This window comes from Phoenix dactylifera, chromosome 12, assembly GCF_051530095.1.
Source record: "Phoenix dactylifera cultivar Ajwa chromosome 12, Ajwa_hap1_PhDact_Kaust_v1.1, whole genome shotgun sequence".
Classification (NCBI taxonomy): Eukaryota; Viridiplantae; Streptophyta; class Magnoliopsida; order Arecales; family Arecaceae; genus Phoenix; species Phoenix dactylifera.
Window position 1 is genome coordinate 5,504,249 of NC_143201.1, and position 51,155 is coordinate 5,555,403.

The 51,155-nt window shown below is 42.4% G+C and overlaps 3 protein-coding genes across 8 annotated transcripts; 1 reads left to right on the forward strand and 2 right to left on the reverse strand.

Moving 5' to 3' along the window:
• Window positions 1–6,934: 6,934 nt before the first annotated feature.
• LOC149751516 (uncharacterized) lies at window positions 6,935–7,414 on the forward strand. Its single transcript, XM_089926600.1, has one exon. It carries the CDS (start codon window positions 6,935–6,937, stop codon window positions 7,412–7,414), a length of 480 nt encoding a protein of 159 aa, XP_089782726.1.
• Window positions 7,415–11,363: 3,949 nt separating this feature from the next.
• On the reverse strand, window positions 11,364–12,920 carry LOC103720360 (uncharacterized; the record flags this gene model as incomplete). The annotated part of the gene is made up of 2 exons (XM_088708276.2): window positions 11,364–12,484; window positions 12,565–12,920. Coding segments are annotated over 2 exons (1,011 nt in total), but the record flags the coding sequence as incomplete, so codon positions are not given.
• A 13,771-nt stretch (window positions 12,921–26,691) lies between these two features.
• On the reverse strand, window positions 26,692–49,279 carry LOC103720366 (protein HUA2-LIKE 3-like). 6 transcript variants are annotated; one of them, XM_088709148.2, is made up of 14 exons: window positions 48,808–49,216; window positions 48,271–48,347; window positions 47,940–47,982; window positions 40,594–42,702; window positions 39,047–39,258; window positions 38,793–38,914; window positions 31,441–31,549; window positions 31,232–31,344; window positions 30,921–31,108; window positions 28,287–28,767; window positions 27,725–28,196; window positions 27,436–27,618; window positions 27,205–27,251; window positions 26,692–27,125 (listed from the first exon to the last, which is right to left on the reverse strand). In XM_088709148.2, exons 2-13 carry the CDS (start codon window positions 48,284–48,286, stop codon window positions 27,226–27,228), a joined length of 4,074 nt encoding a protein of 1,357 aa, XP_088565274.1. In that variant the 5' UTR covers window positions 48,287–48,347; window positions 48,808–49,216; the 3' UTR covers window positions 26,692–27,125; window positions 27,205–27,225. The 6 variants fall into 6 exon arrangements, with proteins under 6 accessions (XP_088565274.1, XP_038971812.2, XP_088565273.1 ...); XM_039115884.3 differs by lacking the exon at window positions 47,940–47,982 and having other exon boundaries at window positions 48,808–49,241; XM_088709147.2 differs by having other exon boundaries at window positions 27,445–27,618; window positions 38,793–39,258.
• Between the last annotated feature and the right edge of the window lie 1,876 nt (window positions 49,280–51,155).

Here is a 51,155-nt window from a genome sequence, read left to right on the forward strand (position 1 = left end):
AAGTGTTGCATAAAAATTTCCGACATGATATGGCCAAGAATTTCATGATGGGGTCCCCATGCATATTATTTTGTGAAACTTTCATGTTTGGAAAGAAACATCATAAGCCAGTGGTCCCTGACTGTCAGAGCGCAATATATCTTGCCATGTAGGGGAAGAGCTTTGGGAAAGGTGTATTGGTTATTGGATCTGAGCATAGTGTTGCTCTTACAATTATGGATCGATTAATTGAGTTCATTTTGAAATTCTATCCTAAAAATCATAATTTGCAAGATAAAATTTCAAAAAAAGATTCCTTTATACACAAGAGCTGTTGAATCATTTGGAAAGGAGATAGCCATTAGATGTAGGTCATGTTAATTGTTGGCGATATGTCTTTGGATCATTTGATATAAATAGTCTATTAAGAATAATACATGTTTTAATCTTTGAATGATATATATAAGAAGGTATAACTTATTGTGTAAATAATATATGATGCTCGATTGGTGATGTTCTATAGCTTTGTTTTCTAATTGTTTTTTCATTTTTTATGAAGTTGATGTAAAGTATTAAGTTTTAGTAATGGCTAAGAAAACTGGTGATACGTTTTAATGGTTCACTTCAGATTCATAATATCTGCACGAGCACCCGTTATCATCTATTCACATTAAAACTCCTTGGTCGCTGCTTGCCCACCATCCGCTTTATAGTACATAGGCAAAAAACCATATATTTTTTTTGCACTGAAATATTTTTCGAATAAATAAAGGTTACGAAGATGAGAATAAATTTGGTTGAAAATCAAACCCCTTTGTTTTCGTAAAAATTGTTCTACTTAGAGTTAGGTTTTATGAATAGTTTTCTTTAATAAAACTTACAAATAACCAAGCCCCCAATTAAATGCGGACAATCTCATAGGACAGGTTTCTTAAAGGAATCCACAACCTAGGATTAGAGAAATGTATGTGACCCGTATTAACTTGTGCAATCTAATTTTAAAACTGATATAGTGTATGAATTGAAATGTATAATCATCTTAGCCTCTCCCATACTAAAGGAATTCTTGATCTCTAGTTGCTAAGCAGAGAGGTAGGATGAGTAGTAGGACAAGTCCCATTCACCTTAAGTCTACGGGTAGCTATTATGGAATGCATGGAGTGATATCTTCAGTGGCGAGGGGGTAACTTATGGGCTGAGAAATAAGTTAAAATGGTTATAAATTATAGAGGTGTTTGTAGATTGGCAAGCTTTTTCTAAAGTAAATATGAGGTATTAAATAGGCATCTCTTAAGTCGAAACAAGAAGCCAATTGAAGCAAAGGATCGCTGAGGAGTAGAGGCATTGTTGGGGGTTGTGGATGTAAGCATATCGCAAATGTGCCTGACTTTTAGTTAAAGCAATGAATTTTCATTAAGGATCTGTCAGTTTATGATTTAACGAGCCAAAAGACTATAAGAACAATGATCTTTTCTTCCCAATACATAGATGGAAATGGCCAAAAACAGGCACCAAGGTGCATCCAATGGCCTTTGCACATAATTTGTTGCTGAGATATGCCCAAACCTGTGTTGCACATAAGAACATAGTCTTGGATGGGCCTTGCAGAGACCAGCATATTGATGAAGCTATGAAGATACGTGAAGACACGCAGTCTTTGAAGTCAACCCAAACATTCTCTCCTTCGGTTTACCAATCAATGGATTGCTCAAAGCTTGTCAGATTGAAGCAGCCTAAAATCTCTAGTGCCATGCCTCACAAAGTTCTGAAGCCACATCTTGTTATTTATACGTGAAGGGCCTGGTGAAACAAGGATTGATTGATGAGGCCAATGATTTTCTCTTGCATACGGACAAAACTGGTTGTTGAGCAGATTCTATCATCTTCAATGCCATTGTTCATAGTTTATAGTGACAGATGAGATAAAAAAAAAAAGAGGCAATAAGTATTATAAGAATGGAGGAGAAAAGATTCAGCTTCAAGGCGACAACAGCTTGTCGCATATATTTCCTTTGTTCCCAAAGAATGGGCAGCATCAAGAATTTATCTGAAATTGCTTCCTAATTTTTCTCAGCATTGTGCAAAGTGAAAATCAGTACATCAACAGTTATATACATCGAACCGACATTTCAGTAAGTTATCTAGTTTCTGTACAAGGTCTTGTTCTGTCGCATGTAGCAACAAACTAACCTCTAAAGGAAATCAGCCTCCCAAAAATCTGACCGGGCTCTTCATGAACTAGAACAAGGGTTCTGGGAAGTGGGAAATCAGGTTTAGATTGGTGGGGATCAAAAGCCACCACAAGCTTCCACCTTTCATTTGCCTTGAAGACATCATCATGGTCACCATCAAGAACAGGAAGCCTGACCTCGAAAGGGTGTCGGCACCTGCTGTGAGGCAGCAGTGGGCTCAAAGACAATGCCACACTTTAATTTCAAGCTTAAGATGAAATGCACAAGTTATCTAGGGAAAACTAATTGGAAGGGATCATGCTGATATTGACCCATGCGGTGCAACTTATAATCGAATCCAGCGTCACCACGTAAAGTTAAATGATGATCCAAATATATTGCAGTCAAGTTAGACTGGAATGTTTGGCATACAAAGGCATCAGACATTATAGCAAGGAAAAAGACAATTCCTTGGGCTTATTTCTTGTCTACCCTTAGAAATAGATTTCACCTTGTTAGCTTGGATTTTCTTTCAGAGGGTTTGGAAGAGGATAGAAAGACCTAAGGTAACAAGGATATAAGTTTTGAGAAAGGACTGGAAAGAGCTAGTAAGGATATGAGAAATATCCCTTCAAATATGTAAGGGATGATCAAGAATTCAAAACATCTGCACAGGATAGTCAGGCTAATAATTCAGATTCAGCTGGGAAGGCTGTTCAAATTGCTATTTTTCTCTTTGTACTTGTGATACCTTGGATCTTAGTCCCTGGTAGGATACTGGGGATTGGGGAATGACATCAATATCCGATACATCTCAAACATATCCAAGGATCATGTCCCATATGTCATCAAATATATACAGGACATCCAATTTGAAAGGTCTATGCTTCCAGTGTTGCTATACTTGGAAACTTAACAATTAAATATATTTTAGCTACAACTCAACCTGCACTAAAGCCATAGACCAAGTAGTAACAGCCAATCCAACCTTCTGTAACAACCCAACCTTCATTGTACTGTGTCTTCTGTAACTATGTGGCTATCATTTACTTAAGGATATGAAGTGCTGGGTGGTGCTTACCTCCCTTTTTATCTAAAGAAAAGCACCAACCTCACCCGAAAAAGAAAAAGAAAACACATCTTCTGCTGCTCATTCGCTCCCTGCCACCCCTCAAATACCATCAGTTGAATCTCCGTGCAACCAGACAAAATAAAAGTTGCTGGAGTTGCTGCAACTTCAATTACTGAGCAATTTTGGTCCCAGCCAACCTGATGCCCTGCACTGAATGCAAAGATAGTATTTAGAATAGCTGGACTTTGCACATTATTAACATAGATTTAACAAAAAAATGAAAAAAAAACCCACAGGGTCAAACAAAATATTTAAGGCATACTTCTTATGAGTGATAAGCAAACTCTAGTATCAAACATCACAAGCAAAATCAGAAACTATTAAAGCAGGAAACAAGGCAGATTTATCAAACTAGCCACTTTCATTAACGAGGTAACGTGAAAATAAGTTGAAGGAATTTGCCTTGAAGCGAAAAAAATTAGTGTTTTTGTTTCTCAGGTAGTAAGCAACAATTTTATAAACTATATGAGAAATATTAACAAAACCACAAAACTTTCTTTGCCAATACAAGATGGTCCTTTTGTAAATTAAAAAAAAAAAGAGGATTTTTTAGTGAAGAACAATATGTAAAAATCTTTCAGGTAATGACAATGTCTAAAGCCACACGATTCAATTGCTTTCCTCATATCTGTAAAATAGGTGAGACTAACATTGAACAGCTTTAAACCTGCATCTAGCAATTATGGGCTTTACAATGTTCAAAGAATGAGAATTGCTTGCCAAGAACTGCTCAGGCAAAAAAAAAATTCTGATGAGCAAATGTTCTTGAGGCTCATGCCCAATATCATCATCAAAAGTTGGCCTTACAGCAAATTAATTTCACAAAGAATTTGATTATATGATCTACCACTTCAGAAACACTAGTCCAAAAAAGAGCTTCAGAACGATTCAGCACACATCACAGAGAACTATACAATTGATGGAAGAAGATGGCTAAATTACTCGAGTAATAAAATTTTCACCATGGAATATGTAATCAATTCAAGGAAATGTCTACATCAGGTATAAAAGTACTAATGTTAGCTTATTTCGTCGACATGAGACAGCATGTGCAATTTCATGGACGATATGACTCTAGAAATATGCCACAGAGTAACCATTCAGACAAGAAAAATGATTATATAGCTGGTAGTTTTCCCAATCTTAAGCAAGACAACATTTTCTATGAAGCAAAACTTGAAATCTAAATTCTGCATCTAGAAAGAATTTGCTTCAAAAGAAAGGCAAATGATAGGACATTCAAGCTTCTTACCAAAGAACTGGCACTCAAGCTGAGTGAAGTTATACACTCTGAATTTAGGCCTCAAATATGCAGTATGGCACATCCGCCATTCCAACAACCAGGAAAAGCAAACCCAATGCACAATGATGTTGAGGCTCATGCCTGATGCCATCGTCAATGGCCAAAATTTATAACATAAGCAGCAGCAGAACATTTATCTTCAACTGCTAAAATCAACATGAAAAAACAACTTCAAACCAAGCACAACAGTGCAGTATTTGAGTCAAAAACAAAATACAGAGTTCCACATTTCAATAAAGAATTCAATAATTGTCATTAATTACTATAAAACAGCTCAGACAGATACCTTAAATTGAGTACAATCATGAGCTGATATATATGATATATCACTCCTGAGGTAAAGATACCTGAAGAAAAAACTCAAATGTACTTTCAGTATTAAATAATGTCATTTTATATAAAAATAGTAGAGATTATGGAAAAAAAAATCAGAGACTAAAACTATATTTTTCATATACTTCCTCAATCTAAATTAAAATCTTATGACTGGCAATCCCAAAATGTTATGATCCATATCAAAATGGCGATAAAAACCTCAATTCATTCCTGGATTTGGATGCCTTATGATCACAAGATCTAGATCAAAGGATGGATTAGGATCATAGGGTCTAGATCGATAACATGGGATACACAGTCCCTTGGATCACAAGAACCATCATCGATCATGCTATATACATATTAAATCATGTAGCAATACATGTTTATAATTTACTTGACTACATCTTATAGATTAATTATCACTAAATAAGCCTCGACTGCTAAAATAAGTATGCATGTGGTTGAAGTTCATGGAATTAAAAATCTATATTTGGAGGTAAATTTTCCTATTTTTACATTCACAAGCTAAGACCACATCGTCATATTTTCTAATCACTACCTAAAAGGACAATTGAATTGATAGGTAGTATACAAAAATCTTGAATAACCAGGAAAAATATTTATTTCGTTAGAAATGCTATATAAGCTTATGATGGTATAAACAAGACTTTTTATATGTGCAGCCTTTTGTTCCCCATTCATTTACTTTATAATCATATTTCAATTTCCAAATTATTTTATATTTAAAAAAATTGAGAGAAACAGAAGAAAATCTCATTACTTGCTCCACAATTCATGATGCAATCCAATCTAACCCAGCTATGAATAACTATTCAATCCTGATCACAGCAACATTGTGACTATAATAAGGTCATTGAGATTTCAGACCAAATCCAAACAGATATATTTGAAGATGGGGTTCCAAAACAAGGAGAAAAGCCATTGAATGGGATGTACTACCTTCGAAAAAAGCTACCTACAAACCAGAAGTAATTATGTTGGAGATACATTGCATTCGCATCAACCATTGAAAATGGATAATGTTTTTATTTGTTTTATAATTTATAGGTTAGGAACATCAAAAAATAGTTGAAATTTAGTTGGCGTATATCTAAAGATGTCTTGATCAATGTCAGTAGTTCGAGTTCCTAATTTCTGTGGCCTATGATGCATTTTAGGACACTAGTTCTATTTGTATCGTTCATCTTGAGATAACTTCTTGTGTAGGTAAGGAATCTCTAAAACATATAATTTTTGATTTTGAACAGTTAAAAGCAGTACATAGTAGATTACATTCAATAGCTTGGATCTTCATGCTGGAATCTCCATCTCCTAAATTCACCTGCTCGGTTGACTTACAATGTTCTACCTCCAACAATTATGACAATACCTTCTTCTTTTCTTTTTCTTCCCCAGAGTCCTTATGGAAATGTGTATTTTAAAAATATTTTTGGAAAAACATAAGATTCCAATTTATATGCTTAATTGGTATCTCCACTCAAAAAGCCAACCACAAATTAACATTGTGGCATGTCCATCTTTGCCAATAACAGAAACAAAAATAAATCTGATTTTAGCACTGATGGACTATTTCTTATCATTAACAGTAAGCATTATCAAGAACCCAGTAATATCAACGAAGGGTCACATTTAAGCTCAACCACAGAGTCAGCAATAGAAATCACAACTTCAGACAAATTAGGAAAGGCATAATTCTATAAAAGATAACAAAAGTTTCAGAACATTTCAAAGTGACCCTTAAATTGACATTTCTAGTAAATGGTAAGCTTTTTTTACCTTTTCTATTCTTTTCTTTTTATTTTTATTTTTTTGGGCTAGGATTAGCCAATAAACATTCACTTTGATTAACAGTTTGTCGAGAGATTACATAAGTCCTCTGTAGCTAACTCTTGAAGTGTCAGGAAGATACCGAGGATCTATATAATGGATATTAAGTTGACATATATGACTGGTGAACTAACATAAGTTGACATATATTCTTGGGTGCCCCCACCCCCTGGTTTTCTCAAGATGAATTTTGATGGCAGCGTGGCGGCAGATGGGAGGTCTGGAGGGGTTGGTTTTGTGATCAGAGACCATCATGGCAGCTTGGTTGCAGCAGGGGGCCGTCATGTACCAGGTCTTACTGTAATTGGGGCAGAGCTTCGAGCTGCCTGGGAGGGGATTACCTATACGAGACGGGTGCTCGGTGCTGAGCGGGTGCACATTGAGGGAGACTCATCGACGGTGATCGAGTGGATTCGGTGTGCTGACCGGTATGGGGATGGCCACCCACTCATTTGCGATATTCGCAAGCTGGTTGCTGAGCTAGGCGAGCATCAGGCTGCACATGCTTTTCGGGAGGCGAACAGGGCTGCAGACTGGGTCGCCTCCTATGTTGCTCGACATTCCGGGGAGTTCTTGTGGACATCCATAGCAGAGCTCCCGCACCCTTTGTACTCTTTACTTTCTTTTGACTTGGCAGGATGTATTCAGGTTAGAGCTATATGAATTGCCGTTTTCACCAAAAAAAAAAAAAAAAACTAACATAAGTAGATAGTTTGGCACACATGATTCTTGAATAGAAAAGAAGATAAATTTCCCTAGGTGATATCAATGAGACAATGTGTATATCCATAACCAAAACAACTAATAAGCCTTTTTAATGAAAAGTAATGTGTAAATCCAGACATTTCCAATAGTTCTCCAAAATATCTTCAAACATTGTCTCATTAATCAGGGGTTTTAAAAAATAGACCGTAAGAAAAGGGGGAAAGATAATGTTTACTACATCAAATAAGCTATTTAACAACATGCAAATTATTCTCCCTTTTTTCTCATTTTTCTTGAGGAGTTCAGAAAACAATAATCAGTACAAAGAATTTAATCAACCTAAAGCATCTCAAATATACAGATTAAGAGGTGAACACCTGAATTAGCATTATGGCACAATCATCCCTCCCAACAACAATCTGTAAACCTAGTGCACAAAAGTTGCTGCAGCTCATGCCTACGGCTATCATCAAAGGCAAGCATCACAGCCAACAGAAGTACACCAAAGGAACTTTTCTTAAATGTCAATTTTTTGATCAAACAAAATACCACTCAAGAAGAAACAGGATCTTAGCTTCTCCACTATCTGCAGAGATACTCAAAAACAATGTAATAAATTCACTATGTTATCCTGCATCCAGGATTTTCACATTTTGTTGCCTGCACCATTTCAGACATAAACTTGAACCCGCATTATATTCTACAAGAAATTTCTTATTTATTAACAGTTTAATACTTGCACCTCCTTGAAATCAATGATATAACCTGAAGAGTAGTTTTATTACTGGTCACATGAAATGTTCCTTCCAAAAAGGTTTGCTACTTATTCCAAGCAGCTTTCTCATCCACCACACAGATTTTCTTATTCTATGTAGCTCCACCATATGTGCAAAAAGATAATTTACTTAGTGGAAACAAATGGCCTTACACTTCCAAGTTCCAATGCCTATCTAGTTGTTTGATTCAACAACTCAGCCAAGTCCTTGGGATCCATGTTTCCACAAAAAGGAGGATGGTTTTCCTTCTGTTTCTTCTTCCCTAAAACCATGAGTCAAACCTTTCTATTTCTTGCCTAGTGAGTGAAATAAAAGAAAAGTAGAACTTCAGAAATAGAATCAAACAATATGCATCCATCCATATACTCTTTCTTCTAGTAGGTCTGATTGCCAACATTTGTGGATTTGCACCTATTTTCAGAATGCCGAAATATTGATAAACTTGATCAAGGCAAAACACTAAAAATGGAAATTCAAAATTCAACTTGTTACAGAGGATTTTCAAAATACAATGGCACTTTTCCTTTTCATTTAAGGATGTAACGTTCCTAGATCAGGTCAAATAGCAGAATGGCATTGCCCTAGACTATCAAATTAAGCCAACTGTCATGGGATTTTGAAAATAGCAACTTCTTATCTTGGCCTGCAAGAATGTTATTTAGAGTCATTGTCTAATCCTTCATGGCACGTAGGTTGTTTAAATGACCCCTCCAAAGTAAACAAATACATAAAATTCATTGAATCAAATGCAAGAAAATACTAAGATTTACCCCTAGAGGAAACATCATTTTTTACAAATATATTGTAACTTTATAATCCCCATTATCATCAAGCCCACTTTTCAGAGCCCTTAATGCTTAAAGTGGAGTTTTTTAAATTCAAGAATACTCTCTGATCAAGAGTTTCAAATTTCTTCATGTCGTTGCAAAGTATCCCATGATATTAAAACATGTTATCTTGTTTGTTGTTGTTAGATGCAGGAATCTGAAAAAAAAAGCAGGAGATATAACTCATATGCCGTATTTTGCAATATGACTATAAACAGGTTTGATAAGGTTGTAGTTAAAACCTAAGATAATTTTACAATGAACAAAGTATTCTGAACAATGATTAGCCTTATAATGTCATTGCTGCCATTTTTAGGCCTAGCAATGGCTGTTTTCCTTCCCATAAGGTTTAACTCTAACTGGAACACCTTTAGAGTTGTGAACAAGACTAGTGAACTCTTTGTTGAATATATAGAATTTCAATGACAGACTATTAGATAATGTTGGAATTCCGCTTACATGAATATGAGAATATGAAGAATACAGGGCATAGGCACCCAGTTTTATGTGTGGCACTTCATCTCTAAGGAATACTTGTTGTGACCCCTCACTGAAAATCCCCCCTTCCCCAACATGCACAACTTAATGTAGCAGTGACCTAAAACATTCAGATATAAGATTAGCCACCGCTTTTTCTACTTCGTGTATTCTTTGCAATGTTCAGGTATCAACTGCGCCAATGCCAGACACCAGTCATCATCCCTTAGTAAACTCCCAACATAAGAATAACCAACAAAAACTAATTTATTCTCTTCTTCCTCTTATCACTTTCCAATTTTATCATAACTAGTTTATTTTCAGTTCGCACTGAATGATGTCTCCAACCAAGTAGCTAGGTTGTAATACATATTCTCTCACTAAGAAATATTGGATGCAGTGTTACCAATATACTTGCTATCTTATGATTAATGGAAATTCAATAACAAAATCAGCCTCTTTGTCCTCTCAAGATCCTTATTTTGACATAACTAGTTTTCAACTCAAACTGAATCAAGTTGCCGACACAAACTGCCATGTTGTAAGACACATTCTCACCCAAAGAAATATGGGAATTTGGAATTCATTTTCGCTCAATGGAGACCCAAAATGCAAGAATAGGTTCCCATTCAATTAGAAAGGAAATATAACCCTGCTTGGTTGAAGAAGTGTGCTTTTTGAAGATGGTGTAACTCAATCAAAGTAATCACATGCAATAAGAATCTACAAAAAGAAAAATGATTAGAAGAAGGGTGGTAAGGTTTGCAATTTCATATATTTCATAAGGCAGGCTGAGTTATGACTCCCTTAGATAAACAACTTTGAACAGTAAGATGCAATAAGGCAGCCTCGTGCTGTCAGGCTACAAGAAGAAAACAAAATTAGCTGAAGAGGCATGTTCTTTTTCTTGTTTATTTTATAATTCATCTTATTTTGGGAGTGGAGGGAATGCAACCAAGACCTTCCCCATGCCAAGCAATTTCCTATGCTGGACTGGGTTGTGTGAATAAGAATGCTGGACTGTGTGTAACTTTTATTGAGCTAGATGAGAAGGGATCTCAAACAAGTGCAACTTCAGAGGTAGATTTTTATCTTTTCAATATGTTAGACAAAGTAAGCATTAGGAAAACCATGACTACTAAAATTTATAAACGGGATAAGGAGGGTATGAGTGCACTCTTTGCCCACTGTTTATCATTTGATAAATGTACATACACTAACTTCTAAAATTGTTTTGAATAGAGACTGTTTCAGTTTAAGGTTAGGCATCAGGTGCTTTGACACACAGTTTTCCTTACCCGGATAAGGACAATCGACTACTAATGTTATACTTATGAGGAGGCAGACCTCAGAGAACATGGATTTGAGCTTTTTGCCAAAGAGACATCGATTGATTATTCAAATCTCTTTGAAGTTGTAATCTGAAGGGCGGCACTATAAGTTCAAAAGAGAGCTGGAATATAGACTCATCTGCAATGGAAGGTCAGCCAAAATGAAAGGGGAAGAAAACCCTCTCTCTCTCTCTCTCTCTCTCTGCGCGCGCGCGCGCACGCTTTTATACGTAGTTGGAGGGGAAAACTTGCAATGACACATTAACAAGCACATGAAATCCACTACCATAACCATGCACTTAAAATCATGGGTTAAGGTACCTAAGTATGCCGTGTTACAACCATTTTAGTAAGGTACAGGTACGTCATAAGGGTACATGCCAATCCATATTGGCCATGCTGGTCTGGCAAACACCAGCATAGATCATCAATATGGGCCGGCATGGACACATAGTGTTAACACTTGCATACCTATATGAGCCACATGGAAAAGCACTCACGAGAAAATATTCAGCTTGCAGAATAAGCAATTAAATTGCAGTAACTACAAGGCTTTTTTTCCATGTACCAATGGAAAAAATAAGGGTACCACTTGTTTCCAAACCTGGTTGAGTCTATGGCTGCTAACTTGTAAGAAATACATAGACTGCAGCTAGATGAATGATTAAAGTGAACGAAAGGTAAACCAAGACTGCAACTGCCTCATCGAGTATACATAATCTGGCATAACAGAGAAACGTTCAATCCTTTGCCTTTTTCCCCATTGGATTCTCCAAAGAATACATCCAAATGAAACATTGTTCGGGCCGCTGCATTCTGTAGCCAAAACAGACGATCCCATTAACTTTCGATCATACTTCCATAGCAAAGCTCGGATCTTGTCGATGCCAATGAAGATAATTGCCATTTTCAGCTCCTCTTGAAATTTCTCATTGAAACATCTAACAACTTCCCAAAAAACTCTAAGCTTTGGGCCTTCTGAATTCAAACCAAATCTCGTAGTGGTTAAACAGCAAGCTATCATGCGTGTGCTTCCCAACATACTCCAACCCCAACTTTGTCAGCCTTCTTGTACACTCATCGCCACCGAGCCGCGAGCAGAACTTGATGTTGTGGGACACAAAGATCCGACCTTTCTGAGGTTTTAAACTCTCCACCAGTCTCTCCAGCCCTACCCAGACGAGAGCATCGGGCATGTGCAGGAACACAGCACTGGCATAGATGAGATCATAGGAAATGCCATCGCCAAAGCGGCTGAACTCCATGTCGTCCCCCCGAAGAATGAGGGGCCGCTTGTAGAGGAGGCCCTGGGAGGGGAGCTCGTAGCGGAGAGCGGCCATGAGGGAGAGCTCGTCGCGCTCGAGGCAGTGAAAGCGAGAGGGGTCGAGGTAGCGGATGAAATGGAGACCGACGCGGAGAGTGCCGCAGCCGATCTCGAGGACGAGGTCGGAGGGCGCGAGGGCGACGGCATTGGCGAGGAACTCGAAGACGTCGCGGCCGCCGGCCCACGGCTCGCCGTAGTTGCTGTGGTGCTCCTCCACTAGGAGCTCACCGGGGCAGGGGAGGGCGGTATGGTTGCCGGCGTCGTCTCCCTCGTAGTGGGAGATGCCTTTGAATCTATAACCAAATAACGAGAAAAACATAGTTTTTTTTTGAAGGTTTTGCACCAAAGAGAGGGAGCGGAGAGACGGGATTACCGACGGAGGTCTTCGAGCTGTTCGGTGCGGGCACGAGGGTTGATTCCCTTGCGGAGGGAGTGCCAGACTTCAGGGGACAGGGGCTCTTGGATGGAGTTGAAGCCGAGCTGGGATTTGAGCCAGGCGACGTCCTCCGGGCTCGGGGAGATCTGGTCTCGGAATCTGGGGTCGGTGATGGAGGAGGTAGTACCGCAGCGGGCGGTGGTAGAGGTGGTGGGGATGGCGGGGCAAGAGGAGGAGAAGGAGGGGGAGAAGGAAGGAAGGAGGAGGAAGAGAAGGAGGACGGTGGTGCACGTGGCGAAGAGGAGGAGAACGGGGACGGGGACGACCTTGGAGGGGGAGAAGCCATGGGAAGGTTAGAGATCTGAGGGCGAGGACGGCCGAGGCGCAGGTGGTGGTCGTCGTGTGGCGCTGAGGTGTTCGAGGGCGGGCCTGAGAGAGGCGGGCCCGCTACTGGGGCGCAGCAATGAGCGCGCCTCGAGGCTGCACGAGACGGGCAACGCCTACGCCGACAAAAATGGGCTTTGATGAAGCGTACTGGTAGCGTATCCATAATCCATAATCCGAGGCAGTCTAAGCTAATTACGGGATCTAGAACGCCGAAGTTAGGTCTCAACAAAGCAAGCTCGAATCTCGTAATTAGCTCAAATAATTTTTATCTATTTTGGAGGGCAGATGATCTGAACTATTTTAGAAGGCAAATGACTATGCGAGCAGTATACATTTACTAAAATATAAGTATATATATATATATATATATATATGTATATATATGTATATATATATATGTATATATATATATGTATATATATATATATATGTATATATATATATGTGTATATATATATATATGTATATATATATATGTATATATATATATATATATATATATATATATATATATATATATATTGTGTATAAGGCAAAGGATTAGATTCCATCTTGGTAACCATCAATATTCAGGAGTTCATGAGTAGATTTTTGACTTTATTTTTAGTTTGTTTTTTTTGAATATGGAATAAGATCGCATGCTTGATAACAAACAGAAACTTCCTCTCGAACCTTTTAGTCCTTTATCGTATCATGATTATTGTTATGGGGGAATTGAGCCGCCATGCCCCACGTGATCGGCACGCGTATCCAGGAAAGCTACAGCTGCCCTATGATCCAGCACTCCGACCCCGAGTCGGACCTCCTCGGCTCCGCAGCCCGACCCCGGGTCGGCTGCCCTATGATCCAGCACTCCGACTCCGAGTCGGACCTCCTCGGCTCCGCAGCCCGACCCCGGGTCGGCTGCCCTATGATCCAGCACTCCGACTCCGAGTCGGACCTCCTCGGCTCCGCAGCCCGACCCCGGGTCGGCTGCCCTATGATCCAGCACTCCGACCCCGAGTCGGACCTCCTCGGCTCCGCAGCCCGACCCCGGGTCGGCTGCCCTATGATCCAGCACTCCGACCCCGAGTCGGACCTCCTCGGCTTCGCAGCCCGACCCCGGGTCGGCTGCCCTATGATCCAGCATTCCGACCCCGAGTCGGAGATCTTTTGATAATGACAGGCTATTCTCCAGAGGCACGCCGCGGCCTCCTGCTCCACTACTCCCTGCAACGGCTGTACCCGATGCTGCCCACGATCTCCTGTATCAACCGTACAAAGCGGAGCTCCACTACGCCCTGCCATGACCGTACCCAGCGCTGCTCCACGACGCCCCGTAACGGCCATGTCAGTGGCCATTCTATCGTGCCCCACGACGACAAACCCCCCTGAGAGACCTCCCAGCCAGGTATATATGCGGCTGGGGGGAGAAGGGGGGGGGGGTAAGCAATACCTCCCAGAGCACTCTCTCCCACTTGTGATTATCATCTCTCCTCCTCCAATCTCCTCTGACTTGACCGTCGGAGGGCCATCACCACCCTGGTGGTGGTGCAAGGCTTGTTTGCAGGTTCCTTGGCGGAAGGTGGAGCGCAACCAGCATCAACCAAGACAACTCAGGCGGAACCCCGTTCACACCGTCGTGTCAATCGTTCTCGGTTTGGACCACCAGCAACAGTTGGCGCTAGAGGAAGGGCCGAATCTCAGAACGATCGTAATGGCACGGCGAGGTGGTCGCGGAGCTTCCAATGCTTCCGGTCGCGGAGCCTCTCGCGCCTCTGGCCGGGAGGCTGCTGCGTCCCCAACACACTCTCAGCAGCATTCCACCGCTTCTCCTCCCATTCAGACGGTCGAACCTGCTCAGTTCGACCAGCTAGCCCAGCAGGTTCGCACCCTCGCGGAGGCAGTGCAGAATCTGCAGGGTGTGATCTCTCGGGTGCCGCAGCGGGCTCAGGAGCCGCTGCTCCCCGAGCACTCGCCTCTTCCTCACAATCCGCGCTCCTTCCTCTCCCATGGAGAGGAGCGCCGGCGCGGGGAGGATTCTCGAGTGCGGTCCATTCTGCCAGGACCTTCTCATCGGAGCTGCGCGGGGTACGAGAGGCGGACCCGGGCGCGTTCTCAGACACCCCAGTCCTCGAGGGGCCCGCACTCCAGTCGGTCCCCCTCGCGCCGCTCCTTGTCTCCCACCCACCGGTCGCGCTCCCTGGACCGGCGGGTGGACGATCTCCACAGACAGCTCCAGGTCCTGAAGGGCCACTCCAAAGATCCCTTCGCCGACTTGGAAATCTCCTCCCAGCCGGCGCTTGCCTCAAGGATCCTGCGAACCCTAAACCCGCCGGGGTTCAAAATGCCGGCGATCGAACCCTACGACGGGGCGGCGGACCCACGGGACCACGTGGAGAGTTTCAGGACTCTTATGCTCCTCCATGGAGCATCGGATCCTCTCCTCTGCAAGGCCTTCCCGGCGACCCTCCGCGGCCCGGCAAGGGCGTGGTTCGCCGGCCTGGAGGCTAATTCCATCCAGTCCTTCCACCAGTTCACCCGTCTCTTCATCAGCCATTTCGCCGTCAGTAGCCGGCGAAGACTGGTCTCCGACTCCCTCTTCGATGTCCGGCAGAACGAGGGAGAGAGCCTGCGGGATTATCTCACCCGCTTCAACAAGGCAACACTGGAGGTCCGGAATTTGAGCCAGGAGGTGGCTCTCTCAGCCCGACCATGCAGAGCTACGTCCGGAAGGTGCAAACACTCATTCCCGACCTCGGCAGTGTTGACATTCAGCAGGTCCCGAGGAGCGAAAATGCCAGGGCCGACAGGTTGTCCCGCCTAGTGGACGCAGACGCGCACAACTTGTCGAGGGCAATCTACCTGGAGACCCTGGATGCCCCGAGCATTGACGGGGCTGGAGCGGTGATGGCAATTGATCCGGAGCCGTCTTGGATGGACCCGCTCGTCGCCTACCTCGCCGAAGGAATCCTCCCTGAAGACGAAGATCAGGCCCGGCGGCTTGTAAAGAAGTCCGCCCACTACGTACTTTATGAAGGGAGGCTGTATCGGACCTCGTTTACCGCCCCCCTCTTAAGGTGCCTCCGCCCCGCGGAAGCGGCCTACGCCCTCGGCGAAGTCCACGAAGGCATCTGCGGATCGCACTTGGGGGCTAGGTCCTTGGCGCATAAGATCATGAGGCAAGGCTACTATTGGCCGACCTTGTTGGAGGACTCGAAGGACCACGTGCGGAAATGCGACGCCTGCCAGCGCCACGCCAACGTCCAGAGAGTCCCCTCTGTCCCCTTGGCGCCAATCACCGCGCCCTGGCCCTTCGCACAATGGGGAATGGATATCCTCGGACCATTCCCCGTCGCTTCGGCCCAGCGGAAATTTTTGATTGTCGCCATCGACTACTTCACCAAGTGGGTGGAGGCAGAGCCACTGGCCACCATCACGGAGGCACAAATCCGGAAGTTCGTGAAGAAGAACATCATTGTCCGATTTGGAGTACCTCGGGTCCTCATCTCGGATAACGGTCGACAGTTTGATAACAAGCACTTCCGGGACTTCTGCGAGGAATTCGGGATCGAGCATCGGTTCACATCCGTGTCGCATCCCCAAACCAACGGCGAGGCCGAGGTCATAAATCGGACAATCCTCCAAGGTATCAAAGCGCGGATCGGCCGGACGGGGCAAGCTTGGGTCGAGGAACTCGAGAATGTCCTTTGGGCGTATCGGACCACACAACGGACTCCTACTGGAGAGACGCCTTTCAGCCTAACCTATGGCACGGAAGCCGTTGCCCCCGTGGAGCTCGGACTCCCCTCGCCTCGGGTGGCCGCGCACCGACCCGAGGCCAATTCAGAGCAACTCCGAGGGAACTTGGATCTCTCGGAAGAGGCAAGGGAAATGGCTCAGGTACGGATGGCAATGTATCAGCAGAGGGTGGCCCGATATTACAACTCCAAAGTCCGACCGAAGCTTTTCAGAATTGGAGATCTGGTGCTGAGGCGAGCTAAGGCATCTCAACCTACGGAAGGTGGGAAGCTAGCGCCAAATTGGGAAGGCCCGTATAAAGTTCGTTGGGTAAACCGACCTGGCTCCTACCAGTTGGAAGCCCTAGATGGCCGAGAAATTCCAAGGGGCTGGAATTCCGCTAACCTGCGGATGTATTACCAGTAGAACAACAAGGCCAGAAAGACAATTTAAAAAGGTGCAATACTTTTCATTTCAATAATTTCTGGTTACAGTGGCGTGCTCGTGTGATTACAAGAAATTCCCAGAGGGGAATTAGGGAGTAAAGAAAGTAAAGAAGAGGTGGGGACCCAAACCCTCAACCCAGGGCGGCTGCAGTCCCACCAGAAGTGGGTGCTTCTAACCGGAGGCGCCATCCAGCACCTCACCAAAAAGAGGAGGAGCCGCCGCAGAAGAAGCTCCCGCTGCCCCCAGGGGAACGCCGCCTCCAAAGGATATTCCCATCTTCCCCAGTGGTAGGGAAGAGAAGGGATTCGAGGGGGAAGAGTATATGGAGGCGCGGTCCCGGATTGAGCGTCCGGCGCAGAGCTCAACCGGGAGGCTGAACTTCAAGGAGGGGAGATGTGATCCCGGATGAAACGCCTAGAGCGGAGTTCCGCCGGGGAGACCCTCCTTGTTGATCCCAGATGAAACGGCTAGTTGGCTGAAGTTGTAAGGGGAGCGCCTCCCCTTTCCTTCGACAGGAGTCTCTCAGTCATATGCCAAGGAGGAGGTCCGCGATCCATGGCAACCTGCAGCTCCGGCTTGGCAAATTCCATCGTACCTGCACCTGTATTTATAGCCAAGCTGCGGCCCCCTGGTAGTTCCGATACGGGTGGCTCCAATAAATGCAGGCGCACTGAATCCGGAGCCGTTCCGGCTCCCGAGGCGTATCTCCCCGCGATTTCCTAAGCGTCATTCTCCTTAAATCGCATTCTTTGTGCAGGACGATCCGGGTGACGTATACCCCTAGGTCCACGTGTCTCCGCTCGCGCCCAGGCCGCATCCTCCTCGAAGAACCCGCGTATCGCGGCCGCTCAACTAACACTCCTCACCAGCAGCAACTGGCGATCCGATTTCCCAGGTAACGCATTAATTAGCGTTTAATACCCTTCTCGTGTTCCCCCCAGGCAACGCTTGGAGGAGAGGAGAAACACGGTCGCGGCTGGGCACAGAGAAACCCCGATGGGCGGCGAGCGACAAGTGGCCGACCAACTAGTGGAATCTCCCGAGGCTCGGCCCTCGGATGCCTGGCTAACCCGATGATCATCCCGGGAGCAGACTAGCCGGAAGCCCCGACCGGTCGCCTCGGCTTGCGCCAGCCTAGGCCGACCAACGAGTGGAATCTCCCGAGGCTCGGCCCTCGGATGCCTGGCTAACCCGATGATCATCCCGGGAGCAGACTAGCCGGAAGCCCCGACCGGTCGCCTCGGCTTGCGCCAGCCTTGGCCGACCAACGAGCGGAATTTTCCTGAGGCTTGACAACCCTCAGATGCCTGGCTAACCCGATGATCATCCCGGGAGCAGACTAGCCGGAAGCCCCGACCGGTCGCCTCGGCTTGCGCCAGCCTTGGCCGACCAACGAGCGGGATTTCCCTGAGGCTTGACAACCCTCAGATGCCTGGCTAACCCGATGATCATCCCGGGAGCAGACTAGCAGGAAGCCCCGACCGGTCGCCTCGGCTTGCGCCAGCCTAGGCCGACCAACGAGTGGAATCTCCCGAGGCTCGGCCCTCGGATGCCTGGCTAACCCGATGATCATCCCGGGAGCAGACTAGCCGGAAGCCCCGACCGGTCGCCTCGGCTTGCGCCAGCCTTGGCCGACCAACGAGCGGAATTTCCCTGAGGCTTGACAACCCTCAGATGCCTGGCTAACCCGATGATCATCCCGGGAGCAGACTAGCCGGAAGCCCCGACCGGTCGCTTCGGCTTGCGCCAGCCTTGGCCGACCAGCGAGCGGAAGAATTTCCTGAGGCCTAACCCTCGGATGCCTGGCTTAGCGCCGGAAGAATTTCCTGAGGACTAACCCTCGGATGCCTGGCCTAGCGCCGGAAGAGTTGCCTGAGGCCTAACCCTCGGATGCCTGGCTCAGCGCCGGAAGAGTTTCCTGAGGCCTAACCCTCGGATGCCTGGCTTAGCGCCGGAAGAATTTCCTGAGGCCTAACCCTCGGATGCCTGGCCTAGCGCCGGAAGAGTTTCCTGAGGCCTAACCCTCGGATGCCTGGCCTAGCGCCGGAAGAGTTTCCTGAGGCCTAACCCTCGGATGCCTGGCTCAGCGCCGGAAGAGTTTCCTGAGGCCTAACCCTCGGATGCCTGGCTTAGCGCCGGAAGAATTTCCTGAGGCCTAACCCTCGGATGCCTGGCTTAGCGCCGGAAGAATTTCCTGAGGCCTAACCCTCGGATGCCTGGCTTAGCGCCGGAAGAGTTTCCTGAGGCCTAACCCTCGGATGCCTGGCCTAGCGCCGGAAGAGTTTCCTGAGGCCTAACCCTCGGATGCCTGGCTCAGCGCCGGAAGAGTTTCCTGAGGCCTAACCCTCGGATGCCTGGCTTAGCGCCGGAAGAATTTCCTGAGGCCTAACCCTCGGATGCCTGGCTTAGCGCCGGAAGAATTTCCTGAGGCCTAACCCTCGGATGCCTGGCTTAGCGCCGGAAGAGTTTCCTGAGGTTTAACCCTCGGATGCCTGGCCTAGCGCCGGAAGAACTTCGGGAATCAAAAGTCAGCAAGAAGCAACCAAGAGCTAAAAAAAAAAAAAAGAGGACGAGGGCGAGATGAAGAAATATTCAACGTGCATTAATTTTCAGGGCCGAGGCCCATGCAATTGGGCAAAACGCCGACATACAAAAATAAAAAAGACAATGAAAGGTACAAGAGGTCAGCTTGGAGGAACTCCCGGGTCGGGAACGCCGGGCTCGTCCGCGGGAGGTAGGGAAGCAGCAGGAGAACCAGCAGGCGATGGCGCCGGAGAGGAGTCCAGGAGGGAGATCTCGCTCAGGTCAACTTCGGGATACTTAGCCGACACCCTTGCCAGGCCCTCCTCGAAGCCCAAGGTGAAGGCTTCGGCCCCCGCGTCCGACGCGTCATGGACAAACTCGTCAGACTGGCGATAGGTCCGCACTGCCTCCGACTTATCATGGGCGAACTCGGCGGACTGGCGATAAGCCTCTACCGCCTGACGCCCGATTTCCGCCCTCTTCTCGGCCAGCTCCGCCTCAGCTCGCTCCATAATCTGAGCCTTGGCCTCCAAGACCTTCGCCACAATCCGGCCTTCGGCCTCAGAGGAGACCCTCAGCAGATCAGCCTGAGCCTCTTTATGCTTCGCCTCGGTAGCAACCCGAGCGGCCTCGGCTTCCTTCAGGCGCGAACGGAGCTCTTGGACGTCCGTGCATGACTTCTCCAGGGCCGACTCCAGTTCGCCTAGTTTGGCTTCAAAAGAGCGGATTCGGTCGCAGGCGTTGTCGGCAGACCGCTGGGCCTTCTCCCACCGCTCTCGATAGTCCGCGATCTTCCGGGACTGCTTTTCAGCCCGTTCCTCCGCCTTCTTGACCCTGCTTTCGAGGCCCGAGGCGGCTTTGAGTTGCTCCCGAGCCTCTGACAGTTGCTCCTCCAGGGCGGCGAAGCCGAGTGCCCGCTCTTCGGCCTCCCGGAGCCTCGCCTCGAGGTCCCCGGTCGTCCTGCCTGCCGCAGCCCGGCCTCCCTCTTCCATTGCTTTCAGCCGGTCCTCGGCCTTCGCCAAAAGCCCCGCCTGTTCCTTGTAGCACTCCTCCAGACGGATCATGTACTGGGCGAGCTAAGAAATAGGAAAAATAAGGGAGTCAGGCGGAGAACAACAGAGCCAATAAATGGTGAAAGACGGCCAGAAGAACACTCACCGACATGAGACAGACGCAGCTGGCGGCCCCAACGTCAGAGACATCCAACTCCCGGACCCGCCGACGGTCCTTCTCCAGCAACACTGTTTCGATGAGATTTCGGGCGCCATCGGTAGTGAAGGCAGACCCCGATTTCTCCCCGGAGCCGGATGGTGGTTCTGCAGCCTTACCCTTATCCATCGCCTGGGGAAGAGTCCGGCTGATCGCGCTCGGGGCGGGGGTCGCCCCAGGAATTGATAGGGTCCCGCTCGGCCGGGGCCTCGGCGCGTCCCTCCTCGAGTCATCAGGAGCCGACCGAGTCGAAGGCCGGGTCGGGGACCGATCACGTCCGACCCGTCCGTCTTGAGCAGGCTCAGGTGGCACCTCCGGAGTAGCGGCAACCTTACCACCGGAGGGCTGATACAGCGTCAGCTGCCGGTCGGTGCCTACGACATCTCCCTGACCGGTGGGCCCGGACTCGTCGGTCGGCATCGGAGGTATCTCCTTACGGGACTTCTTCGCCGGTGGGGCCCCGCTCGGAAGAGCTCGTTTCCTCCTCCGGACTGCTTCCAGCAGGGACGCCCTACCAACAGCCTTCGACTTCACCGACCGCATGACGTCGTCGACCTCTGCAAGAAGGACGGGATGGTCAGGGACTGAGAAACCGAAAGGAAGAAGGAACGAAAGAGAAGAAAAGAGCTAAAGAAACGATGGCGGACTCACGGTCGGTGGGGACCGAGCTCAAACCGACGTTCACCAAGGTATCCTCAGAAATAAGGCGGCCCACCGGGGGAAGCTGGCCCTCGGCGACCAACCCCTTCAAGGCGGCGACGCCCTCGGATTCCTCCCTCGACAACTTCGACAGGCCAATTGGGGACTTCACCGGCGTCCCCCAGATTGCCCTGATTTCCCAGGAGGGGTCTGCATCAACGAAAAAGAAGCGCTCCTTCCAGTGGTGAATGGAGGTAGGACCCTCCTTGACAAGGCCGCACCCTCGCCGCGCTGCGAAGCACCACCACCCTTTGTCCTGGGGGTGGCCGCTCAGGCCGTAGAGCTCCCAGAAAACGTTCAAGGTGGCGGGAATCGCATGCAAGCGACAGAGAACCTGGAAGACCGTCAGAGCACGCCACGAGTTCGGCACCAGTTGCGTCGGTGCCATTCCTAAACCCCGGAGCACCTGTAAGACTAGGTCTGAAGGGGGAAAGCGGAACCCGGCCTGGAGGATGCCCTCATTGATGGCGATCTTCCCTCGAGGAGGATGAGACATCCTCTCCTCAGGCCCTGGGAGCGTGACATTGCAGGCCTCGGGAAGGTGGTACCGAGCCACAAATCCGTCTAAGTCCTCGGCGACCAGTTTTGACTTGATGCTATCTGCTCCCACTTCGCCCATCCCTAATGGCCAATCTACGGTCAGGACGGGGTCAAGAAGGAGGGAAAGGCCGGAACGACTGGGGTGCACTAGTACAAAAAGAAAAAGTATGAAGAGCTCAAAGTAGAAGAGTGGGAAACTCACTTGAAGAGGAGGAAGAACGGCTCCGAGAGCGTCAAAGGAAAAGCAAGCGAACGTTTCGGCGGCAACAATGGTAGCGCAAAGGAGAAACTCGAAAATGTCCGTAAAGAAGAAGACGGACGGGGGAGGGCCCCCGATTAAATAGGCGAAAGGGCAAGTGACACCTCGATGACGCCAGAAGACGCCTGGCCGCCGAAGGGTTGCTCGCACCCCAAAGGCGAATCGACACCATTAAGGAAGGATGTCCGCCGAAATCCTCAGGTTGCCAGGTCAGCAGCAACCGCCATACGCCATAAAGAAGGCGGGAAGCTTGAAGCGCGCGCGCCTCTCCGAAGGATGGCGGCAATCTCGAAACATCACTCCCTTCACCTGTTCCCCTTCTGGTTCCAGGCTCGGAAGTGGGGGGCTACTGTTATGGGGGAATTGAGCCGCCATGCCCCACGTGATCGGCACGCGTATCCAGGAAAGCTACAGCTGCCCTATGATCCAGCACTCCGACCCCGAGTCGGACCTCCTCGGCTCCGCAGCCCGACCCCGGGTCGGCTGCCCTATGATCCAGCACTCTGACTCCGAGTCGGACCTCCTCGGCTCCGCAGCCCGACCCCGGGTCGGCTGCCCTATGATCCAGCACTCCGACTCCGAGTCGGACCTCCTCGGCTCCGCAGCCCGACCCCGGGTCGGCTGCCCTATGATCCAGCACTCCGACCCCGAGTCGGACCTCCTCGGCTCCGCAGCCCGACCCCGGGTCGGCTGCCCTATGATCCAGCACTCCGACCCCGAGTCGGACCTCCTCGGCTTCGCAGCCCGACCCCGGGTCGGCTGCCCTATGATCCAGCATTCCGACCCCGAGTCGGAGATCTTTTGATAATGACAGGCTATTCTCCAGAGGCACGCCGCGGCCTCCTGCTCCACTACTCCCTGCAACGGCTGTACCCGATGCTGCCCACGATCTCCTGTATCAACCGTACAAAGCGGAGCTCCACTACGCCCTGCCATGACCGTACCCAGCGCTGCTCCACGACGCCCCGTAACGGCCATGTCAGTGGCCATTCTATCGTGCCCCACGACGACAAACCCCCCTGAGAGACCTCCCAGCCAGGTATATATGCGGCTGGGGGGAGAAGGGGGGGTAAGCAATACCTCCCAGAGCACTCTCTCCCACTTGTGATTATCATCTCTCCTCCTCCAATCTCCTCTGACTTGACCGTCGGAGGGCCATCACCACCCTGGTGGTGGTGCAAGGCTTGTTTGCAGGTTCCTTGGCGGAAGGTGGAGCGCAACCAGCATCAACCAAGACAACTCAGGCGGAACCCCGTTCACACCGTCGTGTCAATCGTTCTCGGTTTGGACCACCAGCAACAATTATATTTCCATATTAGGAAATACAAAAATAGTCAGATCTCTTATTTAAGGAAGAGTTTTGGTGGATGGTCAAAATTTTATTAGGGGGAAGGCATTCTGCATGGAGTGCACAAATTTGCAGAAGAATAATTTAAAACTCAAACCTCTTACATTCAATATAGCCTAGGTATGGAGGTATGGACCCATAAATTTCTCTTTGAGCCTTGATTTCATAAGAGTGATATATGTGGTTCCTACATCTTTTGTTGCCCCAACAATTCTTACACCCTTTAGGGGCTACAAGAATTTTGAGTGACCTTGGAACTCTTCAAAACTAATTATGCAAAAGGCACAAAGTGACACTTGATGCACAAGTGTGCAATGTGCCAAAAATTTATAGATAAAGATCAAATAACATATAAGTCATGGTCTCAACCACTACCATTATGCCTAACATTGAGCAAGCTTTTTAACAAGTCTTTAATCATATCAATTGAAGTGCAGATGAAGAAAATATGGTCAAAAAAATGAACCTATTTTCTGAACTGATGGTAGAGCAATTAAACTAACCATGCGAATTTGTGTTGCTATAGATTTTGTCCAAATTTGACCAAAATTGTCTCGGTTATAACTACACTATAATAATTAGCATCGGAAAGTATATCTTTGATAGGATTTTTGTTTTTTTTTAAATGCCAAAAACACCAAGAAAACATAGTCTAGGTGTTTTAGAAGTTGTTTTACTAGGTCCTTCGAAACATTGAGCACTAAGAGTACCGATCCATCTTTATTATTGCAAAGAATTCTAGAGCCTGTAAATACTCCTTAACTACTTAGTCTTGATCATCAAATATTGAATTCTAAAGCCTGTAAATACCCCTTAAATACCCATACATCTTATAATTTATTAATAATATATTTTATTACAGTTTTTATATTGTGTAATAATATTACATCTTATATTTATATTACCTAAAATAATTGTTCCGGATTTAATTTATAATATAAAATGTATTATAACAGGCCAAGGACACTTGTGCCATTTCGGGTAAAAGAGTACTCCATTCCCTTTTGCAATGAATGCATGGAAGACCGAACAAAGTGCCTTTCAGCCTCTTACCGCCCAGGATTACTTTCCTCATTCGCATTTTTCCTGTTCTCATACTAAATGCAGTCAAAGAAGTTGGAGGGGTGGAGTCACAATAACAGGATGGTAATGAATTAGTCCAAAGATAAGTTGCAATCAATGGCCACAGGTATACTCGTGACTAGGTTTTTCATCACAAGCGACTTTGTAACAAAATAATCGAAAGTTAAAAACTGAAGAAACTTGCTGGGAGCAAGTTAGTTGCAACAGGACTTGCAGCATGCTTAATTACAAGCAAATAGAAAGCCCTACGGTTAAATCATTATGGAATTGGCCCTTAATTATACAATGGAAGCACAAGGTTCCCCCTTGCTACGTGTGTCCCATCACACTTTAAAAAAACATAAATAAAGCTATCTTTCTTAAAATCCTGATACTACATAAAAAAATATAAAAATATTTCCTAATTTTGTACAATTTCATTTAAAAATATGCCCAAACATACCTATGTTCTTAGAAGTGATATTTTTTATTAAAAAAAAAAACATTTTCATTCCATCATAACAATGAGAACATCTAAACCCGCTGCAAGCTTGAGTCTTAGGGCCTGGTCTCACCATTAGATATGAAACAACTTATTACATGTTCCATCATCAAAATCTATGTAAATTATGAGCTTGAACTCTCCATGAATCCTTTTAGTGCAAACCTTACTATTAATTTTTTTTAATGGAAAATAAAAAAATGCTTAAATCAAACATTAACTCTTGATGCTATACCAAAGAATGGAAGTAAAAGTGAATTCGATAATATCCATCCGAATCTGTTTTCGTATTCAAACCTATTAAAATATGGATAGAAATTTGAGCATCCGACTAATATATATATCTATATTCGTCAAAAAAATATTGATATGGATATAAATAGACAACTATCCGATCCATATCAAAATATCCTATTCTATTATAATCCTATTTAATTTTATATAATACTCATAATTTTTTTAAAAATAAATACCTATATTAATATTTTATTAACTTAATTTACTATTCATTTAGTAATATTTTTGATTCTATAATCATAAAATTTAATTATCCAATATATACATACAGATAGTATCCAATTTGTATCCATATTCATTTAAAATAAATATAAATATAAATTTTTTCATTCGACTAACATCCATATCCATCAAAAAATAAATATAAATATAGATATACTAATATTTGATCGAGTTTAGCCCTACCACAAAACAAAACAGTATCACAAAAAATTAATTTTATAACTTTTAACAGATGACACACTACAGTGACAAGAAGCACCAAGTTATTCTGCTCTTTCCTTTGCACCGGCTTTTGCCCGTGCACTTTTTACCAATTAACTTGCATGCGCAGAAATTAGTTTTCTGTAGTACCACGTACATACCTATTGTGTGCGTCAGCACCCAGAAGCGGTTCAAATTATTGACATCCGGAGTAGCCAACTTCAAACAAGATCATTTAAAAACCAAAAAGTAGAATTTCAAAATTTCATAAAAAAAATTGCATGTAAGCGAAATATGTTTTTTCAAGGAAGATATGTAAATGAAATAAGGTATACTATAAAATGCTATAGTAACAAAGGAGGAAAAATCAGCTTTCGTTAGAAAGTATTATTATCATATGCTGAGATGTCACAGTTTGACTCCATCATCAATGATAGAAACTTCTGCACAAGAATTCGGATAGTTTCCACCAGTAATGGTTTAAGAAGGTTGAAAGCACCTGAATTATACAGGCTGCAACCAAGAACAACATCAGGTACAAGATAGCCACATATTTCATTACCAAACTGAAGGAAAGATTTTGTAATCAAAGGACATGAAACCATAAATAAAACAGGCTGCAGTATACCCTTGGAAGAAGTGAAGCAACACAGCGCACTCAACAGATTCATAGAGCAGGCAAAGCCATCTAAAAGCTTGAACCAGAAATTTATATCAAATTAGATTTTTTATATCAGCGCCCTTACAGTTAAGAGGGGCAATGTAAAAATAACAAATTTTAGGTGAAAATAAAGGGGCCTATGAATGGACTAAATAATTTGATCTTTTCCAAAAGAAATAGCACTAGGACTAGCACTGTTCTACCTATAAATAGACGATTAATACCTCACAGCCTAAAGCTATGATACACAGCTCTTCCCACAATGACTGTCTTCCCGCTCTGCTTTTGCAGAATAACGCCAAAATACATATGTACAATGAAGCAGGTTGCAGTTCTTATATTCAAACAGGATTCTCTCCTCGCAGAACCTCGGAATCGCATGGAGAGGCTTGTCATAGAAAGTTCCTCTCATTACAAAAAAAGAGAGATTTCCTCGACTGTCTGAGCAAGCTGCCATTGAACCCAGATCAATGTACTTCACCTACATAAATGTGATGTCAAAGATGTACATGGAACTGCATTGACAAAAGAAAGCTGAAAGACTTAATATTATGCTGTACCATTAACCGTTGACAAGATGCTTATCTTGGTCTCCAGTAACCAGTTGCTGCAAAAGCAGAAAAGAGAATTTATTTAAGCAAAATTCATCAAAACCATGTTAACTGAACCAATCTGATTGACAAATGTATTTAAACCATGATATGCAGCAATCGTATAGATCTTACAATATCTTAGTATGAATTATAAAACAAATATGGCCAAATCAAACAATACAAAGGTTATATTTTTACTTCTTGCACCTCCAGTAACTCGAGAAACTGGACTCTCTATTGGTCTTGACGCAGGTACAGGGTAACTGGACATCCTGGGACGAGGAGGCCACCCAGGGCATGGGATTGGTGGGGGTTCTGACGGCGGACCATAGTGGGACAGAGAGGCAGGAGACGCCTCCACCTTGCCAGAAACTGAGGGACCTACATAGAAAGACAATAATTTCGGATCAGTGATGACATTTACTACAGACCTCCTCCCTAGTTAAAAGACTTGTCCACGTTTCCGGATGAACATAAAGCATCCTACCTGAATGAAAAGCAGGAGAAAACCTGCCCCTCTCAACAATCTCTTGTTGGACCGGTCCCCTTGCACTTGCACCTCTACCACCATAGAAGTTTCCTCCATGGATATCTGCACACTGGAATCTCTCGGTAATTGCAGAACAATTCCCCCAAGGTGGAGCTCTTTGTTGTGTTTCAGCCTTTACGTAGGAGAACTGATTTGAAACTGTAGGAGAGGGTGGCTGTAAGCGATAAGCCTTATTGGTCATAGGTGCACTGACCATAGGCTGAAAGTCATTCCCAGAATGGACAGGTGGATGAGAAACAGGGCGCATGCCATAAGAACTGGAATTTAGAGATGAGATTGCTGGTGGCATCTGTTTTGGAGGACCTCCATATCCAGGAGTATAATACAGAACCAACTCTGAGGGCATCAAGTTGGTATTCAGATTACTTGGTTGCTGACCAATAGGCTGTGGTTGTTGATTTTGCATATTCTACATAAAATCAAAAAAAAAAAACCTTAACTTAGAAACAATGGAACTTCATCACCATCTAATTTTCTTTAGAAAGTTGAGGTTACTCACATGGGTAATGCTAGAAAGATGCAGGTCAGCAGTATCAGCAGCAGCATGAGATCCTGATTGACGTTGTGAAACAGCAGAGAATGCTGCAGAACAAGGGGGAGGCAAAGGCGGAGGAGATGATGGCAAAGGGGGTGGAGATGGTGGCCTGTCCTCAGGTAGTGGTGGAGCAAAGGGCAATGAATGATGCTGATCAGGTTGATTATGGTTATTGCATATGGTATCGGCAACTGAATCACGACAGGAGGAGCTCGCTTCAACTTCACAAGGAGGAGCTACATCCTCCATCTCAAGCTCACCATCAACATCTTCCAAGATATGCCGGTGCTTTTCAGTTGAAATCTGAGCGATTCCCTTTCCATGATCAGCTGCAGCATGCCTTTCTGGAGTAACAGCCTCAAAACTTTTTTCATCGGAAGCGCTTGCTTCCTCATCTTCAAGCACGGTAGTACGAAGTAAACATGGAAGTTGGAAACTGGTATTGCTGAAGCCAAAAAAAGAAGTGAGCAGAATGCTTGCAGCAAGAGAATAAACTATACTGGTATTGAAGTCCTCAACAAATTCAAGGATTGTAAGAACTTTTTCCAACTTATATAGTCCCCTGAACTTTATTTTGCCAAAAAGACAAAACTAACAAATATACACCCAAGTATCCAACTATTAAATACACCATGGACACCTCCATGATATATGCCAAACCTCAGGTTGCGTTGGAAATTTCAATATTTGTGTTTGAATCATGTAAATGGATGATGTTCTAATCCACATCTTTTCTCAGCTTCCTTTCAAACCCAAACGGAATTGCAAAGTCTTGCCTCTCAGAAAACAACCTGATCACGATAGTAGTAATAGTAGTGCGGCACAAAGAGTGAACTCGCGTTTAACGTTTGGTTGAATAATAGATCATGCATAAAAGCCAACAAATCTTTCGAGGTGATGAAAGGAGCAAAAACATGAGATCAAATTTGTGTTAGTGAAGTTCTAAGCATATAGATTTGAGACCTAAATGGAAGCCTATCGTATCAGCGACCGGCGCAAAACCTCCAATCTAACAGTGGGGTGCAAAGCACCCCGGTGGAGCAGCAATTAGCCATGCTCATGCATTTGTAGCAAGTTCGAGCTGTACGATAAGGCTGGACAAGAGAAGTGAGAAAGGCGGCAAGTAAAACAAGGTCTGGTAGACCAAAGCCCAAAGAGAGGGACCTAATACTGGAACAAAACACTGTCACTGTTATCAGGTCAATCAGTGAATGGAGCCAAACCGTGAAATTTTCAGTTTTACTACAACTTCTACTCTTCTCACAGTGCTTTGTTGTTTTCTGTTTTAGGAAAATGAGGACTTAATAGTTTCATCATCCTACTGTTTTTTTCTCTCGTGTTATGCTCTATTTCCATATTTTTTATATTGTACTAACATACTAGTGTTATTACTATCATCACATAGCAAGTTGTAACATATTAATGTTACTACTATGATCATTTGGTAGTAAGTGGCAACATACATGTGTTACTACTATAATAATAGTAGCAACATCATGTATAATTGTGATGATTTTTACATGTTGTTAGTATTCCCTTTACCATTATTTTTCCCTTTTACCATTGTAACATATCTTTGGATGATGTGATATTGATAATTTATTGAAAACGAAAGTTTTAATCAATAATTGAAATGTATAAAGGTACAAATTATCTTGTAAGGTTTGTACAAATTCTGTCGCTCGGGTCTTCGCCTAGTCGCCTAGGTTATTTGACAACGGACATAGCTGGACTCAAAATTACAGTCCCTATGTTTTCCTTTGTTAAATGGCCTACACAAGATTCCAGTAAAAGCAAGTTGAATGCCCAACTCCTTTCCCATCAATTTGTGTTCCTACTTTTCTAGCAAGTTTCAAATGAGATCCTAGGTTTCTCTATGAGACCAATTGGAGCAGCTGACTCTTATGTAGTTCATTAGCACGTCCGCACCATTATGGATCCTAGTACCACATCTACAAAGACCAAATTATTGCAGTTGTATAGTTTTCTATATTTTTAATGAATACACAATAAATAAAAAAAACTGCAATTTCATACTTAAATTAACAGTAGTCACAAAAACATTCATAATGAAATCAGCAGAAAACCAATTATAGATAATAGCAGAAAAGTATACCGGATAAAAGGGCATTACTAAAACAATAGCTCCATCAACACAAATCAATATCATCCAATGTGAAAGCCTTAGTGTCTTGTTACTACAACTCCAGTTTAACAAATGCATCGTATGTTCCTTCAACAAGTTCTAGTAAAGTAGTACACAAAGGGCAGCACAAAAAGGTAACTCCACAGTCTTTAGAAGATTCCATGTGGAATTCTGGGTTTCTCTCTTATATGTTCTTCAACAATGAAGAATACAAAAGAATTCTACAAGTATCAATACCAACAACTATTGCATACATGCCAAACATATTCAGGTAGCATATGTCAGGTTGTGTATGGAGTGTATCAAAAAGGGATGGATGTAGCTAGGAATCCATATTTTATTATATTCTCTACTTTCTCCTAATAATTGCAGTTACTTTGACATGCACACATAATTAAATACTAAAAGAAAAAATTAGTCAGTGTGAGTAAGAGAGAGAGAGAGAGAGACACCTTCCATACTCATCAACAAGCATTCCCTCCATCTCCCTTACAGGATCATTGAGAGCCCTCTCTGTTCTTAATGGACGTCGAGAAAAAGTACTTGTAAACGATGCTTCATTTACAGAATCAAGTTCTCGTATGTGCTGGCGTATAATGGATTCCGGAAGGGTTTTCCTCTCAAGCCACAATCTCAAAACCTTTATACAAAACACAATCAGTAAGCACTAGATTATAGACAACATGCTCCCCCCACCCCCAGGGCGTGCACAGGCCAAAAAACAAAAAAACAAAAAAAAGGAAAGAAATGCTGAAGTGCTTGCCTTGAGGCACTGCCTGCGGTTTTCACATGCTGCATTTCCAGGAGGTGCCGCCACCGACAACAAACGTGGAAGCACTGATTGGACAAGAGAGGGGTACACATCTCCAGCTCCACCTAGAGAGGTTCAGTAATATTTCTTAAATGATTACATTCACTGAAAGTCACCATGGAAAAATAGCTCACAAGTTACAAAAACTGCAATACATATACCTTTCTGACTTCGAGAGCACTGAGTAATTGAATCTACAAGGAAGAACAGATCTACCCTTCTGTACAAGCTCGATTCTCTCTCCAGGTTCTGAAGAAGAATATCAACTACCTAAAGTGAACAAATAACACAGCGGCAGAAAACAAATGAAGTTAATATTGACTGAAAACATTGCATTGCAGTCAATTATTAAAATAACAGGCAGCTATATATGCACCCAATGGGGTATGTTCCTCTTTTGACAAATTTAACAACAATTTTCACAGACCCTACAAAAAGGTGAAATCTTTTTAGAAACAGAAACATACTTCAATAACAATGCTGGGTATCACCAAGACATCATGCTACAAAAAGAAAGTATCCGACATGTCTAAAGCTAGACATACATGTTGACATACCCATGTAGGGAGAGTGGGGAAAGCTTATAACATCACTTCCGATATTACTGAAAATCAAAAGAGAAGATCATAAGCCTTATTATGAGCTTATCATGACTAGTTGTTGGTGTCTCAACCACTACCACAAAACACAAGAAAAGAAACACTTTTGCTGGATCCAATGCACAAATAAGTTCTCAGAGGCCTATATGGGTGAAAAGAAACACGAGGAGAAAGGATGAAGATGTTACAGCCCACAAATCAGAGGATACAGATCATAGAAGATGAGAAAGGTTAGTCATTCACCTTAAAAATGAAGTCAATTCACAGACCAGCAAAAAAGAGAAAGTATATACTAGAAATTACAGAGAAACCCTTTGAAGCAAGGCTGGCCAAACTGACTCGAACCAGGCAGTTCAGGCCGTACCAAACCAAGCCGGTTAAGAACCGAAACTATTCGCCCAGTTAAATCAGTTCAGCACGTTTAACTCCCAGGCATCCCCGACCCCCCCCCCCCCCCCCTCACCCATTAATTGGAGCTTCGAAGCTCCGTAACTCATGTCGCTTGCCCGTCCCGCTTGCAGATCGTTTCTTGCTAGCCCGACCGATCATCCTCCTCTGTTTGCTACCTGCCTCGTTCACCCCTACCCTTTCAAAGCCCTAATCTCCTCTGTCGCCATCCCTTGCCAGCCAGTAAGTCGCCATTTCCCTCCCTCTCCTGCCCCCCCCCCCCCCCCCAAAAACGATGAGGAGGTTTGTTCGAGCCCTCTCTCTCTCTCTCTCTCTCTTAGACTCTCCTTCCCTTCTACTCCTCTCCCTCCCTCCTACTCCCTCTCCGGATCTCCCTATTTTGGTACACTTTGGAAGGGCACAATGCGGACCCATACCGTGCCAAATTGGTCACCGGCCGGTACACGCCAATATTGGTTCAACAAACCTTGTTTTCATTAATTTGCTGCTAATTTGGTAATTATTTTTGGAAAATTGGACCCATTGCATCTGGAAGGATTTAAAAGTAAGAAAAACAGGGGAAAGATAAGCATCTACAACAACTTAAGATTAAAAAAAAAGAGAGAAAAACTAAAATATTGAATAAACTAGTATTCTAGTAAAAGACAAATGCATTTGCCACAAACAAATTCAGGAGAGCAACATTAAAAAAAAAAATAGCCAATGACTAGGTATAAATGTGAAGACTCAAGCAAGTCATGTTTAGATTTACTATCTGCAAATAAACCAAACCTTCAGATTTGGACTAAACTGGATTGCAAACATTCAGAACAGGACTTGCATGGAATTTCGCAAAATTGAGTAAGACATAAACAACAGCAGGACAATCACCTCACATGAGTAATGAGTTGTTGGATTCTTAAAAGTGAATTGGATAACTTGTTCAAACAGTATAAGAAAAGGGAAAGATGCAATATGGAATCTGTGGAACAAAGTATTTTACTTAACCAAGCAACTTGATGCTTATGAGTTATTTTCCCTAGGAAAAAAAAGTTGAGAACTTTTCTTTTCGAAATTTCAACCTAAAAACTCTCTATAAGCAAGCAGGGGTGCAGTTTTGTACGTGCAGTGCAAGAACATATATACCTATAATACATACATAAATGCATATACTATAACCGCACATCTATCTATGCATGTACTATGTTTACAGATATATAGTCTATGCATGTATCTACATGCACATATGGATATGCACGCATGCACACGAACAGACAAACATATGCACATGAATTTTCACATGCTGATGCACACAGTCATTCATACATGAGACCTTATTGATTCATATTTTTACGAGGACAGTTGATATTTCATACTTTCTGCCTTATGAAATCAGTCACTATTGCTTATAGTAATTCAAACAATTTTCCATGTTTGGCAAATTTTACATGAAATGGAACAGTGACAGCTGACTATATATACTAAGGTGTGAATCATGTCATCTTACAAACAGAACTCGTACCTTCACATCATTTATGCATTAGCTTGTCAGGAAAACAAAAGTTGTCGAATGGATTTTCTTCAACTTGTATTATTTTTAAACTTATATGATTTACTTCATATATTTTAATATTAACTTTATGAATTTTACTAAAAATTTACCATAAAATCATGTATAGTTTTTTAAACAAGCATTTTAAAATTTGAGCAGTTATAATTTCTCATTTCAGTCTGTTTCATAAAACATCATTATATTATACAGAAATTATAGTTCAATTAATTTTAAGTACCGAATATCACATCTAAAAAATTTCTAGAAGGTGTTCTTGGACCTGAAGCATAAAATGAATCCTGAAGGATGAACAATTGTTTCAAAAAGTGGTCTCTAGCCACATGGGTGCATGCCACCCCTGGCTGCCCAGCATAGGAGAGCCTACACAGCCCAAATATGCAACTAAGCCACACATCAATCGCCTAAGCACCTGCATAGTCAAAAGTTGCCTATATGTACAACTGATGTAGTATATAGGTCACATAGGACCTAATTTGGTTTGGACCAATTGGATCAAGACTTTATAAGCCATTTCACTTGCACCATTTCCTAGTCCAACCATCAACAAGTGATGGAGACAAGGATCTAGGAGGAAAAAGGATAGGCGAGAAAGACAGCGAATGACAATGAATAGAAAAATATTGAAACTTGACCAGATGGCAGATAGTTGAACACCAGTAGTATTTGTTCACCCCCACCAAAATAAAAATCTCCTCCACCTCCAACCTCCATCTACTAACCCATTCTCCTTTACCTCTGCCCTTTTCCTCCTCTTGCAGCTCCACCTCCCACTCCTCTCCTTCTCCCCTCCGCCTTCTCTTCCTCCTCCATGGCCTCTTTCTTCCTGTACTCCTAGTTTCGGCCAAAACTGATCTAAAACAAGCAGAAATTTTCTGTTTCGATCAACTTCAATCAATTTCAATCGGTTACAGCTGGTTTTGGTTGGATTCGGTAGTTTTGGCTGAAGCCAACTGAAATATTTTCTATTTACCTCTTTGTTTAACGAGTTGGTTAAATTAATACGGCTAATGTTTTCCAAAATTGACTAATACTATTGAATTAAACATTTATCTAAGGCTTTAGTTATCGAAATTGTGTTACTTTTGTTAAAGCTTTGTTTTCATGATGGTAAGCTACATCTTGAAACAATAAAATAAAACATGTTCTTGTTCATATGCGTTTCAATCATACTTAGATGGATTATTTTTTTGGTTGACCACTTAGATGGATTATTCAAGTGCAAAAGAATGAAGCATGCTTATTTTTTCACTAATATGGAATAGCATGAAATATTCTAGATGGTGTTTTCTTGCTTAAATTGGTTATTAAGTGAGTAAAATGAAATAATGGTTAGATGGATTTTGCTTGCTCAAATAATATATTGAAAATGAAAATGGAATGAAATATAATTAAGCAGGTTTCCCTTATTTAGATGAATTATCAAAATGAATAAAACGACATATGTATACGGAAAGGTTTAGAATAATACAAAAACAGAAGTTAATATAGGGAATTTATTAAAAAAAGAAAAGTGTAGGTAATTGGAAAAAGCTAGGGAGAAGTGTAGGGGAAAGCACAATACATCTTATAATGAGTAGAAAGTATATATAGCGATCAAGCCTCAACAGTCTATTTTCAGCCTAAAACTACTCAAACTACCCAAAAACTAATCCTAAATAACTCAAAGTATAACAAAAATAATAAGAAATAATTTAACTTGATATAGAATTTTTTTTGCATATATACCCTTGCAAATAAAGCTTATTGCATATTTGCCCTTTGAAAATCACTTTTTACATATAGACCCTTCAAGTCATCCTGTTTTTCCAGGGATACCCCTCCCGTTAGATTTTTTGCAGACAGTGCTAATGAATAGCTCTTTTCAATACAAAATGAATGTTAAATTTTTAAGGGATATTAAAGGAAAAGGGAAATAGTGTCAAATGATATTCAACGGTTATTTCTTAATGCTGCCAGCCAAAATCTAACAAAGGGTATCCCTGCAAAAATAGGATGATTTAAGTGTGCATATAGCAGATAGTGATTTTTGGGAGGGTAAATATGCAATGATCGATATTTGTAATGGTATATACACAACCCTTTTTCCTATTTTTCTCTAATTTTTCAACCGAGACTCCAAAATTTGGAGCAAAACTGTCGAGACAAACTCTACAGAGACCAAATCAGAACCCGAACCAAGTTTTGAAACTTGCTCCATCTCTTGACTGATTCTCCTTTACCTCTACCCTCTTCTTCCTCCTATTATGGCTCTAACTTCCACACCTCTCCTCCTCCCCTCCTCCGCCTTCTCTTCTTCCTCTATGACCTCTTTCTTCTTCTACTCCCCCCTCGTTTGCCCCATCCTGATCTCATCATGATGCCTTTCTTGTGCTTTCACCATGATTTGGGGTTTAAAGTGCTCATCTTCGAGGCCCTTGTCAGGATTTTCCGCTTCGATTTGAGAGGTAAACACTAGATAATATGATGTCTCTTGCATTTTTTGGTGATATAATCAATGATTTCTGAGTTTTGGTTTGTCTTGAGTGGGATGTTGGGGAATTTGTGCACTTTTTGGACGAAATCATGGTAGATCTATGAGTGGGGGGCTGCTGGGAGTATTTTGATGAACAAAGGCTGTGTGTGCTCTGTTTCTTGCTCTCCAGGGTCCCTGTGGACAACACTTCCAGCAAGAAAGCCACCTTGCTGAAGGTCAGTTGTGTAGTTTTGGCCTTTGTTTTGGGGGGTGGGGTGGTGTTTGGGGTTATGTCTTATTAGGCTTTGGAATTGAGAGGTTCGTCTCTGTTTCAATGCAGTGGACAGTGCTAACAGGCATGGGAGTTTGCTAGAAGTTGTGCAAGCCTTAACTGATCTCAACCTCACCATTAGAAGAGCATATATTTCCTCTGTCTGATGGCGAGTGGTTTATGGATGGTAGGCCTCTCAATTCCCTTCTTTTGTTTTTAATCTTCTTAGTTTTTTTCCTCTGTTATCTTAAAAAAAATTTCTTTGCTACTGCCATTTGTAGTGTTCCATGTTGTCGACCAAGATGGGAATAAGCTACATGGTAGCGAAGTCATCGATCAAATTCAACAAGTAAGACTGTGAATCCCTGGAAAAAAAGTTTCCATGATCTAGGCCTGCCATATGTTATTATTCTGAGTTAAAAGAAAATGCCTGATGTATGCAATGCTGCTTTTATTTTTATTCAATAATAGTCTAACTCTTCTTGCTGTAAGTTTTCTTTTGTTGTGGATCCTTCATCATTGATACAATAACTAACTGGTTTGGGTAAATTGTTTTAGGACCCAAATTTTTTTGAATTCCTTGAAAGTAGAAGATCTGAGCTGGACCAAACCAGAAGTGAAGAGATTGTAAGTTTTTCAGACATTACATTAAAGCTTTGCAGATATTTATATGTATTTCTTCACATTTTGATCGTGGATCTGTTCTATGTAAAGTATTCAGATGATGAAGGAAATACAAGTTATCTGGATGGAATTGCAACTAGAGAGAGCCAAATCTCACATGATGACACAGTCCTTACAGGGCATACTATAGATGTTTGGTGTTGGTTGGTTATGGAACAGCCTGATGGTCCTGCATTTGCTAACCTACTTAATGGATTCCATGCTGCATCTCAATATGGGATCAACTCTGATGATAATTCAACGCAAAAAATTCCAAATAGAGAAGTTTTCTCTAAAATATTGACATTTGTTCTATGTGAAGCAGATGGTATTTTCGGGCTATTCCATATGTAAATTTGGATGATTTGGCTTGTATTCCTTATGTCTTTGTAAAGGTTAAATGCTTTTTGAATATTGCTAGTATTAGATGAATGAACAAATAATTTGTATTCCTTATGTTCAAGTTTTTGTAAAGATTGAATGCTTTTTTAATGTCAATGATGTTGGGACAAGATTTTTGTAATGTTTTCTACATTTACCTTTTTTTTCTTTTGCTACTTAATGTATAAAATAGGTTGGGTCGGGCTGGGTTGGGCTAAGGCCTAAAAGGTTACCTATTTATTAAACAGGTTAAATAGGTTGGGTTGGGCAGGTTAAACAGGTCAGGTCAAGATGGGTTGGGCTAAACAGGTTAAACAGGTCGGGTCAGGATGGGTTGGGCTAAACAGGTTAAATAGGTCGGCTCGGGTTGGAAAAACAGGTTACCTGTTTATTAAACAGGTTAAACGGGTCGGGTCGGATTACCTGTTCATTAAACAGGTTAAACGGATCGGGTCGGATTACCTGTTCATTAAACATGACAAGTTCAGATTGTAATTTCTGATATATTTATTAAACAGGTCGGGTTTAGGTTTATGATTTTTTAACCCGACCTGCATCGGACCCGACCCATTTATGTCCGACCCGCCCCGATTGCCACCCCTACCAAGAACTTGGTATCAAGATGCAACCTGAAAGCAACCTTTGACCGGTCCAGTTCAGTATAGCCACTATGGATCTCAAGAGCAACCTTCTTTTACAGTGTTCCCAAGTATACTATTTTTTTTAGTGCTTATATTTTACTTAGGTTAACCAGATGAAAGTGGGGGCACAAGTGCTAAAAATGTAAAGCTGAAGAATAAAATATATATCTTCACAATTTAAGTGGCAAATCGTGCAAACAAGTGTTTAACAAAACTATACTACAGTATGGGACATGAATGTGTCTTTCAAAAAGAAAAAAGTTCAACTTTTCAACTGAATATTACACCTTAACAGTCTATATCAATAAAACATATACTACACACAAACAGTCATGCTACAATAAAAATATAACTTAAAATTTGAAGTAAACTCTTTTAGTAGCAGCAAGGATTAGTAAAAAGTAGTCATCAAACTGAGTAATGGCAACTGAAAATGTGTTCAGGAAAGCACATAATCATGTCTACTTAACATGCCCAAGAAGCAATAATTTCATGGTAAGTTAGAAGATAAGATAAATAGAGAAGAGTAAAAGCACATGGTCTAACCTCCCCAGCAATCCCAAATTTAGCACACTCAATAGCAAGGCGTGTTGCTCGTCCTATACTCTCTTTTGTTCTTGTTAATGTACAAAGTAAAGCTTCAAAAGATTTCCTTGCAGCATATGCTTCTGCATAGTCAGTTAATTTGCTTAAGCTTTTCTGTCTCGGACCACCAAAAGGACTTCTGCAACTATTCCTTGGATTTTGAAGTCTATCATCTATAGCAGATGCATAATTGATCATGGGATTAGAAGGTGAACCTTGTCCAAAAGAATCTTCCTTGCTGGCTAAAGATGGACTCATTACAGCCTCAACCTTATAATCTACAAAGTTATCAGAAAATGAAGTAGATCGAGACAAAAGTCGCTTAGCCTGGGCAGCAGCAATCAAATCTTTCATGGGTGCCAAATCGGGAGAAGTACACCTATCCCTTGGAGTTACTTTGAATTTGACTTCCCTTGCAACATCCTCCCTATAATGCGAAGACAGAAAACTCCATTAATGGATAGGAATGAGAATTATTGACACAAATCAGTTTATTGGGAGGAAAAGAACACATCATAAGGTGCAAACATAAGTATCAATTACAAGGCTAAAACATATGTATGTATGTGCATTTCCCAACAATTGTGTCACACTCTTTCCAGTGCATCATACCCCCTTACATACTTTTAGTATCTTGCTTAATACAATCCCACGGATGAGAAGATAATCTCTACGAACTATCACAAAAACATGGCCCCATCATTGTAACCCCAGTTTTGCCCACACTTCCAACGAAACTTTTTCCTTCCATCTGCATGTTCCTCAAATTCCTTCTTTTTCCGTTTCATCTCCCATAAGATAGCCTTTGACATGACAAGTAGTTGGTGAACCAAGAAGATGATCTAACATGTCGCGTTTCCTGTTTATCTTGATGGGAAGATTCCAACCATGAATCTATTAAGTTATCAGGAGGGATACACAACAGTAGTTCCAGACAAGGATTTAAGTATGTATCAGTCTATACCGACCATACCAAATTGTACCAATAGTATATCAGTACCACTACTGTACGAACACATGGTTTTTACCTCTATATTTTGCTGCCTGGCACCAAGAGACATGCACTACCGAAATGACATCTTATTGTATAAGTAAAGATATCGATACATATACCAACAAGGTATGTCGTCTTAGTACCGTGCCCCATACCAATGTCACCCTATCACTAGGTTGGTATGCCCAGTACGGGGGCCAGTTCGGCAGGCCGACTGTCAGTATGCCTCCATATTATATACCAGTACCAAACCGGTATGGTATGGTATGCTCTATACCATCCGATTCGATACGGTATGGCATACCATGAATACCAGTATTGGTACAATAAACCTTTCTTCTAGCAAAGAACTAAATTTAATTTACAAGATCTTCAAGAACAATGGGCCCCATGCCAAATGTCCATCATGAAAAGATCAAGAAAACAAAGGTCAAATGAACAAAATCCAACTCAAAGACAATTTTAGATGAACTGTTGTAAACTCGCATGAATGATGATTGACGACATATATAACTTGACAAATAACACCCATCCAATTTTCCTATATGGGAAGCTTGCTAAGTGGAACATTGTCTCTGGTCTAGCCATATAATACATGCACCCCAACATGTTAGCCACTAATTTGCTAATTGAAAAGTAAGCATTAACATAGCAATATTAGTAAAAGGATGTTACAGCTTGTACACTAATCAAAGCATTTGCAAGTTTGAGCTTGCATGATCAGACCTAGCTTGTAAGTATAAATATATTTGAAAAGTAGAATCTTACATGTCATGGGTTTGAGTGTCTTCATCACATTGAATGCTAGAAGACTTTGTAGCCCCAAATGTCCCACTTCTCGTAGAACTGCCATTTGTAGCTGATATGGTCACAAAAGCTCCATCAGGATAGAAAGTATCATTGCAACCTTTAGTATTCAGAACAGAGTCTGGCTTCTGTATGGTTGGTTCCATTGTTTGATCTCTACTTATATTATCCACAGGAGAATGTGGGCATTCCTCTTCTGGTTGCAGAATTTCATTCTCATTTACTTTTCCTGAAGGTGAGGATGAGTGATCAGGCCTACCTTCACAATTAGTCAAATTAACTGGCTCAGTTAACCTGAAAAAAAAAGGTTGCATACTCTTGTCATGTATATCAACATCAACTGCTTTAGACACAGATGACCCATCATAGTTTTTAACATCCACAAGGTTTTCATTGCAGTATCTATCAGGAGGACCCCTTAAATTTTCACTGTTGACGTCATTAGTTTTCACTTCTGAAAAAGCTAATGTTGGTACATCCAAATTTTGTGAGGACAATCCAGATCCACTGGTGCTAAATACATTACATTCAGTAGACTGTATGTCATGCAATCTTGTAGGGCTCTCAATCTTTCCATCAGTAAGGAGAGAACTTGTCTTGGGAGATACTATGCAGCTGTTAGGCATCATTTCCATTGGCCTTGGAGCCCCAGGACAATCATCTGTAGCTTCAGCAGCATTGGCAGACATAGCTTCCAAAGCACGATGTAGGCGTTTTGATGGAGGCAAAGCTGCTTCGACATCTAATGTAAAACTCTTAAGTTGATACTTTTTAGCCTTCCACAGCATTAGATCGCTTCCTGAAGGACAAAAGCAATCATTTATGGGGGATGAATTTGAGGCTTCTTTGACCCCTAGAGATGTCCCATTGGCAAGACAATTATTTCTAGGACTGGTGGATGTAGAATGTTTATCACAATTATTTATCATCACTGTCACTTTTGATTTGTCATTAGTGTCATGAAGCTCATCAAACTGTTTCTCCCCTACAGGTGGTTCACCCATTCGAACTCTTGCTCTTTTCACCAAAGGAAGATGCTCATCTCCATCTGCTTTATGATCTGTTTCATTTATTTCACCATGAGAATTTGGAGACTCTGAAAGGCTTCGACTTGGCTCAAACTGCAATTCTGTAACCTTGTCCAATCTAGCACATTCTGTACTATTAGATGCCCGCTTCCGGTTCCGTTTCCTTTTCTTCTTAAAGATCACTGTCTTAATAGGGAGGTCAAGTTGGCCATTCTGCCTAACTTCACTCTCCAAGCACCCATTTGCCAAGACTTCAAATTTACAACTAGGATTGAGTACAACCCCTTCATTCAGATTTGCTTCATATTTTGTTGCAGCTATTTCACATGCAGGATCCCCACTGGTACCATTTTTAAGGAAGCCAGCAGTAACTGGTACAGCAACATCATGAAAATCTGAGGCATGAGGCATGTTTTCAGCACTCCTATTTATCATAGACTTTTCCTGCACTTCATCAGTATTCACATTATCACTAACTGAGTCAGTATCATTTCGTAGCATATCTGATTTCTCAACTTTCAGGGGATCACCACTAGAAGAATTTCTAGACCTTCGAACAGATGTTTTTTTTTTCTGAGCAATAAAACTCTCTGCCAGAGCATCTCTTAATCTCTTGTTCCTTGAAGTTGTACTAGCAGCCAAACAGTCCTGCCTTAGTTGATCAAGGATTAAGACCTTCTCAGCAGGCTCATCAGTTGCTGAATTCATGTTGTGAGGATCACCTTCTGCTGAACTTGCAGAAATTTCTTCAGAACTGATTACATTATGGCTTTCTATTGCACATAGGGCACCTGACCTCTGGTCATCCGCAATATGAAAACTACGCTCTGGGCTCTTTCTAAAAGAATTACTTCTATTAATTTCCAAACTTCCATCATCCCTCGAAATAAACTGATCAGATTGCTTCTTCAAAGCTTCATAAACATCAATTATTTCATCAATTGCACGGACAAAATCAGCCCCTTTACCCTGGCGCTTAATTAAAAGAGATTTTTTTTTCTCCTCCGTGAAAGCTTCAATATCAGCATAGTTGCAGAATGCTCTGCATAACCAAATTTCGCACCAACAAGATTATAATAAAGAAGACTGGAAAGGCCTTAGCGTTGACATTCAAATAAAAAAAAAATAATGAGTGAATTATTGACTGAGTTATGACAAACATGTACTGAAACAAGATGTCTTTTTTCCCCAAAAAAATGTATGTTGCACCATTAGAAACCAAACTAATTCATGGCCGAAAAAGTTCTTTTATGACAACAAACTCTTGTAGTTAGTAATTCAAGGATTCAAAGTTTAACAATGTTGCAATGCTAAACCCAGTGTTAAACAGAGGCAGAAATAATCATGTGCTCACCTCTCAACTCTCGACCTTCACCCCCATGCCTTCAAATACCCCTCATCCCTCTACCTGCCTTTGCCAACACCATGCTCCACAACCATCCTCAATTTTTACTTACATGTTTAGTAGGGTTATCTAGTGTTAGAACTCCTAGATTGCCCAACGCTTCAAGGTACAGTGAACTTAACAACAAAAGTTCCAAATAATACACAAAATTAAATCAATAAACAAGAAAAAATATATGTGACCATTTTAACAAACTTGACTAATGAATGATGCTTTGAATAGAAAAAATTGTTTCTTGTCGTATATATTTGAAAATAAAAACAAAAGCAAGGACAATGTTGTGACTTAACAAGAAGCATGCAATCAACTATGCTGACAACATGCTCAACACTAGGGACAACTTAGAGCTGAAAAGTTGGTTCTTGCAACACAATTATTAAAAAGGCACTTGAAAATTCTAGGCTAAGTCCAGCATTCTAGGTTAACATAAGTTGGAGATAACATGTCAAAATAGCAGATAGTCTGATAATCTCTGTTTAAAAGTTTTAGCACCCAGAAGACGAACACCTGAAATTGAAGCATCCAGTTAGCAAAATCCACCACAACAAAATTACCCAATTTGACTCCAGCCCCAAACCCCAAGAAAAGCTCCTAATTCTTTTTTAGATCCTTGGCCAAACCAGAATTTGTTTAAGGGATGAAATCAGATCTGGGTCCTGTTCCATTGGAACAGTATCCCATTCACATGGCTATAAGGATTTAAATAGAACAATCATGAGTCAGTGGGACTCTAGCAACTCTTTCTATGCTAATGGAAACCAAGAAGCAAAATAGACAACTATTGGAGATCAAATGAAACTAGATTATAAAGATTTTGATTTAGAATGATCCAATCAACCCCAAAAGTATGAGTTTGCAATTTCACATGGTCCAACAAAAGCTATGCCTCCACAGCCCCCCCCCCCCAAAAAAAAAAAGACCCATGATCTCTAATTGCTTATATATCATAGCAGAATAGAGAGAAAAAGAGAGAACTATTCTAAAGTCAAATAGTTATTACATCATCCACCACAATCCTTGGGTCTAATAAAATATTTTCAGACACTTCTTCCTTGCATCATTAATGCCAAAAAGTTATATGGAGTGAAAAATTAAGGGGTGCAAAGAGTTGTTTCAAGTCTTCCTAAATATGCATCTCATCATATTCCCTGATTGTTGCTAAGCAAAGCAGCCAACAATATATGACTAATTCAATATTTTCAGATACTCTTCTTCCTTGCATCATCTGTGCCAAGAAATCATATGGAGCAAAACATCCACAAGTGCAAAGAAGTGTTTCAAGTTTTCCTAAGTATTGCATTTCATTACATTCCATGATTGCTAAGGAAAGCATCCACCAATATATACATATACGTCATGTAACAGCCTTCCATCTGCTTCTACAAGAATCTAGCTTCTGGGTGACTATGACCACCATTCCTCAGGTAATCAAGAGTAAACAATAGTAAACACTCCATCCATAAGCTGCAAGAAAACTTATTACCACAGAAACATGAACAGCAAACCTTACCCCTTCAATTTAGGTTCAGTTATATGGACTCAACTTCAGTATCAGCTCACGTCCAAGGCTAATTCCAGCAAAGTGAAGAGTTTATTCATAACTCGCCCTTGCAAGGCACACTCGATCTACCCTCCTTTTTTCCAACCTTCAATTTGTATTTGGGATCATCTCCTGACTAACTGTACTACTGACCTACAATGCACTAACCCAAATTATTTAAATAATACCTTTTCTTCAGCACTACTGGTGACAAACCAATCCTTTCCTTGATGTTCTTATTTCAAAACTCAACTTTCTTAGTTTTACCAATCATCAACCTCAGCAAAGTTTCTCAGAAGCAGAAAGAAAAGCATTAAACTCAACGAAAAAAAAATAAATGTATCACAAAAACAATCCTGCTCGTCAATTAGATGATACATATAGCAGAACATGACAAAATAAGTTAAAGAAGAAGGGGGAAAAGCTCAAGAATAATTACTCTAAGAAAAGGGTGAGGCGGAGATGAGAGAGGAGTGGACACTGATTAATTCTTACAACGTAGAAATTGAGAGCCAAACATGCTATTTCAGTGATGCCAGCCATGTTTCTTCCTTTCTCTATTCTTCACACAAAAGCCATGCTATCAAACTAATCTTCAAAACACCTACAGATGATATAGGAAGCTTGTTATAGTCATGAATGCTGGACCAAACTGACCATCTGAAACAATGAAAAATGGTCGCTTGTACAGTATTCTAATTGCATTCCTCCTATGAGATTCCCAGTAGTGAAACCTTTCCCATCAACATCCAAACAAGCAATCCAATGATGTGGAGACCACCAAATAACGATATCTTGTTTCAAAAGATCCCTCAAAGAACTCACGAAACATCTAAAGATGCATTTCCCTAGCCAAACCCACACCGAGTTTAATATCAAAACCATTTAAAATCAACATCATAAGATCTACGAAACTAATCAAGTACTAGTAGGACTCCTCAATGCCTAATATCTAATTCATATGATATGCCGGTAATAAAGGGTCTTTTAATGCCATAGCAGTGTTTGATCATCATTCACGCAATTGGCACGTCTTCGCATACCCTACTTCATCCTCTAAAATACAACCTTTTATATCTCCAATTCAAACCATTGTATAAAACCTAGGGGTGTGCAAGAAAACCGACTAAATCACAAAACCAATCCGAACCGGTTATTTTGGTTCGGTTTGGGTTGGATTTTTCACATTTGGTCTAGTTTTAGTTTGGAAATTTCAAGAACCGGATAAATTGGTTTAGTTTCAGTTTAAGTAAAGACCGACTTAAACCAAACTGACCCGAGCATATATGTACACTTAAGGATTCTAGTTCATAGCTAGTTCAATGCTACTACCCAGTTCAAGTGCTCAGCACTCAGAGGCCCTACCCACCGGCCCCAATCTTTTCATGCTTCCTCTCCTACCTACTCTCCTAGACAAAGCCACCCACTCTCCCTCGCCTCTCTCCTTCTCCAACCCCTCGCGGTCTTGCTCAATATATCAGGTAGCAGGTAATCTCTTCTCTGCTCCTCTTCTCTTCTCTTCTCCTCAAGAGCATGCTCTCCAAGCTCAATGCTCTGCCTCCCCCGCTCCCCTCCACCCCAATTCCCAACCCCTAGAGCAACCTGTTTGAGCTACCACCGCCTCCCACCACCACTGTCCTAGCCTCAATGTTTAATCTAGCCGAGTCCTACAATATCACCATCATCGATTTTCCCACCTCCTACCACCCATCGATTTCCCCATCCCCCGCCACCAATCGAAGCATGACCTCAAGCCCGTCCCCTCTACCCTTGGTCATGTCATGTACGGATTGGAGCTACCGGTGGAGGTGAATGCAAGGGATTAGAAGTGGATGAGGACTTTCCTCCTCTCCCTCATCTTCGGGTCGAGAAGGAAGGGTTGGAGTTGATGTAGGCGGGATGGGATCAACGATGCCAACAGCCACGAAAGCATCGTCGATGGCAATGGGGACTACAATAGGAGCATTGCCAGTGGATTCCAACGTGGTTTCCTCTCCCCTCCTTTTTGTTCTACGATTCCTTCACAAACCCTAACCCTCATCTTAGAAGAAAGAGAGGAAAAAAGTGAAGCAAGGCATAAAGGTAAAGAGATAAAGGGGTTGCCAACTAGTTTGGTCGATGATGATGGTGGAAAAGGAAGATCTAGGGCTCAGCCTTAGCCTGAGCTTGGGAGACTCGGTTCCTCCTCTAGCTCAATCTCATGCCTCTTGCTCTTTCTTCCTCCTCCCCTTCTCCACCGCCATTGTTCCTGAAGTCCCAATGAAGCTATCTCCATGCCTCTTCAGTTGGGTAGCTTTTCCATCTAGATCTACACTTCTCTTTCCAGATGCAAGGATCTTGATGAGTACGATTCACAGATCTGAGTTTTCTACATGGAATCTGAAGATTCGATGTGTTTTGAGTTACAAAGAGGAGAACGAAAGGACTGCAACTAAGGGGGGTCGGTGGGAACCAGGCGCCACCAGCTGAGCTAAAGAGTGAGGGCAAGGCAGAGGCATCATCATCCAACAGCGTTGTTTCAAACGCCAGGTGTCGGCAGGAAGCACGATGCTAAGGAGACCGGGTTCAGGCTAGTGCACATGCTAACGGCCTATGTCTGAAGTGATGCAGCATGAGAATCTCAAGGTAGGCGAGCGAAGAGCTCACTCTGGCAGATCTCCATCACATGTCCTACATGCACTACCTCAATCACACAACCCAATAACCTAAATTGAACTGAACCGAATTTTTGGGGTTGGTTTGAATCGGCTTTTACATATGATCGGTTTGGTTTCGGTTTTGGTTTTAGGAAACCGATTTAAGTTGGTTCGGTTTCAAAAATAACCCTAAATCGATTTGACCTGAACTGTGCACACTCCTAAAAACCAAGGTAGTTAAAATAACATCTGCAAGGCCTCGTAACTTGTCCTCAATCCAAACTACATATATACACATGCAGAGAATAGAAGAATGAGGCAGTTAATTTCTAGTCATTTTGACCAACATAATTTCAGTATCTTTCACTAAAATCTATGATGATATGAATTCCAAACAATCAGGATATAAATAACGCTTCCATCAATTATAAGCTCATTTTCAAGGTAAAGCACAATCTATGTGCCATACTAGGAACCTTTACAAGGCATCAATTTAACTGATCAATGATTGTTTGTTATATTATTTCATTTTAAAGAGTAAAATAAATATCAGAACTTAACTGAACTAGACAGGAGACCTGTTAAGCTCTCATCGCATAACATTGGGATATGTCAATTGTATACAATTATGGCCTTTCTTTCATTAGCTTATCTTATGATAGCTACAAATAAGAAATGAATGAGAAAAAGCGGAGTACCTGATAAAACTGCTGTACCAATTTGATCTTTTTTTTAAGATAGCTGTATAAAAGAAGCTATCAGTGATATCTGAAGCCCCCTATAAATGCAGACATATTTTCATACATAAAACAACAAAACAACCTCCCGAGATCAATTATTTCCATTAATAAAAGACTTGGAAAAACAAAAAATAGGTTCTTTTGCCCCAAAAGTATCCAAACAAAGGCCAAGATGGGAGAAACAGTAGTATAAAAAACATTCTTTTAAGAAACTGAGTTACATGTTGCAGTAGACATTCATCAAACAATTGCTGCATAGAAATTTATGATCAAGCACTCAAGTACTCACATCTGTTTAGTTCCATAGAAGTAGACAAGCAGCTTCTTGCGAACAGATGACAAGCCCCACTTCTCCGGTTCACTAATCTGCCAAAAACCAATCAAAATCAAAAGGCAGAAGTTGTTAGCACTATATGCAGCATACATGAAAACCCAGACGAAGGAGGGAAAGGAAAGTGAAGAAAGGAGAAGCAGCAGCATGTTCCTCAGGCATATGCTTCACAATCACCGCAAAAAAAGCGGAATCAACAGAGAAATTTACTCAGCCAAGTATACAAAAGCACCTTGGTGGAGAGCATCTCCGCAAAAATAGAAGTGCAAACGGGAAAAAAACATTTTTTCATCCAATTTTCTTAGTTCGGATCAAAAGCAGCCTACAAGATCACCATCAACTCGTAGCCTCTGATAAGCAAGGAAAACAGATGGTACACAAACCCTAACAAAGAAAAAAAGGGCTTGGGACAAGAAACCCTAAAAAATCAAGAATACCAACTTAGGGCAAGAAGAGAAGACTCAGATAATAAGGGAAAAGGGAGCATGAGAATACCATCGCCGGCCATGCCGGGAAGCCCTTCATCTTGGCGAGGACGAGATCGCCGACCTTCCACTGCTGCTGGGCAGCGGCGGCGGCGGCGGCTCTTGCGGATCCTTTCCTCCGACTGGGCGCCATCGAGAGAAAAAGCGCCCCGACTCCGATCGCTCGGGCTTGGGCTAGGTCATGCGATTGCAGGATCCGGAGAAGGGGGCGAGAAATCTTGGCAAGCCTCCCTCCCCCACTTCCCAGAGCCAACGAGAGCTTCGATCGGCGATGGGCTTATCAGTCGGGCGGCGGCGGCGGCGGAGGGGTTCACAGGCATTGCATCGGCGGTGGCGAGGGGTAGAGATGGAGTTTTTCGGGTGCGCCTGTTGACGCACGCTTTATTTCTGAGCAGGGAGGAGAGAGGTCCTTTGATGGTGGTTTCACATCACACGCTCTGTCATAAAACCCGTAGACGAGGTATGTACATGTACATATGCATACATGCATGCATGCATGCATATGGGTGTATGTCTACGTAAGTGGGGCCCGAGCATGATACCCCACTGGGTCTCCTCACCCAGTTGCCAGGCCCAGATTAGGTTGGTCTATACGTGCTCTCGGGCTCCGCGGGGGTAAGCGTACACCGGGCTCAAACAGCATGGCCCATATTTAACCTAATTTCTATGAATCAGAGCCCAACCCAGGATCAACGATCGCTGGTTAAATCAGGCTAGTCCAAGTTACCTTCATAAGTCTCTCGAGATTACTATTACGCCCATCCAAACTTTCTTTATAAAATTCATAAATTGTAGCAAGAAATTCAGTGCTTGCTTAGCATGCTTTTATTTCTTGATTTTACTTTTAAAAGTGAAAAGATGAAAATCTAAACAGAAAAACATGCCGATCGTATTATTTATCTTTCTATTTTTTTTAAAACAAATGGAAATTATTGCTTTCAATATTTTTAAGATCTTGCCTTTTAAGTCAAATAGGTTAAAATTTGTTTAGGAGCGCTCATATGAAGCGTAACCTATAAAAACAATTTTCATGTATGCATCCTACTCAACGATCTGTTCTTATTAGGTATGCATGACAAACTATCACCACCTCTTCTTCCTTCATTCATTTTTCTTCGTTTGATAAAATTGTGCACATGCTTGGTAAAAATCGTTACCATGTTCCGAAGCTAGTAAAAAATATATAAATGCACTAGAAAAACAACACGTGATCTCTTGAATACCTACACACATGCATGTAATCTATGTGCTCATGTGTATTAGTATCGACAAAAAAAAAAAAAAAAATCTAAGACCAAAATATCTCAATGTTTGATCAATAGATTCTTTGCAGCACAAACTATAGAAGTTTCGTGAAACCTGACTTCTAGAAAAATTGAACCACAAATATACAAGAGTGTTTAATTAAGAGGACTAATTCATTTTATAGGCACTGATTCATGAATATGGCTTGCTTTTTATAGCATCAATTGGCATAATAGGATATGTTAAATATCATTGACAATGTATTCCTTCCTTCATCATAAATTAAAGGAAAACTTAAGTAATTCTATCCACTAGGTCGGTGGTATATTGTTATGGTTTAAAAACTTATTTATTTTTTTTAGTAAATCGTAACTTGTCTCAACATTCTCATGCTTTTCTTAGCTCAATTGGAGGTTTTGTGTTTGTTTGCTTCTCCTAAAGAACAATATTGTATCCTATCAAAGAAGGTACTCTCGTACTCCCTAAGCCATATTTTGGGCTCATTATGTTTTAGAATCATTAACTACTACATCACCTACATATAAGGAGAGGATTATGATCTTAGGACATTGATTATACACCTTGATTCTAGACCAAACAATCTAACTTTTCTTTCATTTCTTTTATTTGTTTATTTACTGATATGTAGCAATTAAAAATGCAAATCTAAATACTTTATGAATCTATCTTTGTAAAGAAAAAATTACTTATTTACCTCCTCATTTTAGGGTTAGTTTCACTCAGTAATCTTCCACCTAAAAAAGTTTCAAAGTGGTCTATCAAGTTGGTTAAGTGGTTCATAGTAGTCCTAAGCCTCATTTGGCACCCAACTCCATGAAGACTCAATCAACTTGGAAAATTTGCCCTTACAATTACTAAGTATTTTTGTTTTTAACGGCATTTCAAAAAAAGGCCCTATTCCTAAAAGGCATTCTACTGCACTCCATTCCTAGATCTCATCCTTGATATTTCTTGACCTTCCTCTCCTATGCTTCCATTCAAGGTGTTATCCTCGCAATATTCTCCATCCTCTATGCCTTCCCACCCTCTGTGCCTCCTCTTTCTCGTCTATGTTTCACCTTTATCCTCGCAGCACTCGCATCCCCATCCTCC

Excerpts from the sequence above, each read along its gene's own strand:
- LOC149751516 (XM_089926600.1), top strand. The coding sequence starts at position 6,935 with ATGAATTTTGATGGCAGCGTGGCGGCAGATGGGAGGTCTGGAGGGGTT.
- LOC103720366 (XM_026809715.4), bottom strand. The coding sequence starts at position 48,930 with ATGGCGCCCAGTCGGAGGAAAGGATCCGCAAGAGCCGCCGCCGCCGCC. Across the intron at positions 39,259-40,593 it reads GACACTCAAACCCATGACAT|GGAGGATGTTGCAAGGGAAG; the intron begins GTAAGATTCTAC and ends TTCGCATTATAG. Across the intron at positions 27,252-27,435 it reads AGTTACTGGAGGTGCAAGAA|CAACTGGTTACTGGAGACCA; the intron begins GTAAAAATATAA and ends CTGCTTTTGCAG.